Here is a 72,089-nt window from a genome sequence, read left to right on the forward strand (position 1 = left end):
ATGGTCTAGGGCAGCCTGCCTCCACTCCCCCACCTGTCATAGCTGACAGGGCAGAAATGCTACCTAAGGTACAGATGCACAGAGATCCCTGTGCATGGATGTGTCAGTTGACTCTACTCCAAGTGTCCCTGGAGAAAGGTCTTCCCTTTTTAAATCAGTAAAATTATATTTATTTATTTGTTTATTTATTTATTTGTTTATTTAAAGATTCATCTATCTATGCATGCAAGAGCTGGGGCACAGGTCAGAGGCGCAGGGGATGAGAGGATTCACCAGAGACAGGATGGGAAAAAGAACAGGCAGACTGACTGAAATACACTGCTGAGGGGAGCAGCAGGCAACACAAGAGAGGTCTGCTACGTCATATGCATTGCTCCCTGGCCTGCCAGGAATCTAATTCATGCTGCAGTGGCTGTGGACAGCTTCATAGGTTGCGTCTTAACCCTTGCCCCACTAGGGAGGCCCCTAAAATTCTATATTTAAGATTGCTAGAGATGTGCTTTTGTCCAAAATGCTGCTGAGAAAGAAAAAAGCAAACTCCTTTGAGACTGCAAGTTCCCCGCAGCCTGAGCTGCAACACGTACTCAGCAGTAACCATGGACCGGAGAACTGTGGGCTTGAATGGATGCCTGGGTTCCAACGTGGCCCTAAGTGAAAGATCACGTGCACACACCACCTAATGCCAACTTCTTCCCTTCTGAAGTCATCACTGGGCTCCATGCCTTTCACTGTGGTATGTTTTACCTTTAAAACATTGCATTCGCAAACAGTTTATTTTTTCGTCAGCTGTAATCAGTTTTTGAATTCTGTTGTGTTTTATTTTTTTTTATCCAAGTATGGTTCTCGTGGTGTAGTAAATGACATTAGGCTTTTGTAAATTCTTGCAGAATATAACAGATCATTGGTTTTATAACACAGTCGCTGCTTTTGCATTCTGATGAGATTATTAGTAGCAGCCTAGAATACAACATCCCTGCATACTGTTAGTTAAAAAAAAATAAAAGTTTACTAAATGGTCTCTTGTCAACTGTATCTGAAAATCATTATAGTTTCTCTGTTTCCTCTACATGAAGGGGCTCTTCAGCAAGCTGGTGGGTTATGTCAACACGAGGTTACAAAATTATTATCCCAGCTCTGTTTGTTTCAGTGGGGCTTACGCCACACATTAGCATTCCTATTGTAAATCTCAGGGGCTTAGGTATTTATACTTCAGGTGTAGAACAATTCTAGTGTTCAAACAGAGGATGCTCAAAGCCAATCCAATCGGTCTAGTGGTAACTTTCATTGGGAACAAATTCTGAGGGGGAAAAAGCACTGGGGCTTTTCGGATTTGCCATCTCTCCATAACATAGATTAGCCCTTTGGGGTGTTCTGTGGCCTCCTGTAGAGAGATTTAAAATCCATTCTATTAATAAAATTAAGTGTTTTTCCCTCTTGGGCCCATAGTCTATAATGCAAATTAGCTGTGTGAGATATTTAAGGGGCAAACGTTCCTCCACGTGCTGCAGCATAGAGGCAGTAAGAAAGAAGTACAGGGCTTTCACACGGGCATGCTGGCACAGACCAACGAGCAAAACAGTCTCTTCCATGTATGAATTCTTTTTACTTTGGTGGGGAGGGATGAAACGACATTTGAAAATTGCCTAGTGCATGCACACCTTACCCTTCTCTCCATACCACTCAATTCATGCATATTTGCATTAAGATCATGACATTCTGGGCTTCAAATTGATACAGTGCTAAGTAAGAAGCTATCCTGTGAGCCATAATGATTCTCCAGAAGTCACGGCATTCAACATAGTCAATAATATCAATTTTTAAATGTGTAAATGCATATTAAAGTGAGAAATCTGATTTGCTTCAGTAGCTCTGGCCTATGAGACACATAGTGTTTTAAAAATCTGCTTGCATCTAGTTTGCATTTTACCTGAAGCTTAAATATTCTGTTTTGAAGCTCTCCCCACGTGACAGTTCCAAAATTGATTCAATTTCTCTTTCTTCTTTTGTTTTTATTTTCTTTTTTCCTCAGTGTCTGGGGATATCTTTTTGTTTGTTTGTTTGTTTGTTTGTTTGTTTGTTTGTTTGACAAAACTGCAAAATGGAATGATGTTTAATATTAACATTATTGTCTGGAATTTTAAGTGAATTCTTCCATTCTTTTGATTTAGTCATTCTTAACTAGTGACATTCCCCATCAGATTTATTTATTATTCATATTTAAGAACAATAATGTGAGTTACTCTTAAATGACCATGACTTGTTTTATTAAATACAAATGAAAGACTGAAACAATCAAATGAAAACATCCACAGGTTTGGGTTCTAGAACAAGCATCAAGTCTCTGAGTTTGTTAGGGGGAAAGGATGTCCTGAGCTAATCCAATACAGACTTTGTGGACTCCACCCCCACTCCAGACCAAAGCCATCAGGACACTGGGAAAGACAAATCCCGTCACCACCAAAGGGAGGTGGCTGGGACCTGAGGGTGGAGTTAAGCAGCCAGGTTTGGTATAAAACCAGACACGTGGGCCTTGAGGCTCTCTCTCTCGCTTCCTGGCTTCACGGCTCTTGGCTCACCACCAGCTCTCAGAGAGCCATTTGGGATTCCATGTTGGCGGAATGGGTAGGACGCATTTAAGACTTTATCTCCCTCTTTTCTTCCTGAGCTGTACATTTCCTCATTTCCCCTTCCCTTGTAAATAAACCTTTTATTAACCTTTTGTGTGTGCCTGCAGTAGAGTATTAATACGTCCTTTTTAACAGCGTGGGTGAGGACCTACAGTCGGGCAACCCGTTTAATATCGGGGCTGCCCTGTAACAACTTCAGGAGAGCTCCAGAAACTGTACGAATGAGAAGACCAATGGGAGACTGAAGTTTGTGACAAACTAATGGGCAAGTAAAAAATAGTGACAGTGATGGAAGACAAGAATAAAAGAAATGGAAAGGAGGCCTCACAAGACTAAAACCTGACTCACACAAGGAGGTGGGGGTCGAGGGGAATAACATGACCAGAAACCCAGCTGTAGAGGTTGTGACCCTTAGGCACCAGTGCCTTATCACAAGGCATAAGACCCAAGCAGGATCAAATGCTATAGGGAGTGGAGCACAGGCCTGAGGGTAAAGATATGGCGATTGGGTCCACCCTGGAATCTTCTGTCCCTTTCTCGTTTTGCCTGTTACCCAACATCATGGGCAACAAGCAGGCCACTCCACAGAGGAGTGACCCCTCCCAAAGAAAAAAGGACTATATCAATGCAGTCCCCGCACAGCACTCCCACTGCCCACCTGTGACTATGCCAGTGCCTCTTTTTACCAACTCTCTCCCTCTGCAGGGCAGCAGCTTCCTGCCTGCCCGTGACCTGTCAAGGTCGCCCACCTGCAACAATTCAGGCCTCTCTCAGCAAAACCTGTCCCTTTCCCTTTCCCTAATAAACCTGCTCTTTCAATATAACAAATGTCTCTATCTCATGGAGAAATGTGCCTGGGGAACTTGCCGTGTGCTGCTGAAGCGGGATCTCTGGTAAAACCTTTCCCAGAGTGAACTCACACTCTACATAACTCCATCATTTTGGCAACCTTGAAGGGACTCTTCACGTCATCTGGTGCCAACAGCAACAGCATGGGCCTCCCTCATAGTGCAAGGAGTTAAGTATAGCACTATGAAGATATCTGCAGCTATCTGGAGCTTCTGTAGCACGAGTTTGATCCCTGGCTACCCAGGAAGCTACCCACATGGCACAGAAGACCTCTCCTGTCTCTCCCTGCTCCCCTCAGCAGTGTATTTCAGTCAATCTGCCTGTTCTATTCTCCACTCTGTTTCTGGTGAATCCTCTCACCCCTTCAGTACCTCTGGCCTGTGCCCCAGTTCATATATGCATAAATAAATAAATCCTTAAAAAAAATAATGACAACATGACATATTAAATGCTCTATGGTGCATAATCAAAGGGTATATTTTCCTGAAAATCAGTAAAATCAAAAATGCCATTATGCACCTTTGTATTTCCCTGGCTAAAGTGACTCCTCTTAGTTAACTAAAGAGGTTTCTTTGCAAATCAATGGAAGCTAATGGAACTCAAATCTAAATATAAATTGAGGGTCTAAATTCTACCTCTCACACTAACTGGTTGATCTAGAGCAAAAGAATTAGCCTCTCTTAATTTGTGCTTCTCTTCTGTTAAAATTGATACCGGAATTGTCAGGCCTAGTTTCCCAGCCAGGAACGGATCCCAGGCTGCAGGGCAGCGCTGAGCCCCAGCCGCTAGACCCCCACGGGTTGGTGTCTCATGAAGCCGCAGCAGGAACTTCGCAGACGCTCAGGCAAGCAAGCGAGAAGAGGCAGTTTGTTTAGAAAAAGAAAAAAGTTTATTGAGGAGAAAAAGAACAGAAATAAAGTGGGACTCCCAGGCCAGGGAACTAGGCCTGGGAGGGGCAAGGAAGCCAAAGTGGAATTGTGTTTCAGGGAATATATACCTTTTTTCCCTCATTATTCTAAAACTTCACCAGTCTCTTTGTGATTGGTTAGTTCTTGGCTGTCTCACTTAATTTGCTACTGAGTGTGGGATCTTCACATTCCTTATCTAACAGCTTTGTCTTTCCCCATTTGTTGCATCTTTAAATTTTGGCCCAGTCCTCTGGATGGACATCCCTGCATTGAAGTTAAACAGCTGCCCTTCTAATGTGACCATAAATTAAACCACTCTCCATTTCTCCAATTTCCGCCTCCCTTTACCACCTGAAGGAAACCAGGACCAGCATTAACAATGTTGTCCTTGGTCCTGGCATGTTTGTTTTTCCTAATGGAATTGGTTATATTTCTTTGGTTGTCCTTATCTCTGAAGCCTCCCTAAATTCTTCAGAGGTCCCCTCCTGCACTGTCCCTAAAACTGCCTAATAACCCTAGCTTGCCCTGTCTCAAAATGTTGCAATAGTCATACCTACCACATGGATTTGATGTTTTAAGTGAGATAAAGCAGGTGAACAGTTTAATGTGGGACCTGGCACACAGCAAGTGCTCAGCAAATGCTATCTGGCCTTACTATTATTGTTATTCACAGAGCCCTTGTGCTTACCATCTTTACCTGAGTGCCTCCAGGGCTGAATTTTGACTAGGGCAGTGAATTTCATTTGACTAAAGAATGTACTTCTTCCCCCTAATTCAAACAGTGTGTTAGAACTGTTTCTAGAGGGCCTCCCTGGTGGTGCAAGGGGTTAAGGACAGCACTATGAAGCAATCCACAGCCTCTGCAGCACTAGTTAGGTCCCCTGCAGGCCAGGGAGCAACCCACATGGCGCAGCAGACCTCTCCTGTCTCACCCTGCTCCCTTCAGCAGTGTGTTTCAGTCAGTCTGCCTATTCTGTTCCCCACTCTGTCTTTGGTGAATCCTCTCACACCCCACACCTCTGGCCTGTACCGCAGCTCTTGTATGCATAAATAAATAAATCTTTTTTTAAAAAAAGAAATATTTCTAGAAAGTTCATACATTTGTGACTTCATTCCAATATCAATTCTGATTTGCTAAATGTACTTGTTACAGGACAGGGAGAGGCGCATGGGCGCCAAATCTGTTACAAGACAGCAAGAGGTGCACCCCAGACCCTGCAAACCTGCCTACTCTAAATAGGTTCTGCCATCCGCCGCATTAACACAAAACATGAGACTTTAATGGGAAGGAACTTTAATACAATTAGGAAACAATACAGGAAAGGCAAAGAATCTAGTTTCTAAATCAAGCACCCAAAGTTACCCGTCCCCTCGTGGGTAAAACTCCATCCAAATGGGATTGGCCCAGAGCAAGGCCCCAAAGCCTGCCATAAGCCTAAAGCATCTTCCAGTGGGAACCCACAGAAAAGGGTCAGAAACAACCAGACAAGCCCGGAAGGAAAAGAGCAAAATCAACATCAAGTTAAAAGCTGCCATTGTTTCCTCCCCACGGGTCTCACCCACATCTGTGTCACCCAGTCCACGACCAAAAAACAAGCGCAGTTTCTTCATGTGTCTCTAGGCTCCATGTGCCTCCTCCAGGTCTCCTTCTGGCTCCATCCTGCTTCCTTCCTCAGTCTCCTCTGCAGCTTCTTCTCTCCCTACTCAGCTCCACCCTCCCTTGGGTGGGGCAGGAAAACTGGAACCTCCCCCTTTCCTGGGGACCACCCTGTTACATGCTCATTTAGCACATTTTTCTCTTGTCCCTATTTGTAGAATTATATATATTTTTTTAATTTATTTACTTTATTTATACAAGCACTGGGTACAGTCAGAAGCACGGGAGGGTGAGAGAATTCACCAGAGCCAGAGCGGGGAGCAGAACAGGCAGAAGGACCGAAGTACACTGCTGAGGGGAGCAGCGGGCGGCAGGAGAGGTCTGCGTGTCATGTGGGACCCTCCTCCGGTGGCCAAGGAGCAGCCGGGGAGCAGCCGGGGATCGAACCGACGCTGCAGAGGCTGCGGGCAGCTTCGCAACCCAGCGCTCAACGGCTGCGCTACTATTTGTAGAATTAAACTCAAATTCTGAGGATGGTGAATGTGGTCAAAAGGTTTCACGGGTATGTTTCCATATGGATGTGGAAGCTTATTCTATTTATTGAATGTGATGTGGCCTCAGCCATGTCACGTGACTGCTTTGAAGCTCTGTGCCCTGTTTTACCCTGGAGCTGAAGTTCTTTTATTTTTTCTATGTGAATGAGTACATTGTGCTGTTTTCTTAGGCGCCAATCAGTACATACTTGACTGGTCTCTGGCAAAGTGTCAGGGTATGAGGCAAGGTCTCTGATCTCCACATTGGCCCAGGCTTTGTGTTTCCAAGTTGTGCCAGAACCCTCTCAGCTGATCTGACTTCCTGCGATGCTGAGGCCAAACCTTCCTTTCTCTTCTCCTGCTCCACTTAGAATATGCTTCCTTCCTGTCTTCATCCACTTGGACTGCTGAAAGAATTCCACAGACCAGGTGTCTTATAAACAGCATTTATATCTCACCATTTGGAGTTTCGAAGTCCAAAATCAAAGCAGCAGCAGAATTGGAGTCTCTCTGCTCTGTGCTTGCAGAAAGAAGAAGGTGCTTTCTGGAGCCTCTTTTATAAGACCCTTTTATAAGATCTAATTTATGAGGGTTCTGCCCTCAAGACCTACTCACCTCCTAATCAAAGGGTATAAAGTCCTCATCTCCTAATACCACCACAGTGGGGATTCTATTTCAACCTAGGAATTTGGGGGAGATACAAACATTTAATCAGTAGCAGTTCTTCATTTATTTGTTTGTTTGTTTGTTTGTTTGTTTATGCAAGAGCTGGGGTACAGTCCAGAGTTGCAGGAGGGTGAAAGGATTCACCAGAGGCAGAGCTGGGAGCACAACAGGCAGATGGACTGAAAGCACTGCTGAGGGGAGCAGCGGGCGAGACAGGAGAGGTCTGTCTCACCATGTGGGATTCTCCCTGGCCAGCTGGGAACTGAACCCACACTGCAGAGGCTGCTGCGGACAGCTTCACAGCGCTGCGCTCAACCTGCTGTGCCACCAGGGAGGCCCTAGCACTTCTTTTAACTGTTAAAATACACACACCAGGCACTCAACTCTTTTCATCAAAAAAAACTTTAGGGACATTCATCCAAGTAAAGTGTTACGATATGTCAGGTACCATGCTAAGCATCAAGCAAGAATTTGGCTTGGCAGCACTGAGTTTGTGGTAGATAATAGCAGATAGACAATAGCAGACAAATAAATAGCTAGATAACAAAAATAATTTCAGACTGCAACTAGCACTTTAAGGGAAATAAACGGGATCCTGTACCAGCAACTAACAAGACAATTTATTCCCATGATGTGGACACAGAAGCATAGATGGATATTAACAGAACATAGAACAACAAGTATTCAAGAAATAACCCAAAAACTGAGGATAAGCCAAGCAAATAAAAAACCAGAGGAAAAAGCATCTCAGGCTGGTGAGGTGACAATTTCAAAATCCTCAAGTGTGGGAAAAAACTGAAAGTTTTTCAAGAACCTAAAAAAAAAAAAAAAAAAAAAACCAGTGTATAAGCATTCACTAGTGAAGCTGTCCCCATTGGAGAGAGGGGTCAGGAGTAGAACTCAAGGGTCTTGTAGACTTCGGGGGAGTTTGTGATGGGGGAGAAGAGGGAGAAGGATTGTGTTGGGTTCTAAATAGGACAAAAAACAAATGCAGGAATGAGACCTGTTCTAATTTATTCCATAAAAACTCTAAAGTTTGAGTGGAAAACGGAACATGGGAGAATCAGGTCTACAGCAAGGAGGCCAGGTTGAGGTTATAGAAGCTGCTTTCCAGAAATTGAGATGGAAAGTGGGAGTGAGACAAGAGGTGGCAAAGATTGAACTTATTCAAGATGTACAGAGGTAGATGCAAAAGAACTTAGTAACAGAAGCAGAGATGGGGGTAGAGGATGGCTTCTGGATAACTAACTAGACAACATCTATTAATAGTTTACTAAGATGAGGGAGAGTAGAGAGGGACTTGTTTAGGGGGCACTATAAGTGAGTGTGTCAGGTTTGAAATTCCCATGAGAAAAATGGAGATTTCAAGAAGCACTACCCAGCAAGATTCTGTGTGTTCCACTGATCTATTCAGGAACATGTTAATAGTGATAACATTAGATATTTCTCAGAAGTAACCATGGCCATTTTCCAGGTGATAGTTTGATCCCCTTGGTTCATAACACCTCTTTGGTATTTTGCAAAACATGATTTTTGATAGCACAGAATTGTTCCTTGGTATTAGGACACACACAAAGTACATTAAATGCGCATCACAGAGCCCAGAATAAGGAATGTCTAACTAGGGGATCTTTGTAAAAGGCTGAGGGATAGCAGTGCTAAATCTGCAGATCAATGAGGAGGTCTCATGATCTCAAATCTGAAAAATAAGAGTGGACCAACAGGAACACAGCCACCTGGAGAGATGCGTCATAGTAATGCCTACAACATGCATTGATAAACACTAAAATGGTCTCACCAGGTTTCTGAATGTCAAACCAAAGACATTTTCCCTAAAATCAGAACAAATGGTGCTGCGTGCAGAAAAATGTTTAGAGGGAGGAAGGAAAATTCCATAATCACAACCTTGTTTCTTAAAAGAGAAAAGCATCCCAACATGCAAATTTTATCAAAGAAAATTGTATAAAATGTTGCAGAACCATTCCTGTCAAATGAATATAAGATGCTAATTGGTGATGTATGTAGTCCCAGAGATGCTTGACATGCAAAGAGTGAGTGAAGTACAACAAAGCATTTGTGTGGGCCATCTGGAAGGGCATACCACACTCATACGTGTGATGAGAAATGGAATTAAACAGAAACTTTGGAAACCGAGGTCTAAATATGCATGGTTCTGGATGCTTACATCTTTATCATACGTCATTGCCCTGGTGACTAAAATGTCTGTTCTGCTAGAGATCGTGGTGACCAAATGAAATGGAGCCGATTCTCCCTGCACAATGAAGATTATCGCCACCCCTCCACAATCTGGACATCTCTCCACAACCTTCCCAAGCATGCAGATTGTGCTCTCCACGTAATTTACATAGGAAACTTTAAGTTTTGCCCTCGCTTATGCCCAGAAGTTGGCATTTGATCTCATGTGCTAATAAGTATCTACAGTACTTAGATTTCTAAGCTGAGGATGCTTTCCACATGCACACACACTCACATAAACATTTCCACAAGCATTAAAGATAACATGCAAAACAGACACATTTGTTTCTGTACTATATCTGTATGAAAGAACCTTTAAAATATTTGCCAAAATTAAAGTCTGAAGCACATTTTTATTCATTTTAATTTATAAATTGTATATTGAAAAATTAAATTTGAAGATAACATCTCTTTGGGATAAAAGTTTTCCTATATTTTGTGCAAATAGATGTTGCAGTCTGTCAATTATTTAAACAATATTTGATAGGCAAGAACTGGCCTAATGCTTTAAAATGAGCCATAAAATTCAGTGATCCATTTTTAAAAGTAATGATTTAGTTTCTAGTGAGGAAGCCACAGGCAGCAATTGTTGAATGAGACAAAAGGGGAAGGAGCAATTCAAGAGGAGAGAGACCCCCAAAATTATGTTGTCAGGACGCTCAACCCTATATTTCACACTTCAAGGTTTGGGTCCAGCTTTCCTCTGAACCCTTGCCATTTATGTCCTTGCACTGAAGCAAAGTTTAGAGATTTCTTTAGCCCACAGCTGGTTAAAAGACAAACGAACCCATAGCACAAATACAAACACCTGGGAAATTGCATTTCTGCGATCAATCTACCTCTTCTTAAATACATTTTGTTTGTTTGCCTATCTGAGTGTAAGCCCCAAGGCAAGAAGTGTGTCTTTTTAATGTCTTCCGCAGCACCAAGCATATTGTAAAAGCTGAGGCAATGATAAACAACAATAATAATACCATTCAAAGGGAATGCTGACACAAATAACATGAGTTTAACCATAATGGTTTAGACACTTGGAGTTGAGAAAGATATGGCACTAGAATTGATTTATATATACAAATCTGCTTCCAAAATATGAATATTTTCTTCTCTTTTGGTTGCACATTTTTAAAACTGTGATAATGAAAATTGTATTTACAAAAAAAAAAAAAAAACCCCAAAAAAACCCAAAACTATGCACTAAAGCATAAATATATTCACTAGGTATTTTCATAGTATACAGGCATTAAAGATGTAAACAAGACATATTTCCTGCTTTCTCGGATCTTATAATTTATAGGAAGATTGTGAAAGAGTTAAGAGAAGGGGGAACAAGATTTTTAAAATGCATTTGCAAAAAACCCATGCCCTGTAGATCATAATGAAATGTACTCATTTGAAATGGATGGTCTACTCGTAAGAACATAGCTGCATGGGTCAGCTCTTTGGAGGGAAAACGCAAGACTAATTTTCTACACTTGGAGAGTAGGGACTTACTGGGAATGCACTCTGAGGGCCTCCTTTACTGCAGGTTCATGAACAGTGAAGTTGCTACCAGCAGTGTCCATACCGTCTGGATAAAGGCTTTAAGTTTTCAGAAGACACCTCATTAGTGCAAAAATAAGAAGGGCTCTAGCTTAAAAGCACTTTTCTCCTACTTGCACTTTTGTCTGAATTATTTATTACATTAGTTACCATTTCCCCATAGCAGGAACCCAAACAAAGGAAACTGAAGGACATATAGTTTTGGATGGGGCCTAACAGTGGGACGGGGTAGCCTCAATGTAAAGCGCACATTTGTGAGAAAGACTGAAAAGAAGGAGATGATTTCAGAATGGAATTTAGATCAGCAAGGAGAGCAGGGACACTTGCCTAACTCAGACAAATGATCCAGTTCTGAACTTGTTCTATTACTTCGAGGTGGATAAGGCACAGTTCAATATTCTGAAACTATATTCACCAAATTTTAAATAATTAACTTCAATTAACCAATCCTACCTTTTTTTAAAGATTTATTTATTTATTTATACAAGAACCGGGGTACAGGCCAGATGCGCGGGAGGATGAGAGGATCCACCAGAGACAGAGCAGAGAGCAGAACAGGCAGACGAAGGAAAGCACTGCTGAAGGGAGCAGCGGGCAGCAGGAGAGGTCTGCCGCGCCATGTGGGACCCTCGCCCGCCGGCCGGGATCGAACCATCACTGTAGAGGCTGCGGACATCTTTACAGCGCTGCGCTCAACCGCCTGCGCCACCAGGGGAGGCCCACCAACCCTACTTTCTAATTGTAATCCTGTGCACAATTGTCACTGAGACGTTTCATCAGTCAGAAGATTCAAGGACATCTGAAACTGGGTTGTTTTTTTTTTTAAGAAGTTGATTTTATTCAACAAATGCAAATATAGATGACTCTTAAACAACCCAGGAATTAAGGGAGCCAACCCCCAAAGAGCACACATTTTAAAGTGTACCAAGTGTTAAGTTTTGACACAAGAAACCCAACGGTAGTAAGTGTTGTCTGAGACCTTTTCACATTCTGCATGTTGTAGATGTGAAACTATGACCACGCTGCATTGGCTGTGGGACCAGACCTGCCTTTCCCACCGCCACCTAAGCAGTGGGAGTCCTTGGAAAAGTATTGGAGACTTCTCGACAGCTGCCTGGAGCATGCCGCCTGGAGCAGCTCCTCCCCATGCCCAGAAGCTGCTTTGGCAGTGCAAGCGGCAGCGGGTGGGGGGCATTTTAAAGCCCACCACCAGTAACACCCGCCCCCCAGCTTCCCTTACAAGGCAACTCCAGGGTAAGCAGCCCCTACATCAGGGCTGCAGGCTCCAGGGGGGTGGCTCCCAGCAGCTACAGGTAGCAGAGAGCCCCGGGGGGACCAATCCGGGGTGAGCTATGAGCTGGTCCGTGCGATGGTCCAATCAGCCACGGGATTGAAAACGGTCCAATCAGACTTGTAGATGAAGGACCCTGAGTCTTTGAGACTCATTCTCGCTGATGCTCACTGTACCTGAGCTCGAAGAAAAAGAAAGCAGCAGTACCCAGCCGCCGAGCTCCAAAGGAAAAAGAGAAGCCGAAAAGCTTTGCAGAAGCGGTACTTACCTCAGGCCTGCCTGACATTGGCCAAAAGAGCAACAAAGACCCCGGGCCTGTTGTCTCTAAGAGCTGTTTGTTGTTGGAGAGGGCCCACAATTCGCTAAGAGTTCTAACACCACCTCCTAGTGACCCAGGACTGTGGACGGGTGACCAGCATTCTGCGCCCCAGTCACTTTTGAGAGCTCCTGATCGTCCAGCATTGCCTCCTAATGCCACTGCCCCTTTGCCATCTGGTCCAGCATCCAGGATGTCCATCCTGATCTCGGTGTGTGGCTGTGGGCTGCTCAGAGTCATCGCAGCAGCCCTGCCTGTGAGTAACTCCAAATGTGGTGAGTTGGATCCTAGGGCCTGCTGCTTGCCAGTTGCGCCACGGTCCAGGCCCTCATTGCCCTTTCATGCAACCATCTTGTATGAGTGGCCTTTTGTTTGGGATTTCTGGGCTCTGTGGACACTATCTGAGATGAGATAGCTGCCCACTTGTTATCTTAGTTTTATAGGGCAACCCCAAAGTGAAATGGGATGCCTGACGGTGGGTCCTCACCTGCATGCTTGAAAGGGATTTATAATAAGACTCAATTGCAGGCACATGCAAAAAGGCTTATTTACAGAAGAAGGGGAAATTAAATTAATAACTCAGGGAGAAAGAGAGAGAGAGAAATTGCTAAATGTGTCCTACCAGTTTTGCTGAGCAGGAATTCTAATAGCACGCTGAAAGCTGGTGAAAAACCAAGGACCCCCAACACCCATATGTCTGGTTGTATACCAAGCCTGGCTGCTTAACTCCACCCTCAGCTCCCAGAAATCCTCCCTTCGGTGGCGATGACATTTTGGGATTTGTAGTCCTTGTTGTCTTGGATCTCTTCCGTCTGGAGTGGGGGTTGGGTGGGCATCCGTAAAACCTATTTGTGGAGTTTGTTCAGGACAACCTTTCCCCCCCAACATTAGAGACTTTTTGTTTCCCCTGTTTGTTAAATAAATCCCAGTGTTCTCTAAGCCTGAGTAAGTCTTGCAATTGTGCATGCAGGTGAGAACCCACACAGTGACATGTCCTCTACCTGGCCACTGTCCTTTAATTGGCTATAGCCTATGCTATAGCTCTCTTTCAGATTGAATTATGTACCCCCAATATGTGTACTTCATATATTAATGTTCTAACCTTTAATGTGACTCTGTCTCTAGGACCGCTAGAGAGATAATTAAGGTTAAACTATGTCGATTTTGATGGTACACGGGTGAATTAGTGGTGGGAATTTACAGGGACTATAACTGAGATGAGAAAGCATACATTGTACAAAAATGAAGAATGATGTAAAAAATATATAAAATAAAATTTAAAAATAAATTTTGAAAAATACATCTAATGTATTTAGAGTCATCCCTGGTACATAGTATTATTATTAAATATTAACTACTAAAAAAAAGAAGGTTAAGCAATGTCATAAGAGTAGGGTCTTAATCCATTATGACTGGTGTTCTTATAGAAGAAGCAGCAACAGGAATTCACTCACACTGAGAAAAAGTCATGTAAGCACACAACTATCTGATGGCCACCTGCAGCCAAGAGGAAAGGCCACAAGAGAAACCAAACCTGCTGACATCTTGATCTTGGACCTCCAGCCTCTAGAACCGATGAGGATGAATGTCTGTTGTTTAAACCACCCACCCTGTCATGTTTGTTTTGACAGCCATAGCAGACTAACAACCTGAAGTTCAGTGATTAAGAAGTAGAACCATTGCTCTCTATAAAAAAGGAGAGAGTGTGAATGTACCACTAAGAGGAAGAGAATAATCAAGTGAGAACATAAGAGTTGCTATCATGCTTTTCAGTAGGGTAGAGTGACATCCAGTACAAGGGGAGCTTCTTAATTTTCCTTTTCTGATAAATGTACATTTTATGTTGATTCATCCTGAGACCAGGATAAATATATTGAAAATGCCCTTAAATAATTTCTTTTTGTCAATTTCTGTTTTATTATCAGAAGGCAGTAGTGGGGAGAGAGGTGCCAGCCTGGAGCCAGGTAGAGGTACCTTTCTCCAGCATGGGTGCATGCCAGGTTTTCAAGACACCAATGGACTGGTTTTCAGGGAGACCATCGTGGGAGATGGGTGGAAGACTCTAAAGGGCACAGGTTGTGGGGGAAAGGAGAAGAAGTGAGGGGTGAGGGAGCATACACTTGACCTCTAGGTGGTAGCAGGGCAAGTCCTGACTCACCTGGGGCAGCTCTTCCATGGGGTCATAGTACTTCACACAGCCATTCTGTCAATGAGGAACTTGGTGCACTTTCATCTTAATTTTTTTTACAGTTTTTTTTAATTAATTTTTTTTATTTTTATATTCCCCATACAATTGCAACCCCCTGACTTTGACCCCAAACCCTCCTTTCCCCACCCCCCCAATCATCTTAAATTTTAACACATGAACAGACTTCCCTTCACCCCTCCATAATATGGCTCAGACATTCATCACCAAACTGCTGGATATTTAACTGTCTCTGTGGTGACTGCTCCAGCAGTTGGCTGGCTGTCAGAAGGCTAATCATGAGCCTCAGCTGTAAGCATAGTCATCTTCATACTCTACTTCATCCACACAATCAAAGCAGGACTAGAGGTAACAGTATAATACCAAATGTGAGGGGGCCTCACACAAAAAGAAATTATCTACATGTCCAGAGTAGAAGGTCTTACATAACAGATAAAACTTAGTCTTACCTGGTTTTGGAGATAAAAATACTGAAGCTAATACTCATCCACAAAGAAAATAAAACCTCCTAATTTATGCCTTTGTTAAATTAGACCCCACATTTCTATTTCTTATTAGCACAGACTATAAGATCTTTTCCATATTTAAGTTCTTTAATTCCTGGGCATTACGTAGGTTACAATTGCCATCCTGTCCTTCAGTTAGAGATAGCCATATGATTAAATTCTCACCAAAGTGATATGAGAAGTGGCATGAGCTACTTCTTTAAGATGTCTTTTCCTTGTCCATTAGATGATGTGATAAAATACTCAGAGGACCTCAATGATGGTGAATACCATGATGAAAAGAGCCTGGAACCTGGAATGGCTGCATCAAAGAGCAACCCACCAACCCCCTAGACTCAATGAACTGACACTGGTAAGAAATAAGCTTTCTTTGTATAAAGTCATTTACAGTGTGAAGCTATTTATTAAATCAGCAGGCTGACTCTAACAACCCTTATTTAAATTAGAAACAGCCGAGAGTTGTTCATTTTTGCCAATAAGTTTCAGGATTTTTCATTTTAAGCAAATGATAATCTGGAGGTAAAATTTCATAGTCTTTCAGTCACTCTGAGTCAATGCCCACGCAGGGCTAAAGGGTAACTAAGCTGATGGACTTAACAGTTTTTTGATGAAATGTAAAGCAGGGTCACACTGATCTTTCACAGTTGACTGATGTCTTTCTCCAAAGAGGTGTGCTTGTTGGATTCATTCCACAAGAGTTACTCTATGGGCTTTGCCACATGGAAATTTCTTATAATTCCACTTTCTTTGAATTGAGAGAACAAATGCAAAGCTGTGTGTGCAATTACTGGCTATTTGTTGATGATTATAGAATCATATATATTTGAGTATGATAGGCCTAGATGTTGAATTATAGCAATAGAGCTTAATTGTGCCTTAGCCATGTTTGTAGGTTAGTAGCAGAGTGGTAGCAAGTATTTAGGATTTCTGGCTATTCTTTTGAGAGAACAGTTCTGCAAAGAATGTTTTTATTAATCTCACCATCATAAATTCCTGCCCCCCAAACTATAGGAAATGTGGAAGGGAGAACTGAATATTCTTCATTACCTTTCTCTGCTCCTACCCAGGTTTATTACACACTCAATGAAATAAAGACCCCTGAGAGCAATGAGAGGGTGCATAATCACTGCTCTGTGTGTGTGTGAGTGTATGTAACTGTGGTGGTAACTAGATAGCAGTTCTGGGAGAGGTGAAAAGCCAGGCAGGGAAGTGACAATGCACATGTGAAAACTACACCCAATCTCTGGCCTTTTACAAACAAATGATGAGTATAACCGTGCATAGATAACCCTGATATCACAGATATAACTGCTTAGAATGAGCCTTATTATTTTATAAACTTTTATTACATCCAAGAACATTTGGATACAATATCAATAACCAATAATATTTCTTTAGAACTTGATGGTCCAGAAAGGCCTCTGCATAAACATTATCTCAAAGTTGACACTTTTTTGCCTAGTATCACATATACCTGATCAACCTCTGATTTTTTAGAGCAACTGAGGCAGATACTTTCATACACTTACTCTACCACCATCCTTCAATAAGCCCAAGCAACAGCTTCTCTTCACTCTATTGCCTCGGGGCTTGCTCTAAGGTCTCACAACCCAGTCACAACTACGAAGTGTGGGACTGAGGTAGAGAAATTTCTTCAGTGGTTCCACAGTAGGATTAAGGCCTAGAATAGACATCCCAAACATTATGATATGTAGCAATTACATTTGCAGTTATAAAGAAAGAGGCACACGGTGAATTGGGGCAGCCTATGTTTCATTTGCTGAATAGTTAGAAGTTCCCAATTATAGGATTCATGTCCATGCCAGAGGTGCATAAAGCTGAGTGGAAGCAGTGATGCCTCCTAAAAATGCAGCAGCTCAGCCTATCACAGTCACTCCAACCACATTCCATCAACCCAAGCAAATCACTCAGACAAGACCAACATCAGTGGGGTAGGGTGACTGAATGGGTACAGTGGCAAAGAATGCAAATAGAGAAGAGTTGGGAACAATAGTATAATCTACCACATATGGAAATGACCATAAACAATCTTGCATTCAACAACTTATTTACTGAGTACATGACATCCTAGATCCTTGTGATCCCGTTGTGAACAAGACAAACATGATCTCTGACCTTATAAGGTTACAGCAGTTGTGTGTGTGTATGTATGTTTGTACTTCAAAAGTTATATTATTCATAATTCACATTGTTGGTTCTGTGTGCACTTGATATGTCTTTTTTTTTTGCCGATTTGGTATTTATTATTTTTTAATTTTTTTTATTTTTTATATCATTTTTCATTTTTAAACCATATTTGCTTCCCCCTACCCCTCAGGTGTAGTCCCAATAGAGTTTTCTTCACCAGTGCACCCATGCACTATCACCTCAGTCCCCTGTCCTCCTCCCTCCCCCTCTCTGATCCCTCTCCTGCCTCCTTCTCCACTGCAGTATGTCTCTGATTTATAATGGTCTGTTTTTGCTCTGTTGTGCTTTGTACTATTATTATTTTTTTACACTGGTGTCTTATTTGGTTCCCCTGCTATAAGTGAAATCCATGTGATATTTTTCTTTTTCCTTCTGGCTTATTTCACTGAGCATAATTCCTTCTAGCTCCATCCACATTGCTGTGAATGGTATGATTTTATCTTTTTTGATTGCTAACAAAGAGACACCCCACTGATTGGGAAAAAATCTTTGCATGCCATACAACTGATAAGGGACTGATCACAAAGACATACAAAGAACTCATATGATTCAACAAAAAACAAAGTAAACAATCCAGTCAAGAAATGGGCAGAAGAACTTAAATGACATTTCTCCAAAGAGGAAATGCAAATGGCCAACAGGCATATGAAAAAATGTTCAACATCCCTTATCATCAGGGAAATGCAAATCAAAACCACATTGAGATACCACCTTACACCAGTAAAAATGGCACATATCAAAAAAAAAAAAATGTTGGCGAGGATGTGGTGGAAAAGGAACTCTCCTACATTGCTGGTGGGAGTGCAAACTGGTCCAACCACTATGGAGAGTTGTGTGGAGGTTCCTCAGTCTACTAAAAATGGAGCTACCATATGACCTGGCAATTCCACTCCTAGGGATCTACCCAAAGGACACAAAAACAGTGATTCAAAAGACCATCTGTACCCCTGTGTTTATTGCAGCACTATTTACAATAGGTAAAACATGGAAACAACCCAAATGCCCAAAAATAGATGACTGGATCAATAAGATGTGGTATATATACTTAATAGAATGTTATTCAGCAATCTCTTGATATGACAACTCTCCAATTAACTTTCTTTTCTTAATATATTATAGTTGACGCATCCTCTTCTATTATGAGACATTCATCATCTATAGGGTGTATACAACAGTGTCCCTACCAGTGCATCTCCTGGGCTTTTCCAAGCAGCTGTCTCCTCCTCAACCATACTGTACCACTATAGTTTCCAGACCTTGGCATTCTCTCTTGCATTTCATTGGTGACTGTGACTATTTTTTTTCTATATCCTGTATATCTCCCTGTCTCTCTTTGCCCTCCTGTAAGAGCCTCCATTTCTCCAAACATGTCTCCTTTATAAAGTCTTCCTTGAACAACCATTCTCTAACATTCTCCCTGAGGGACTTATACACATGTTTCTCTAACCCTTCAGATATTATACTGCAATTACCAGCTTTTATTGTCATTCCTAATACTGAGTTAGTGTGCAAATACCTGCTTACAGGTAAGCAATAGCAAGGTTGCACAACTGCTTAAGAATTGTCAGCCAAATTTAAAAATGCTATTAGGACATACTATAAGTTTTTTCAGATCTTTTTAAGCCTTTCCCTCCGTCTCACTTACATTCACCTCATTTTGCATTCTGATTTCATTTTATCAACAAGCAATTTTGGAAAATAACAAAACAAACAGATGAACATATTAGCATGAAATATGCAAAATTCTGTGTTCTTGTTTGAAGGGTCACTGTTATTGCCCTTAATCCAGTTTACAGACTGCAGGAATTTAGGGTGCTCATTGACGTTTGTATTTGATTAAGATGTGCCTATATATTTAAGAGCTGGCAACACTGTTGAGCCTGGTTATGATTGCAGCAGTAATTAGGCTTTTTAACACATATTAGTGTAAACTGCTGGGTAAAATTCTTATCAGTGTTAGAAACACAAGTGATATGGTCCAATTAAAATATTACAAAGTTGATTTTGGAAGGTGGCTGAAGAATGGTGGGGAGAACCTGGAAAAATTAATTGCTCCCAAACAGTGACCTAGGCTAATAGAAATAAATTTAGGGGAACTCCCTTTCAGACATTATAAATGGGATGTAATTCAGTAAGCATACATAGGGGCTGAGATTCCTTTTCTTACTCTATCCCAGTCTTGCTATGCAGTGTGAAAATCCCTGGACATTCTGTGCCTTGGTGGAGCAAGTCTCACTTTCACTCACCATAACTGGAAGATTGTGATAAAAGTGAAATAGGCAAGACTGAAAATTTGATATCAAAAATTAAGTTATCACCTTCATCAGGCCACAGCTAAACTCTCCTACTCTCCTATGAACTAGCAAATATCAATGAGCAGCTCCTACACTGGGAAGCCTCATGCATAGGGAAAAAAGCATAGATTTGGGGATAAACACACTTGACTTCAAATGTCTGCCCTGTTCTTTCCTCCCCGTCATAGGTTGAGCAAACCATTTCACCTTTCCAGCTCTGTTTTCTCATTTGTACAACAAGCATAACATCAGTTACATATGGTATTGTTAAAAATTAAATGAAATCATATACAGGTCACAAGCAGCCTAAAAGTACAATACAGGACCCAGATTATCATGGACGATATGGATATATCCAGAAGACTATCATAAACAAAATATATTGATTGAATTATTACTCTATCAATTTATATTTATGCTCTAGTTAAAGAATTCTGCCCCCCATTGCTTCCATGGACTTCCCATGTGGATATGCTCCCAGCAAGGATCAAACCAGAGGGCTATCTCAGCTTGCCAGCAATTTCTGGTAACACAGAATTCCTGGGGTCAGAAGCAGAACTTTAGCTCCACTAAAGCCAACACTGGACATCAGACCGTCAAATGCTCTGGATTAATTCCCATTGCCGTTGGTGGGAGAAACAGAGATGTATAACCCTGCCATCTGTTGATCTAACAGCATATTGTGCCACTTCTGGTGTGATCTAAGGGCTCTCAGAGCTCAGAAGGAGGTGAAAGATCAGTGTTCACATAAATGGAACTGCTCACTTTGTGCTGTAAAATCTAGCCATACTGCTGCACTTTAAATATTACATGCAGGCTGTGGAACCAGGGATTCCGGGAACAATAGTCCCTGCAAGTTCTTTCAGTTCTATCCCACTCCATTCCACCCGAATACCAATATGATTATTAAAACAGCTATCTGCACTTCTCTGGGGGCACATTCAATAGATTTCTGAAGGTAAATCATATGAACAAAGAAGAATAACTCCAATATATGTCACTAGAAATAAAGGGCTCCCTACAGGGCATGTGGCATTTTTAGCTTTATATGCTAGATATGTTATCAAACACATAATATTGATCAAAGATTAAAATAATATGTTCAGTTGAAATTCCAGCTCTGATTCTAAAATATCCACTATGAATGTGTTAATAACGAGGACAACAAAACTGAAGATAAATTAACCTCTGATCGGATTTAAAACAATATCCTAGAACTGAAACTATATTTAAGAAACATAATTTCCCTATTTTTAAACAGCACTATATAAATGAGTTTTAAATAGATTTCTTGCCTGTCTCATTTTTAAAGATCTCCTGAAATTCCAGTTACTCTTTTTTGGCTAGCATACCACAATATCCCCTGCACCTTTATGAGGTGCAATTGTGCCAAGCTTCAGGGTCCTGTACTATTTCCCATGGATGTTGGCATTGGTTAATAAGCCCTCTCCTAGGAGAGCTCTTTAAGTCTTTATGACAAATATTCAACTTGACATTCAAATACTTGTTACTGAGGATTTTTTTTTTTGTTTTATTGTGTTGGCTTATTTTTGAGAGACCATGTTTTCATTCCATGTATTCAGTTAAAGATATTAACAAAATACCTTCTGAAAAATGAGCAAGATGCTACATAATGAGAATTGCATGGGTTAAATAGTTCAAAATCCAATGCCCAGATATGAAAAATATGAAACCTTTAAAATTTTGTGTATGTGTCGATATAAGTTCCATTTTAAACTCATAAATCACCTATAAAGAAAATTTGTTTGGTTAGTCCAGGTCTACTCAGAGCTTATTAAGTAAAATAATAAGGGTTGTTAAGTTGTCTAAGGGTTGTCTAAGTGCCCTTAGAGCAAGGTCAATTGATTTATAAGGCCTTGGATGATATCCCTCTCTCCCTAGAGTAAATTAAAATTCTGGATTGGAGGGGTAGATGAAATCATGTAGCTTCGAAGTTCTCAGTGAACGCTAACCGTTCTCTTTTGCTTTTGGCCATTTTGCTCTAAATTTGCTCCATGGGAGTATTGTGAGTTATACATGGCCACTACTTCTCAGGTTCTTGTGGACCCTTTGTGTCACCATATCTTAACCCTTAGGCTCTTGGCTTTTTTTTTTAAGATTTATTTATTTATACAAGAACAAGGGTACAGACCAGATGCGCGGGAGGGTGAGAGAATTCACCAGCGTCAGAGCGGGGAGCAGAACAGGCAGACTGACGAAGTACACTGCTGAGGGGAGCAGCAGACAGCAGGTGAGGTCTGCGTGCCATGTGGGACCCTTGCCTGGGGGCCAGGGATCGAACCGGTGCTGCAGAAGCTGCGGGCAACCTCGCAGCCCAGCACTCAACCGCTGCACCACCAGGGAGGCCCCTAGGCTCTTGGCTTTTATCAGTTCTCTTGGTGGTGTTCCAAAACCTCTCAGGAAGCAAGAAACTGGGAGGCTCTCTGAGGTCTCTCTGGGCCACTCCAGGAAGAGACAGCCTCTTCAGGGTAGAGTTCTTGGCAGCCATTTCTTTATTTCCATTACTGTTAGAGGGCCAAGGAGGCTGTCCCAAAGGGGCTTCGGCCAGGGTTACTCTCCTGTCCATCCCCTCTTTACTCCACCCTATCTCAGGTCTCCTCTGCAACAATCAAGCCTCCCTAGAGACATCTCTAAGCACTGTTCATGGGGACATGCTAAATCCTCAAAAGCAACTGTTCCTGAACTGAAAAGCATTTTCTATGTCCTCGGGGTCTGAAAAATCACACTTTTCATTTATTCAATTTCCAATCTATTTAAGGCTTTGTTATCAAAAGTGTGGCCAAGGGACAGCATTCAGTAAAAGTCCCAAAGGCAATGAATATCACTGGATCAGTGGGAGAGTGGAAGGTGGAAAATGTGGAAGAGAAGTAGGGGGTAGACCAGCACTAATATCTTGAAATTTTATTCCATCATTCAATTCAAATAGTGATAAAATAGTGTCATATAGGAGGGCCTCCCCAGTGGCACAGCAGGTTGAGTGCAGCGCTGTGAAGCTGTCTGCAGCCTCTGCAGTGTGGGTTAGATTCCCGGCTGGCCAGGGAGATACCCAAATGGTGTGGCAGACCACTCCAGTCTTGCCTGCTGCTCCCCTCGGCAGTGCTCTCGGTCCATCTGCCTGTTCTGCTCCCCGCTCTGTCTCTGATGAATCCTGTCACCCTCCCCATGCTTCTGGCCTATACTCCAGCTCTTGTATAAATAAATAAATCTTTTAAAAAAATAGTGTCATATAGGAGCACATACTTGTGAGATTTCTGATTCTACCTGCTTATAAATTTTTTGAAGGTAATATAATTCAGATAAAATTCTTTTTCCTAACTTTATATCAAATATCTTCCCGCAGAACTTTTCATCTTCACCCCCTTCTTATATGTATACTCTCCATTACTTAAAATTTCTAAGCGCATTCCGTACATACACTAACCAAGAAAAATGAATTCTTCCTTCCAAAATAATGAGGTCAATCCCACTTTCCCCCATCCCCCACCATTTTCTGACTACCACACTCTACTTCAGTCCTCAGAAAATTTTCAAATGGGGACAAAAGGGAGTTATGTATACATCCTTTAAAAACTGTTTTTTAGTAAATGAGAAGAGGACTAAGGCATGTAATAACAGCTGCATTTCTGGGACAATTACTAAGGATTTGTATTTATAAGGTATTTTACACAGAGTAAAAAATATAGAAAAACCTCAATTTAGCCTCTAAGCCTAATTTCTTTCTACCACCCTAAAAATCCCTGAATAATCAGCAATCTAGGATTTATTTTAGTTTATTTCTCAGGGAAGAAAATGCTATATATGTGTGTGTGTGTATATAGCATTTTCATTGATTCAAGTCAGAAGAGTCTAAACAGTTCACAGTCACAGTATTGTGGTAAGGGAAGCAGATCTGACCACCCCTCTTTGAAAGACAAGGACAGGCTGGTACTAAATTGAAACCTTAATCTCTCCACCACCACCCTGTACCCTCCAACAAAGGTAAATGTATGTTCCAGTGTGATTATTTACTTTTATTTTTCCTTTCAAAAGTCTCAGTTTAGACAATCAATAATATGGTCAACCTTTCTAGAGTGGATAGCAGTTTGAGTACCAGGTTTTCCTCTTGTGTAACTCTGAAAACTGCTGATAGTCAAATTCCTTTCTATTGCTGAGGCATCCATCCCATCAGGGCCAACCACTCCCTTCAAGACTCCTGCTTAACAAATGCACATTATTACCTCTAATAAACTTCCAGCGATTTGCCAGTTTTTATGGAGTGATAAAGCCTTTCTTTGAAACACCTACCTTGCTTTTTAGTTAGGAGCAAAAGGCAACATGTTCCCTGAGTAAACATATTGCCTCTACCATAGCTAGTGAGAAATTGCCACTTTTCCCCCTCCCCCACCTGCTTTTTCCCCCTATGCAGCATTTAAAAAACTCTGTCCAAGAATATTACTCTATAAAAAAAAAAAAACAAAAAAAAAACCATCATCTCAAAATTATTAAAATCTCTGTGGGAATTCATGATTAATTTTAAGGCCTGGCAGATTAAAATACATTATTATGTACACTCTAGTGCATCCTTTCAGATATTTTCAGAATCTGATTTTGCTCTCTTGATACACACCAATGACTCTACATGTATCTAGTAGATTGCAAGGAATAGATTAGCATTAAAGAGGCAGTATTGTGTTGTTAGGTTGTTATATGTAACTTGTGCTCATACATTAAGAAAAATGTACCTGGCATTCCCCCGGACATGACCAGCCCTCTTGAAAAAAAAAAAAAAAAAGAGAGAGAGAATGAGTGAGAGTCATTAATACTTGGTGACAATACAGTGGTGGCAGCAGTTCTGAAATTCTGACCTTTGGAGTATTCACTGACGTTTTTATCCAGTTCCCATACAGAAGATGCACCACAGCAGGCCTGCTAGAAAATGGAATTCAGGCATTTATTTTCAAAAGCTGTCAAACTTCCTTCTTCCTAATCATAATGGAATTGTCCTTTTGGCATTTTTCTAGGGAGGTCACATTTGCAGCTGCAGAGGGAAGTGTACACCTGCAGCTGCCTTTTCTTTATTAAGGACAAGGAATAAAATTTATGAAAAACAAATAAATAAGAACACAAATCTTACCATGTTTCACTTTCAAGATACACTGTCAGGAAAATTAGCTTGTCCCCACTTCTAGAATATGACACATTCACTTTGAATGACCTTCCTCTTTATTTGCCTTGGAACCAGTATCATGGTTCTTGATATCTAGGTGTGGGTATCTCTCACTTAAGGGCCCACTTCCACCCAAGGCAGTCTGAAGTATGTGTAATTACTAACACATAGTAGATAGCAGATTCTGACTCTTGTTAGAGAGCTTTTGGTATACCAATAACCATAGACCTGAGTGCTTTTTGATCCCAAGGCTAATACAGCAATAGATTTTGATCCCAGAGCTAATACAGCTATACATTGTCCTTTTGAAATAAACCTACCACTTCACTACCAAGTGAAGTGTCTTCCATGTTGGAATGTCTCTCCCTTTCCCCTGCTCCCACTTCCCTTGCCAGATGCTTCCTTTAATTACTTTTTCCCCAATGCAATTTTATTAAATGATCTTGTTAAAAAAAAAAATCTTGATGTGTGGGTTTGCTCTCAGCATCTTAACTTTTACTAAATACTATTAGATTGGTCATATTTCAACATGGGCATCCTCCTTTTATTTCCCCTGCGCCTCCTCTACCCATAGCTTCCCACCCTTCTTAACTTTCGCCACCCACTCCACCTCCATCCTGCTTACTATCACCCATCTTTCTTCACCTTTTTTCTTCATTGATCTCTTTTCTCTTCCTCTTTATTTTTTCATCTGGCTAATCTAAGGTGAGTGGGATGAAATAATGATATACTCATAGAACAGAAGGGCCAAATACTGCAAAAGACTTGCTTATCTTTACTGCAGGCTGTGTTTGGATACTCTCCTCAAGGCTTTCCCAATTATACTGATCTTTCAAAAGTGTGTGTCCAGGCTGGGGAGCAAGTGTATTTATTCAAGGCCATTGCAGCCAATCATTAATGTTCCACTTTTGAAATTATCTTCATATATATGTCATATATATGTAATTTTGATCACTATTTTTGATCACTATTCTAAGACCCATTCCAGTTATGTGTTCATCCTAGTATCTTTGGAAATTTATAGTCTGAAGAAGATGCTCTGATTATAGTGAATCTCAGCTAATTGCTGATTTCCAAACATGCGACCTGACCTTAATTAGGATTCCAGGTCACCATAACAGACCCAAAGTGTCTCCTGGGTTTTCATCCTGCTTTGTGAACTTTCGTGTTAATGTACAACCCTTCTAAATAACATATGAATATAGTTTACATGGAAATTTTTAAATAATTTCCAGCAGTAATTAAAATAAAAACTACCATCTTTATCAGCTAAAGAAAGTGACTCCTATGAAGGAAAAGGTTACATGAAAGATGTCTGATCCTTGAATAGACAATTTTCAAAACTAAATAACCGATGAACTTGGCAAAATAAACATCAGAGCGGAAGGTTTTTAGTGTTTATCACTTCATCTCATCTCTGTAAATCCATTGCAGTTAGAACCATCTCTCAAATCTAAAACATGAATTCAGTGAGTTTCTGCTTACATTGCTGAGTACAGAGGTGGTGTTGGTCAACCAGCCCTTATAGAAAGACTGACTAAAGTAGAACAGTTCCCGAGGAGCTGCTTTATTCTCCAGCTAGTCCAGGCTCTAGTGCAAATGTAGAAGTGAGACTTGGCGAAATGCTGGCCATGCTCAATACTAGTCATAAGCTATCCCAAGGTAATGACAGATCTCTTAAGTTCCTGTCACAATGAAAAAGGTAAGGTTTGAATGTTATCACATAAAGTGAATGTTAATAAATATTAGATGATATTTAATATTTAATAATATGTGTACAACTCTGTGTGTGTGTGAGAAAGAGAGAGAGAGAGAGAGGCCAATCAAAAAGAAAATACTCATTATCATTCCTTTCTATCTGATTCATAATCTCACCTCCAGGAGAATAGTATATATAAACTTTGTAAAAGTAGGATCACCTCATCCAATTTTCAAACAATACACACCACTTAAAAAATAATGAAGAAACAAGAAGGGGCGGAGCAACATGGCGGCGAGGAGACGCTGCGAGTAAGATCTCCCATTAAAAAAAGTGAATAGGGAGGAAAAGCGGCAGGTCCCAGTGAGAACTGGGACACGGAAGATAAACGGGTGACTCCAGCAAACTGCCCGAAGAAGAAAGTTGCCATAAAAGAGGACCAGAAGGGAGGGAAGCGCAGAACCCTGCTCCCCTCCCCCGCCCACAGAGGCGGCACTCTCCGACCCGCAGAGGGGAGGAAACAACAAACCAAAACGGCCAACAAGAAAAACGGACGCAGCAAGCGGGACTGGGAGTGGAAAGGAAATATTTCAGCCACCACACCCCGTGAACGGGAGCTGTGGAGAACCCTGCAGGATTCGCCGCGGTGGTGAGCGAACGGCTCCGGGCGCCATTAGAGAAGAACAAAGACCCCGGGAGACGCGCACACAGCCCGGGCTGCCTATGACTCCAGGAGGAACCAGAGGGGAGAAGAGAAGCCCACCCAAGATGCCGGCCAGTCCCAACAACACAGTGTCCCAACGCATACGGCAAATTAGAAAACAGACAGTAGGGAGGAGAAGAACCACACGCAACCTAGCAACTCTCCAGAGAAAAAGCACACCACAAAAAGAAAACCAGCCCCCAGATTGCAACGACAGTAACTTGGAAGAACTTCTGAGCCTTCCAGAAAGAGAATTTAAAATTGCCGTGATTAAAAAACTGACAGAAGTCATAAAGGAAAACAATGATAAGGGAAAAATAATCAACGATCAGAAGAATGAAATTGAGTCCCTAAAGAGGGAAGTAAAAGAAATGCAGGAGATCAAAGAATTAGTGGAAGAACTAAAGAATTCTGGGAAAAGCAATGAAAGCAGAATTGATGAAATGGAAGAACGAATAAGTGCTCTTGAAGACACAGAAATAAAAAGAACCAAAACAGAAAAGGAAAGAGAAGTACGAAGGAAAAAGAATGAAGAAAGACTTCGGGAACTATCTGACTCCATGAGGAAAGGAAATATAAGAGTTATAGGAATACCAGAAGGAAAAGAGAGAGAAGTAGGAACAGAGAAAATATTCAAAGAGATAATTGAAGAGAACTTCCCAAATGAGAAGAAGGAGCTGAAAATTGATATACAAGAAGCAAGAAGAACACCAAACTTCCACGACGAAAGAAAAAATACAGCAAGTCACATAATAGTAAAGCTCCCAAGAATCCAGGACAAGGAAAAAATAATGAAGCTGGCAAGAGGGAAGAAACAGATAACATTCAAAGGAAAGCCAATCAGGCTGACATCAGACTTCTCCGAAGAAACACTACGGGCAAGGAGAGAGTGGAGGGACATAGTCAACAGACTCCAAGAAAACAGATGCCAACCAAGAATACTCTATCCCGCAAAGCTCTCCTTCCTTTTTGAAGAAAGAATATGGACCTTCCCAGACAAACAGAAACTCCGGAATTTCATTGCAACTAAACCCCCACTCCAAAAAATACTACAAGGAGTCCTAAAGCCAGAACCTCAGAGGGACGAATAACAATGAAAGAAGGCCAAAAAAAAAAAAAAAGTTATTAAAAGAATAAATAAATAAAATCAAAGGAAAGACAAACACAATGGCAAATACAGATGCTAACATATCAATATTAACTCTAAATGTAAATGGACTAAACTCTTCAATAAAAAGACACAGAGTTGCAGCCTGGATTAAGAAACAAAACCCAACCTTTTGCTGTCTCCAGGAAACACATTTAGCTACAAAAGATAAAAATAGGCTCAAAGTCAAAGGATGGAAAACAATCCTACAAGCAAATGGGCCAAAAAGAAAGCAGGAACAGCTATACTTATATCAGATAAAACAGATTTCAAACTCAAAAAGATAAAAAGAGACCCCAATGGTCACTACATTATGATCAAGGGGACAATACTTCAAGAAGAAATAACACTCATTAACATATACTCACCAAACGAAGGAGCACCAAAATATATCAGACAACTGTTGTCTTCTCTGAAAACAGACATCAGAGAAAACACATACGTAGTGGGAGACTTCAACACACCACTATCAACAATGGATAGATCAACAAGACAAAAAATAAGTAAAGAAACCAAAGCTCTAAATAAGGACCTAGAGCAATTGGGCTTAACAGACATCTATAGAACACTAAACCCCAAAAAAACGGAGTACACATTTTTCTCAAGCGCACACGGATCATTCTCCAGGATCGATCACATACTGGGGCACAAGACAAACATCAACAGATACCCCAAGATTGAAATCATACCAACCATCTTTTCTGACCATGAAGGCATCAAACTAGAACTAAACCATAAAAAGAAGGCAAGGAACTTTCCTACCTCATGGAGATTAAAAACCACACTACTGGAAGACCACTGGACTAATGAGGAGATCAAAGAAGAAATTAAAAAATTTTTTGAATTGAACGACAAGGAGGACACCAATATCCTAAATGTATGGGATGCAGCAAAAGCAGTAATAAGAGGAAAATATATAGCAATAGAAGCTCACATCAAGAAACAAGAAAGAACTCAAAGAAACAACCTAATCTCGAAGCTCAAAGATCTAGAAAAAGAACAACAAAAAACCCCAGAACCAGTAGAAGAAAAGAAATAATAAAAACCAAAGCAGAAATAAATGAAATTGAAACTAAAAAAACAATCCAAAAGATCAATGAAACCAAGAGCTGGTTCTTTGAAAAAATCAATAAAATAGACAAACCCCTAGCCAGGCTCACAAAGGAAAAAAGGGAGAAAGCACAAATAAACAGGATCATCAATGAAAGAGGAGAAATCACAACGGACACAGCAGAAATCAAAAGAATAATCAGTAACTACTATGAACAGTTATATGAAAATAAGTTTAATAATCTAGAGGAGATGGACAAATTCCTACAACTCTACAATCACCCAAAGCTAGATAAAGAAGAAATAGAACACCTAAACAGACCAATTACAATTAGCGAAATTGAAATGGTAATCAAAAACCTCCCCAAAAACAAAAGCCCAGGACCTGATGGATTTACAAATGAATTCTACCAAACATTCAGAGACGAATTAGTGCCTATCCTTCACAAACTCTTCCAAAAAATTGAGAAGGAAGGGACAATACCAAACATGTTCTATGAAGCCAACATTACACTAATACCAAAACCGAACAAGGACAACACTAAAAAGGAAAACTACAGGCCAATCTCCCTAATGAACACTGATGCAAAAATCCTCAATAAAATTTTAGCCATCAGAATCTAACAATGTATCCATAAGATAATTCACCACGACCAAGTAGGATTCATTCCAGGGGCACAAGGATGGTTTAACATCCGAAAATCAATCAACGTTATCCAACACATCAACAAAAAGAAATATAAAAACCATATGATAATATCAATAGATGCTGAGAAAGCTTTCGACAAAGTGCAACACCCATTCATGATAAAATCCCTTGAAATTCTTGGGATACAAGGAACATACCTCAACATCATAAAGGCCATCTATGACAAGCCAACAGCCAGCATCATTCTCAATGGTGAAAAGCTGAAAGCAATTCCATTAAGATCTGGAACAAGACAAGGATGTCCACTCTCACCACTGCTTTTCAATATAATACTGGAAGTCCTAGCCAGGGCAATAAGACAAGAGAAAGACATCCAAGGAATCCAAATAGGAAAAGAAGAAGTCAAACTATCACTATTTGCAGACGATATGATATTATACATAGAGAACCCCAAAAACTCCACAGAAAAGCTAATTCAACTCATCAATCAGTTCAGTAAAGTGGCAGGATACAAAATCAACATGCAAAAGTCAGTAGCCTTCCTATACACAAACAATAAATCTGAAGAAGAAGAAATCAAAAAAACCATCCCTTTTGTTATTGAAACAAAAAAATCAAATATTTGGGAATAAATCTAACAAAAGAGATAAAGGACCTATACAAAGAAAACTATAAAACACTGTTAAAAGAAATAGAAGAAGACACAAAGAAATGGAGAGACATCCCTGCTCGTGGATTGGAAGAATAAACATTATTAAAATGGCCATCCTTCCAAAAGCAATATACAGATTCAATGCTATTCCAATCAAAATTTCAATGTCATTCTTCAAAGAAATAGAACAATTATTGATGAAATTCATATGGAATCACAAAAAACCCCGAATAGCCAAAGCTCTCCTGAAAAAAAAAGAAGGGAATGGAGGCATTACACTCCCAGACTTCAAACTATACTACAAAGCCGTAATCATCAAAACTGCATGGTATTGGAACAAGAACAGACATACAGACCAATGGAATCGAATAGAAAATCCAGAAATAAATCCACAGATTTATGGTCAACTAATCTTTGACAAAGGAGCAAAGACTATGCATTGGAGCAAAGAAAGTTTGTTCAATAAATGGTGCTGGGAAAACTGGGTTGCTACATGCAAAAGAATGAAGCTTGACCACTACCTCACACCATACACAAAAATCAACTCAAAATGGATTAAAGAACTAGACATAAGACCTGAAACCATAAAATATATAGAAGGAAATATAGGCGAAACACTACGTGATCTGCACATCAAAGACATCTTTACAGACACATCACCCAAAGCAGTGATAGTGAAGGCAAAGATAAACAGCTGGGACTACATCAAATTAAAGAGCTTCTGCACAGCAAAAGAGACAATAACAAAAACAAAGAGAAACCCCACCAACTGGGAGAACATTTTTGCACCCAACACTAATGTTAAAGGACTGATCACAAAAATCTGCAAGGAGCTGATGAGACTCAGCAACAACAAAGAAAATAATCCAGTCAAAAAATGGGCAGAAGAGCTAAAAAGAAACTTCTCTGAAGAGGAAATGCAAATGGCCAACAGGCATATGAAAAAATGTTCAACATCACTTGCAATCAGGGAAATGCAAATCAAAACTACCATGAGATACCATCTTACACCAGTGAGAATGGCACATATTAAAAAAACTAGCAACAACAAATGCTGGCGAGGGTGTGGAGAAAAAGGAACTCTTCTGCACTGTTGGTGGGAGTGCAAACTGGTCCAACCACTGTGGAGAGCTGTGTGGAGATTTCTGGACCTACTAAACATAGAGCTTCCATATGATCCAGCAATTCCACTCCTAGGTATTTACCCAAAGGACACAGAAACATCAATTCCAAAGAGCACCTGCACTCCTATGTTTATAGCAGCACTGTTTACAATAGCTAAGCTTTGGAAACAACCCAAATGCCCAAAAATAGATGACTGGATCAAGAAGATGTGGTACATATATACCATGGAATATTACTCAGCATTCAAAAAAGATAAACACATGCAATTTGCAGCAACATGGATGGCGCTGGAAGGGATCATGCTCAGCGAAATAAGCCAAAAAGAAAAAGAAAAATACCGGATGGTCTCACTCATAGCAGGAATCTAGAAAACTTAAATAAGGGACCAGGAAAATGAATAACTATAAGAAAGTGAAAATCAAAATCAACAAAAAACTATGAACCAGAGACACTTTTAGGGGGGCGGGGGCGGGAGGGGAGGGATTGGGGTCAGAATGGGGGGGCTGCAATTGTATGGGGAATATAACAATAAAATTTATAAAAAAAAACAAAAAAAAAAACAAAAAAAAAAATAATGAAGAAACAGGATATAATTGAAGAAATAAACAGTTTTAAAAGTTATACAGACTAAGACTCAAGAGTTATTTACACTCACTCTGTGACTTTAGACAAATCACCTAGCCTCTCTGAGACCTGGTTTCCTCATCTGATAAAGAAAAATAAAGCTTATTTTACATGGCTACTGTGAAATTCAAATATAATAATGTATATGGCACACTGGATTTTAATACATTTCAATTGGCTTTCAGTTTCCCTCTGTGTTGATAGCAAAAAGCACAAAATAGTGTTCTTTGATTTCAGATGGATACAGCTTTCTCTCACACAGGGTAAGAAACAGAGGATTCCAGCTGCAGAACTGAAATAAAATTCAGAGTCAGAATGACTAGTCAGGCAGGGGGGAAGATTAGGGAATAAATTCTGTAAAGACCAAATAAATGTCCCACTGGAGGTAAGCAGTAAGAATCCTAGCAAGACATGACTGAGACGAAAATCTTCCATGCACCAGATATTTTATGTGCATTTGAATTTCACAGTAACCAAATAAAACAAATTTGATTATACTTTGTCAGAAGTGAAAATCAAGTCTCAGAGATGTTGAGTGACTTGCCCAAAGTCACACAGTCATTGCCAATGTGTCTGAGTTTTTGTGAAAGGAGATAGGAGCAAATGAGCCAATCTACAGCCATGAGGATATGTATTTGGATGGTATTAAATTGAATCATGTGATCCTAAAATGAAAAGTATTTGCAGCTGTGACCCTCTCTTGGAAGGCATTATTTGTTTATTTTTTGCTTGATTGAGTTGCTCAGCTCCTCAATAGGAAGATGAGAGTGGTAAGGATTAGACTAGTCTGCATATTCACAAGTGAGTGTCCTGTAAAAAGAAGGGTTAATGAGGAAAAAATAAGCATCCTGAGAGTGGAAGAAGAGTCTTTTGGAAATCTGAAAGAGAATTAAGGAGTAGCTGACCCCCTTGAGTGTCTATGAGATGGATTGAGCCACTCACCTAGCAAGGGGCATGCTAGGACATACAGTAGATACCCCTTATCAATTATTTGCTTTCCATTATTTCAGTAAACTAAGGTCCAAAAACATTATGTACAATAATAATTTGAGAGAGAGAAAGAGAGAAAACATTAACTTTAATAACAATACACATTATAATTGTTCTATGTTACTATTAGGTATTTTTCATCTCTGTGCCTAATTTATAAAATAAACTTTATTATAGTATGATGTATAGGAAAAACATATATCCACATACATATATATAATGTGTGTATATATATTATATATAATATGTAAACATATATAACATGTGTACTATATTAAACCATATTTTATATATATATAAAAAATATGATTCAGTGCTGTGCTTCATTTCAAGCATCCATTGAGGATCTTGGAACATTTTCGCCCTGAATGAGGCAGGAATACTGTGCGTGTGCACACACACACACACACACTCTTCCCTAATTCTGTCTCAGTTAAACTGTTAAAATGTATGGGTAAAGAACATGGCAAAAATTCAGACCCTCTATTTTCTCTACAGTTTCAATTTTTACAGCTGTATTAGATAATATTTCATAAAATAGTACCTGACCATGATGAGTTTAAGTCCAAATATATTAAGATTTCCACTTACGATCAGCATTAAAATCCCTGCATTGATTGTCTAAAACATCACAGTGGATAGGCACTGAATTCTAAATGTCCTGCAATATTAGTTCCCCTTTGTGTTTGAAGCAGCTTAGCCAGCAGCTTTGGGCAGACCTGTGAGTAGGAAAAAGAAGAAGCAAGAAGAAGAAGGGGTAATCACTGGTGCATGAATGGAGGGAACTCAACCATTCACAAAAGGATTTCATAGTAAACATGTAAAAGGGGTTCTTTGTAAATTTCCCACTCATTTTTTTCTTCCCTTGTCAGAAGAATTTTTTTTAGTTTTAAATTGAGAAAACTGTAGAAAAGAATTATCAAAATCAAAAAGAAAGTAAATAATGTGAAAAGTGATAAATTTGGTCATTACCTAAAAAACTGGAAGTAAATTATTTGTAACCCCAGTATCCTCTACTGGATAATTGATTCCTTGTTTTATTCAACAAATATTTACTAAGCATGCACAAAGCCAGGAATAGTATATATAATAGACCCCAAAACAATGAAATCCTTGACTTTATGGGGTTCATATTGACTGACAGAGGAAATCAATAGATAAGTACATATTCAGATAAGCTTATATTCATAAATAGTATTAAAGAGAGATATGAATAATGTCTTTGGACTGTATATAATGTGGAATAGAAATCAGGTAAAGAAAATTACATTAAAAAGTAGGAATTCCCATTCAATTAAACATTTTTTTAACAAGCATCTAATGCTATTCTAGGCATGGATATTTTGTTTTTGATTACTATATGGTCTAGATTGGGAAATAAGAAGAAAGATATACACATCATTACAATACCCTAAGCAGCTGCCCTACTCGAAGTATCCATGGCACAAAAGAGGATGGAAGGGCTGAGTAGAGTAATCAGAGGACTTTTAAACTGGACCATAAAGGATGAGCAAAACTCAACAAATGGTAATGAGTCTGGAAGGAAATTTGAAATATTATGAAGAGCTACATATCTGCTAAGGAAGTCACACTTTATCCAGTGGACAGTAGCCAGCCACAGAGACTTGTAAGCAACAAAAGAATTTCATCACACTATGATTGAGAAAGATGACCTTGAGGGAAGTACAGTAAACACGTTAGATCAGTCAGGGATAGAACTTTGGAGACAACTTAAAAAGTACTTAAGTTATAGCAGAGAAGACCTTCAGCCATACCCTGTGCTAGTAGTAGCCCCAATGGGGTGTATAGAAAGAAACTGACTGGCACGACCACAGCCATGTGTAGCCCTTGTTCAAAGGTGGGCTGATCCTCGTCAATGAACCATCTCTATAGGCATGTGAGCATGCCCTCCCAAACTGGCAGGTGTAAGAACTGCAAAGGAAAGCTAGAGGTGGGGAAAGTCCCTTCCCTTAAAGACTGAGCTTACATCCTCAAATCGCTGTGTACCTCCACCCTGTGCAAATGCCTGAAGGAGAAGTGCCTTCATCTGCAACTTTCTATGTGCTTTGGCATTTACTGAGTGAAAAAAGAATACAACTTATACATCTTCAGAAAGACACCTGTGCCATTAAGAATCAAATGAGAATAATTTCTACATGTGTACCTAGTGTCCCAAAAGATGGTTTTCAATTTGAACAAATAATTCTAAACTAGTTGAAAAGTAAAAATACCTTCCACATTAAAGATGTAATTGATCATCTTCATTAGTCATGGTCCCAATTACAATATACTTATTTGTTACACACATACATATGTATTTTAGACTGTACTTGGAAAAGTGTTGTTTTTAAACTTGTAGCTCTCTTGGGTCTGGTTTTGTGTCATTTCCTGTTTGAAAACTTCAGGGACTAGTTTCTGCTCTTGTCCATCACTGATGATTTGTTATATTGTCACATCCAAGAGCACTTTACAACAAAGGGCCACCTAAACCATTATTCAGGTGGAGAAATGAATGTTCTTAATATGCAAAAAAAAAAACATGGAGAATAAAACAAAGCAAGCCAAGTCCAAGGGTAGAACAAAATCCAATCCCTTTTTCTCATGCTAACTTGTGACATTTCCATCTTTTCTATAAAAGTGTTTCCTTCAAATCTTCAACCTCCTCCTCTCTTTAATAATGTCCAAGATATAAGGTGTCTTGGTTTGGAGATAACAGGGTGTTCTGTTATGCAGAGAACAATCAAAACACATCACAAATCTAGGAGACAGAATGATTTTACTCTCTTAGGTTTACCCATAGAAGCAACACAGCTCCCTTAGAAGCTTAGAAAATGTTTACGACACATGAAATTTGATACAAACCACCCTCCTTGAAAAGTCAAAACCAGATATATTTCCCTGGAGTATCCTTTTCTTTGACACTTTCATGACACTGAAACATGAATTATGATTTTTCTCTCATGTAATTATTTCTCTGTGATAATTTTTTGTTGTTGTTTTGTTTTTGGGTTTTTTTTTCTTTTTTTTTTCTTTCTAGTTCCATGTTTGTCTCCATCTATTTCAGAGCAGATGTCCCCACACTGATCTTACATGAGTGAGAAATAGTCACCACAACCAGCCTCCAAACTCCAGTCAGGGAGATGATGGCGTAAAGGATAGAAACCAGGTTTTGTTTCTTGTTTTTAATGGAACACTATTGATAGCACCTGAAGTGGGATATAATGACCCAATTCCCCCATCTGATGAAAAACTCTCCAGTTTACCCATTCTCAGAGGTGATCAACCCAAGGGCAAGAAAGAACAAGTAATAAGGTGTTCTTGTCATGCAGCTCAAGATTTTTAAAACACATTAACTGTAATTTTTAGATAGTCAGAATTTAGTGAACCATTAAAAGTGACCCAGTTCACTGAACCAAACTGAACTGAACAGATGGAATTCCACCCTTACTATGCTTGAATGATTCCAAGAACAATGCAGAGTCCTCTTTTAAATCCCTCCTCCGAGCTGCTTACTTCATTTATGCAAACATGTGAGGGATGCTTTGGTCATTTTTATATTTGCCTGTTTTCTATTGCAACTGAAAGCTGGTACTCAAAATGTGTCAAATTTATGGGGCTGAGTATTGTGCTTTACAGGCTGTTTATATGCTGCTTTTTTTTTTTTTTTTTAATTTGACTCTGCATGTGAGGCTTGACAAAGTCTTGATTTTTTTCTTTTTCACAGCCTGTCTCAGATCCACCTTTCTTAATTTTATAGCTCTCTTCCTTCCTTCATAGTCTCTCTTTCTTCCCACAAGCGTAAAACACATACTGGCGGTGCTATCCTCCTGTGTCCCTCTGGGCTGTTCAGAGCCTTCCAGTCACAACTGATTATGGATACTTTGAAAATTAAACATCTATTCTTCACCCTCTCCTGTTAAAAAATGGTCATGATGGGAACTTTCCTGTGAATGGGAGATTGGCATCCCTGGGTGTCAGAATCCTCCAGTAACAATGCAATACATCTTGAGATATTTAAAAAATCCCAAACATTCTGAAGAACAATATGAGACAACCATTGGAAAATGAAAGGCCTCTCAGAGCCTCTAGGCAGTGAGAAAACAGCGAGAATATCTCACAGAAAGAGATACATAAAAGGTTAAAATTGTGGCAAAATAAGAATAAAACCCAGAGACCAAAACAGAGCCATCTGTATCTACACAGACTTTAGAAAAATAGAGATTAGAGAGGTTTCATTATGCTGGCTCTCACGTGACCAGGGAAGCTGTAAAACAAACTGTGTCACGGTCTCGGGATGAGGTCTTAGAAGTGGAACCAGAATGGGTGCACATTTGTTTATTTTCGTCTGTATCAGCTCTAAGTGTTAATTAACATAGTGCACTGCATTATCCCTATGTCTGTGGAGCAGATAGAAGGCCCATGTTGTCACCACCTTAGTCCCCACAAAGCTACTCTGGAACTGAGGGAAGCTCAGAGTAGAAAAATGTAGGCTGGAAGTTTTCACAAGGGCAAACGCCAGAGGTGGGGGTGCTGATGATTAACAAAATTTAAACTAAAAGACTATGGAAGTTTCCAGGAAACATGAAGTGGGGTCAGAAGGGATGATCAACCAGAGGTGAGGGCAGAGAGGATTATCAACCATGGAAAACAAATCCATCCTGACCCCAAAGCAGTAATTCCATATAACTAAATTTCATCAAAGAACACTATTAAAGAATACCCCTTTCAAAATACAGCTCTCAGCCCACCTGTGTCAATACAGGCATCTCTCTCTTTTTCCTCTTTACCTTAATAAACTTGACATATGCTGATGAATGGGAATGTCAGGGGGACCCAAGAACCCCACACACCAAACCCCATCATTTGAACCCCAACAGGACAGTTTGGTGTGGCCTTCTGGGCTTGGTGCAGAGAAGTAACTTCTATAGCCAAATCAACTTAGCTCTGATTTTGAGAGTTAATCAGCCAACTAACCTTCACATCTCAGCTCACTCGTGCAGATGGAAATGTTAGTACTGCTCGTTACAACCCCAAGGTAGCACACTGCTCGACACTGATTGGAAACTAGGTCAGCAGCAACCAAAGCAAAGGTTGACATTCAAGTTTCTAATCCCTGTTTTCCTGTATGCCACCAATCTCAAGATTTCTAGTCTCCCCCATCTTCTCTACCACCTGCCCTTGCTCATGTCACTATGAAGGAAAGTGGCCGTGAATGCTTGTGTGTAATCTGATTTCCTTCACTGTGTGGCCACTCCAACTGACCAGAAGAGCCCTGGGCAATATATCAACAATGTGCCTCATTAGTTGGTTAAATACTATATGCATGCAACAAATCTTATACGTAGTAACATCCAACTATTCATTTATTCAACATCTATCAAGCTTGACTATATGTAGTTTCTGGAAAGAAAGAATGAATAAGACAACCACTGCTGTAAAAATTTTTGAAGATGACAGGATACATGAAATAATACCAATATAATATGGTACAGTGAGTATCTGTAATAGTTTGCACTGTTTGGTACCCATGCAATTCAAACAGAACTTTAGAAAAGAAAGAAGAAAAAGAGAAAATCCCTTCCCATACAACTGAAGTTAAATAATAGGCATTTTTTCATGTATATATTGCCTTACAAAATATGGCATGAACACCCTCAGCAAGAACTTCCTGAAAGGGAAGAAGCGAAAGATGTTCTTTTTGCAATTATTTTTGTGTCCTTGCCTTAAAATGGTCACAACTGCAGCATCACTGATGTCATCTGGAATTTCTTCATCATTCTCAAGTTTCAAGATGAGAGCGAGGAGCCATAGTGTGCATTTTCCTCAGCCGATTTGAAGATTTCAGCAGGGATTCCATCAGCTCCAGATGCCTTGTTGTTTTTCATCTGCTTGATGGCTTTCCTCACCTCATAAAGAGTTGGAGGGATTTTGAGAGTGCCACTGATTGGGAGTTGTGGGATGAAGTTGAAAACACTCCCACTGATAAAATAATTTCCACCAAAGACCTTGAAATGCTCTTTTCAATGTGTGTTGACATTTTCTCTCTCACGGAGCAGTTTTCAAGCACCCTTATCATTCTGGTAGCTCTTACAGAACTTCAGTGGCATCAAACCTAATCCTTGTGGATGTAGAATCGAGTTCACTGTGACATCTTACTGTCTGACCTGAATGTTGGAGGGTTCATTCAATCTCTCTACCTTAACATACAGAGCTAACAATGTCTTCTTTGAGGACCAACAGCCATCCCAAATGCCAAAAATTAAGCAAAAGATTCATGGCAGGTTTAGATTTAGATTGTTATAAGATCATCAATTTGCATCTACTAAATAATGTTTAAGAGAACCAAAGCCTTAGGGAGAAACTAACATATTTTGGCAGTTGGAATGTTAATGTTTGGTCATTAATTCCCAAGGGGATCCATTGTTTTGATTTAAAAGTCTATTCTCAGTAGCAATTGAGTTTAAATACTGCAAGAAATAGTTTGAAGGATTTGGTTTTCCTTTGTCCTCTGAGTTGATGCTCCTTTCTTATATAGAGGAACTTATTTTGATTATAACTTCAAATTTTGTCATGAGAGTGTAATAGCCCCAGGATTGTTTTAGGGCTTTAATACTGTACTCTCTGGAAAAGTCCGTTCAAAGGGTTATCATCAGGTACAACGATCTAATACAGGTATTTTCAGGTTCATTTTAATACAAAACAAGGATTACAAATATTGAGTTATATGACTATCTCCATCATAAACTGTAAGAATCTGAAAAGGTCCTAATTTTATTAATAAGGAAACAGTTCAAGAAAATTGAAGTGGCATTTATCCCAAAGTTATACAACTGTACAGTGATAGAAACTTCTCAACTCAATATTTCTAGGGCAGTTTCCAACCACAGTATTCTTTCTCTCATGACAGTATTATATCTAATAAGGAATAAAATCCAAATCCTTTATTCTCTCTTTATTTCTTGTGTAAATAATACCCAGGAAGCAGGAACTTGCTATTATCAGTCTTCATATAATTTGTCAGATCTCTCAATCTATTTCAATTAAATATAATCAAACCAGGAATATTTAGTACATGTGGACACTCAATAGTTTGAAACACTGAAGTCACTAAATATAGCACTTATATTAAAAGCTCTTGGATATCTCAGTGTTTGGGTCACAAGGAAAGTATATATAAAGATTATTTCATTTTAAAAGAAAGCAAACATAAGAGCTACAAAATATATTTTGCGGCTGTTTCTAACATTGAAGAAAGAACAACAGAATTTCTATGAATATAAATCATAATATGTGTGACTTGCAAGATGACTCCAAGGTGTAGGAAAGTTTAACTTATGGAAGTCTCAAAGAAGCATCAAGTTTTAGGAGAGACTAGCAGTTGATGATCTCCCAAAGCACAAGCATTGATTTACGGGTCTCTACTGGGCCTTGAATGCATCAGTCATGAACCATCATTGTACAAATCCAGTGAGCAAATCACAGTAATACTGCTATAGACTTTCAAAGATAGCATATAGCATAAATTTCTGTCCTTGAGTTACTTATTGGTTAAAAGGAGAAACGGGCCACATATGAATCAGAGGCATGCAAGTGAGGTTCAGATTATTACAATGAAGAATAACAAAATACTTAATCATTGAAGGCAAGATCTCAACCTCTGTGCAGAGTATGAGGGTCTTACTCTTGGAACGTGGTTAGTCCTGCTTCCTTTCTTCTCATCTACTAAATTAGAGTCTTATCTCTAGCCTGCCTTCCATAGCCTGGCCCAGCTCTATTCATTCATTCATGCATATGAACATTCCCTATGTAATAGGGCTGTGCTTATACTTTAATGAGAAAGTCATAGTCTCTGCTCTCAAGAGTATTTAAAGTCTAGTGAGAATGACAGAAAAGAAAAAGATGATTAAAATACAGTATGATGGATGCCTCAGTAGAGGTGGCCATATGCTGTTAAACAGGATAGAAGCCTAACTTGTGTGTTAGAAAACATGATGTCTAATCTGAAATTGTGGAATAGAGAGAACTGCCCAGTTGGTAGATTTTTTGAGAACTAACAATGAAAGAGTGGTGGGAAAATACTTAAGAATAGTCAGCAGGAGTCAGATAAGTAAAGGTATTGTATGTTGATCTTAAATGATTGAATTGGGGGTCAGGGAGGTATGGGATTACTGGGAAAGATGATCCTCAATGCTCTCTTAGAATTATTAAAGGAGAGGAGATACAACCTAAACAATCCATCACCACTATATCTTACTCTTACCAATTGCATGCAGAAATGTGCAGGAAAATAATTTATTTTAACCGCTAATATTCTATGGCAATCTATACATAGTCCACTTTTGCTTCTGTCATGCATGATATTTATCATCCCCCTCATCTTCCATGTTATCTTCCCCATTATCATCCCCTAGTCAGGGACTGTCCTTCTAGTTACTCATTACCTGGTCCTTCTACTACATGAATACCAGCACAAATGTTCTCTGGGCTCTTAGCATCCTTCAACCCTTTCTTCCACTTCATGAATGAATGAGAAGAAAGCTATCATCAAACAAAATACATAGCCCAAAGACTGTCACTTAGCATCTCCCCTGGGAATCATCATGGTTCAAGTTCCTCTGTTCCTTTTCTCTCTTTACAGTTGCTTCAGTAAAGGCAACATGTTTTTGGTGTGGGATTAACCCTAAGAGGGAGTGTATGTGTCAGGCCTTGACAAAGTATTTATAATCAAATGGCCAAATTCTATGCTGCTGCATTTTGACCTATGGCATGCTCCAGAATGTGGATGGAGAAGCTAGAAATAAGACAAAAGATTTACTCTGCACAAGGCATTCTGTTGTTGGGAATGGTCATGATCAGAATATGTGAGGAATAAGCTGGAAGGGGGTATCACTTGAAAGAAGGAAAACAGTTGAGATCTGTATCTATTTTCTGTTACTGTTGCAGCAAATTATCATGAGCTTGGTAGTTTAAAACCACATAACTTTATTTTCTTACATTTTTCAATTTCAGAGGTCTGGAATGGGTGAGCGGAGATGCATTCATTCTGTGGTTCCAGAAGAAAAAATCCATTTCTTTGTCTTTTCTAGCTTCTAAAGGGTTCCCATCCTCCTCAGCTCATGACCTTACATCATTCATCCCTATTTCTCTCATAGCATCTTCTCTCTATCTTTTCTCTCTCTTATAAAGTCTTGTCATTTTATTCCACCAACCTAGATATTCCAGAATAATCTCTCCATCTCAGAGACCTTAACTTAATCACGTATATAAAGTCCCTTTTGCCATGTAAGGTAACAAGTTCATAGATTTTAGGCATTGGGATGTGGATATCTCTGTGCATGGATATTATTCAACCAACTACAAGATCTTTGAAATGTGCAACCATGTCTCTGGTTGTGGATATGAGATAATAGAGAGGGAAATCCAACAAAACCCTATGCTTTTTAACTTGAACATTTAAAGTAATGGTGGCATTTTCTGAGACTAGATTTGCAGAGAAGTGGGTTTGGGTGAAGAGGAGAGAATAATGAGATCAATTTTTAAATATTTACTTTGAGATGTTTATGAGAATTTCAAAAGGTGTCATCAGTTGTCAGGTCTGCAGCTCAAGATAAGGATTGTAAATGGAAAGGTATGTATTTGAAAATAATGAGAGGAAAAAATAGATAATTGAGGTAATAAAAATAAATTAGGTAGAATGTATAAAATAAGAAGTAAAGGACAGAGACAGAGGAATACCAATATTTTAAGTCTAGCAAATCTTTGTCCACTCCAAGAAGACAGAGAAAATTTGGCAAACATATTTCCTTCTACTAACTCCATTTTTTCTTTCCTATTTCCTTCCCTCTTTTTTTTCCCTCCAAGGCTTAGACTTAGTAACAACTCAGCCTTTCTCTGATTTTTTAGGGAAGCACTATCACCCCGAGTCAATGCAACTACCTGCACTCACGTTGAGAGAGTAACTGGCATCTGCAAAGATCTAGAAAGTTAAGGATGAAAATAAGTCAATGTCCAGGAGAATAAAGTAAAATAGTTGATGGATAAATGCAGCTTACTTGAAAGGCCTTTTCCTGCCTTCTGCTTTCACCTTAATACCTTCCCTCAACTCCCTCTCTCCACACAGCAACCATAAAAACTATCAAAAAGAGTGGAGAGGGGTTAAGTGAAAGTCCTGGAAACCACATCATCCTGGGTGATCATAGGTGAGGCATGTACAAAACTCTCATAAGCAAGAGCTTATAAAGGTGGCTCCTGCATGTTTGAAATATCAGTGTATCATCCTTCATGTTGAGTTTCTGAATGTCATAATGACAATTGGGGTGTCACGTGGCCCAGGAGGCACAAGGGATGGAAGGTTCCTTTGAGTGCAGTGCCTCTGAAGCAATAGGTGCAAAGACAAAATATATTCCATTGATTCAGTGTACTCTGGAAAATCTGAAATCAAATTCAGATCATGGCTGGAGCTTACACCTAGTATGTTGCTCTGCTCTTTATTATATGCCCAGCTACAAATTGCATTTCCATCAACAGCAGGCTCCCAAAAGCATCACAGCATGAAAGGGGAAAACAAACTCTTAGGCTTACTTACTCTATAGATGGGTTCTTTCCAGAATAGCATCACCACACATTATAGGGAAGACTAGAAAAGTGTGCACAGCTGTGGCTCTGTGTAAGAGAAGTCAGGGGCTGTCAAAGGGGTTTCTTTCATCAGCACCAAATTCTCCTTCAACTGTTTCCTTAATTCACTGGTTAAATCTCCAGCATGTTCACTTGGTGGTCCTCAACACTAAATCCATATTAGAAGTAACTAGGGAGTTTCAGAAAAAGAAAAGCAGATGCATGCCTGTACCCCACTGAAAATCAACTGGATCAGGATCCCAGGGATTCAGATCAGGAATTGCTGTTTTTCTAGATTGCTTCCAAGATGATTTTAATGTGCAGGCAGGGTTGAGAATCACACAACCTCAAAATCAAATCCATGTTTATACTGCTAATGAGTGAGCTCTGGGGCAGACTGATTTCTGGCTGCTCCTTTCTTCCCTCATAGCAATCCATCCAGCTATCACAGCCAGCAACTCCTACTGGAAAATATATAACTTTTACCTATATAACTCTCCCCCAGAGGAAGCACAGACAGGTCTTCTCAAGCACATAGATGTGTGTCTCACTGAAACAAAAGAATGAACACACTCGTGAGAATTCTCTGAATTTTTGTTTTTCATGACTAAATCAGAAATCAGTTACTTAGTTCCTGTCTGTCCTGTTTATCAACTAATGAAAGACTTTGTCATAAGCCAGAATTCAAATTTTAACTACATCATTTGCTCAATGACATGGACATGGACAGACTGTCAGACTCAATTTCTTGACCTCCAAAGAAGGCACAGGTACACATACTTACAGGTTTATGCAGCGAGCAGGTTAAGAGGTTGGCACAAAGTTGGCATGCTTCCCCTCACTCCAGTGAGGAAACAAAAAAGGTCAATAAGGCCAACTTTTGTCTCAAGAAACCCACAATTTAATAGAAAATAACAGCAAAAATGTATGCTATGTGCAAGCCCACTAACAAATTATTGACTCTGAGTTTAAGGCAGCACCAGATGATAGTAATTGTCAAAATAGTTGCAGAGACAAAATTTGGTGAGTTCAGAGGAGGAAGAACATAGCATATTACTCATTTTGGGCTCCTAATGACAAAATGTTTATGAAGAAGGATAGGTTTACTCTGAGTTGTGAAGAATGTACAGGATTTGAATGAACTGAGATGCAAGAAGAGAGCTATACTGTAAAAAGAATCTTCAGGATTATCATAACAACAACAAAGGGATATTGTTGAATAAAAGGTGTATTTTTCCACTGTAACTTTCTTTTTTCTGACATATCATCTGGGAATAGCCTTATTCCCTCCCTGCAGCAAAATCAAATATGTTTGCCATATTCTCTTTCATATCACTGTTATTTTGACTTGGCTCATTTGGGTTACCCTGAAGAGAATCAGGCAGGCCTCAGGATGTGGCCATGGTTAGGGTGGGCGGCAGTCAGATCATGTTGTTCTTTGGCCCTGAGAAGCAGTTGAGGATACTTCTTTGGGGAGCAGGTGGGTGCCAATGCTTTTGGTACTCCAGATCGATGCCTCGGCACAGAGGATTTCAGCTCTTTGCAATTCCCAGCAGCAACGGCAGCCACATGCTGCTTCACAAAACAGTGATGGTGAGCCATCTCCTGAATTTGTAATCCCTCTATATTTTGTCACTGATTGTGAAGAGCTTTGTGATGCTAAATATACATATAAAAATATAGAATGACTCGAGGAGGAATACAGCTTTCACACTCACCAGAAGGTTTTCTTCTTTCTGTCCCTTCCTGCTTGGCCATTTGATCTAGATGAAGAATTGAAAACCTGGAGAAGACCTTCCCTGCTTTGTATGCCATCAGGTTGAAATTCAGCAAAGCAAATGAAACCCACCTCTTAGTCAAGCCAGACCCAAATACTCCCTTCCCAAGGTTTAGAGGGAATGAAACCCGAGGTGTACTTTGCAGAGCCAAGCACTTTTCTCCTTGAATGTCAACCCCTGTGCACAGCCAGGGAATTTTAGCCCATTATGTTTCTGATTCATTTGCACTTAACTCATCAAGATATTGTTTTGTATGAGCTGTTTGATGTCCGAAACACCTTATGAGCCTTTTTACGACCCTTTTATCTGAGAATCTGGGAATTATGCCTAGCCAAGAATAAACAGAACTCAGAGATCTCAGTTCAGCTCAAAACGTGGAACCCCTATTTAGGCAAAGGGTAAATAGTCTGTCCTTTCTGAGTTTTGCTATATTTAATTGGAAGAATACTGAAAGGAGCATAAGACAAGGAAAAAACAGCCCCAGTTCCAATGTGCTTTACTTTAGTCTGTTGGCTGGATGGTATTAATTAGCATGGAAACATATATCATCTTTTATATACAGCCTGTTTTTGAAGTGAGGTACAATGATAAGCAGGTTTCATTTTGTTGTTTCCTTAGCAGCAGTTCTTAATCAGATGAATGAACTTGTTTGTACTAGTTAACTTTGCAGGAGTTTAGGAGTTGTATTTAAAACAGATTTTATCCTACAGTGATATTAATTTGATAGGATCCCTGATCTGTAAACCATTGGTTATCTTGGTCTCTCCTGATAAGGAAAAAAAGTGCCGAGGATTTCCAGTTGGTGAGCACATTTGGGCAGAATCTTTCACACGTCACAAATTGCAGATGGGAGGCAGTGATCTCGAACATGCAGTCACATTGCGTGACCATCTGACACCTTCCATTTAGAAAAATAATACTTTCCTCCCAGCATACGCTCCCTGCTGCAACCAGCACCAAAAATTATGCCTGGGAGAGCCGTTCCTCCTAGACCAGGGTCTTAAATATTTCTTAGGCGGCTTTTAAAAGATTCATACTGCAGCAGCACCCAGCTCACACCCTCATCCCCCTTAGAAAAATCCCGAAAAGGTGACTTTTCCAAGATGCAGCTAACAAAAACATCCACAAAGAACAAAAGGGATGGGGGGTGGGGAAATGGGAAGGAGAGGAGAAAATTACACCAGACACATTTGTAAGGTGATTTATTCTTGTCTTCTGTGTGATTCAAGCATATTCACGTTAAACTCAATGGACTTCTTTGTCGGCTCATTTCTAAGCTGCTTCACAGTGGCATGGAATTTCGCAGTCCCCAGGAGGGGGACTGGAGTCGCTGGGATTGTATATAACTTGCTCATCCTCCAGTGTTCGGCACTAACCCTTGCTCATTTAAGACAAGGAAGAGCATCTCTGCCTGGCCTCCTTCCTGTACATTTAATGACCCCTGGCAGTAGCAGCGCTGTGATTTCCTACAGACATGTTCAGGCGGAGAGATTTTTAACCAGAAATCCAAAATTCTGATGGAAGGTCCAAATGGGCACAGTTTTATTTGCTGGTTAACAAAGGCCACAGTCAATTCTGTATCCAATCTCTGCACGTGTGTGTACGTGTGTGCGCACACACACACACACACACCTATACAGAATATGCATGACTGTACCCCTTCCACCCCACAGTGAAAGCAGACACACTTTACACGCAGCTATGTTGCTAATATCCATCCTGTAAGAATGAAGAGTGCCTGAGTAACTGCTGCTTGGTTAGAACTAACCCCACACTGGTTTCTTAGAATCCTTTGGGGAGAAAGGGTGGAGGGTAGGGGTATTTTCTAAATGATCACAGAACAAAGGTGGCCAAAACAACCAACCACCTGCTTTTAAAAAATACTACTTTCTTCCCATTTTCACACTGCCCTAGGTTTCAGGGGGTTTCCCAGCAGCAAATGAATGGCTTTAAAATTGTATATATCAGGATCTAAGCATAATGTTTAAGAAAAAAAAAAAAGAAATTCTTTTTTTTTTATTAAAGCCAAAGTGGTACTTGCCAGATAAACACCTTGCTCTCTTTTCTTATAGAAGAAAGGAGCAGATAGCTTGATAATTGTGTGTAATAATAACACCATCCTTCACTTTTATAAGGAAGGGAACGTGCTTGAAAAGTTGCTATCTCAGATAGGTAGACAGGTGGGCTTTTTCTCAAGGAAGCGTGGTGTCAACTACAGAGGATTTGACTTAATTTCTTGAAACTTTTAAAAACATGGGAGCAATACTCACTTGTAAAATGAGCTCCATGTCTGTATCCAAGGCATAAGAACAGCATGTAGAGGATTTTAAGAATGGAAAAAATAAACACAAGAATGCTGCTTTGATCAGGATTGCCTCCAAAAATTTCCTTTACTCCCTAGGTTTTATGCAAATATTTTTTCCCATTTTAGTTCTCTCCAGGTCTTTAACTGATAAAGTCTATATTGACAATACTCTCTGTCTTATGATCTAGCTCTCATTTTCCTTCTCTTTGTTTCTACTTGTACATGAATGTCAAACATATACATATATATTTGTGACCATGAAAGAAATTTATTCAGATATTGTGTGAAATAGAAAGTAGTAAAACTTCTCCTAACACAACCTGTCCATAGAATCTATCCACATCCAGAGGTTGGTAATAGGGTTGAATAGTGCTTAACTGCCTGATGGTTTCATTTGGTAAAACCCCAATCCATGTGTCTATTGGATACCTATTAATCTTTATACCATAATTTTAGCCTCATCACTAACTCGTTGACCAGGTATATTGTATTATCCAGGTCAATAAAACAAATAAAATGCCTATTTCCTAAAACTCCAGATAATTTAAGTACTGATTTAGGCCTGAACTGATACCTGTATTGTCCAGATAAAACCAGTTGTTGATAATGTCTAGAAAGATCTCTCATAACTGGGAGTTAATAATGAGAGCTTACTTTTATTAGGAACTCAACATATGCCAGTTTTAAATATTTTAAATATATTTGAGCAGGCAAAACTTGGCTTTCTTTACAAATAAGGAACCTGAGCCATAGAAGAGTTAATTACTCAAGATAACATGGTTTATGAGAAGAAGGTCCAATGTGTGAACATTAGCAAACTGAGTCTACCACACATGCTCTCCACATATTTGAAAACTGCTTCCTTGATGCATTTTGATTCACATAAAACAATTTTTAGAGTTTAAGATACACACAAAATTCTAACTGTATGGCAAAACATCTGGATATGTACAATATCTAAGTTGTATATTGTGAGTATTTACATACCTGCTTCCACATCCAAAGCTGCTCTGAGGATGCTCACCTATTAGTACCTGGAAGGGCTAATAAGTAAGCTTAATGGTACAGGAGAACTTTCTTACACTTGTTGAAGAAAGATAGTGGTTAGAAAAATTGTGCTAGAGTTTAATCTATTACCAAATGAGAAAAACATTTAATGCTGAGAATGGGAGAACAGAAAGATGCAAGGAATCTAGGTCCTAGTGACATCTCTGATCCAACTCTGAAGGCTTCTTCCAATCTCTCCAGGTATGGAACATAGTGTCCTTATCATTTCTGCAACTTATGTTATGTTGTGTTATTGAACTATTAAATTTGAAGTTGTGTAGTCCACTTAGTAAATAAAATAGCCACATTAACATCATCAGTTTAATAATTATTCATTCCCTATAAAGGGATATAATTATTTTTGTCTAAATATTTATTAAACCATCATGATATGTTAAATGGTAAAATTTTATACATCAGAGAATTTAACCAAAACAGAAAAAAAAAACTTAGCATTAAATTAGAAATTTTAATGTTATGGATAGATATGTTGTCTGTAAATACAATATACAATTTAGATATTGTACATGTTCAGATGTTTTTGTTCTGCAGTTAGTATTTTGTGTATATCTTAAACTATAAAAATGTTTTTTTATGAGTCAAAATGCATCGAGAATTGCCAGCAGTCTCTCTTAGGAATATAGGTAGATAGAAGTAACATTTGTATAATGATTACCATCATGGAAGCATTTGCCAAATCTGAACTGAAATGTGTTAACCAGTTTGTGCTGTCTTTCTCAAAAATGAAAAAAAAAAACCCAAAACTGATGTAAACTAAAAAAACAATGAAAATAAATCACTTGTCAATTGTATTTTTAATTGAAATCATTTTGTAAATGGATTTTATAAGGACAGACTCATACAATATTCCCTTAACTGTCCCTTCAGTTTCTTTAAACATGAATCTCTTAATATTTAATTGAATAGATGATTTTTCTGCCAATTGGGTAGATGCTTTGCTGCCTCTTTTTTCATTAAAAAAAGGTTGGGGGGGCACACCTTCATTCATTCAACAAATAGGTACAGAATGTCTTTTAAATGACAGGCACTGTTTTTGGACAAAACACTAAATGGGACAAAAAGATATATTTTAGTTGAAAGAGACAGAAAACTGACAAATAAGTGTAAGTAAAATAAATGATAGTATTATATAGTATAAAGAAAACAAAGCAGGAAGGGAGTATGAGGGTGCCTCTCAGTGGGGTTATGATTTTAAATATAATAATCTTGAAAAAGGGCCATATAGATAATGATCTGAAGGAAGTGATGTGGTAGGCCTGTGGATATCTAAAAAAAGAGTTCCAGGCAGAAGGAAACCACCGATGCAAAGGCTTGTGGCAGTAACATGAATGTCATTTTCAAGAATCAGTGCAAAGATCCCTGGAGAAGAGACATGAAGGGGGAATATACCTGGATGTGAAGTTCTTGAGGTAATAGGGACAGCCTGGAAAGGGTAGCCCTTGAAAGCTTTTGAAGGTAACCTAGAGGAAGGAACAGTGTCATCACACAACCTTCTCTGATCGATACCTGTAATTTTTGTTTTAAAGATTTTCAGAATTTTGGGCCTCCCTAGTGGCACAGAGTTAAAGTCTCAGTGCCATCAAGCTATCACCAGCCACTGCAGCAAGAGTTCGATCCCCAGCCAGAAAGCTAACCCACATGGTGCAGCAGACCTCTCTTGCCTGGCCACTGCTCCCCTCAGTGGTGTATTTCAGTTAATCCACCTGTTCTGCTCCCCACTCTGTCTCTGGTGAATCCCTCAACCCTCGCACCTCTGGCCTACACCCCAGTTCATGTATGCATAAATAAATAAAAAATAAATCTTTTAAATAAAGATTTTTAGATGTTTTTCTAAGACTTCATCACTGACAACAAATCAGTGAATATTTTGTTTTGATTTGGTTTCAAATTATATAATACCTAACAGAGCAGTTATTTAGTCATTTATTTGCAGGTAGTAAATATAATAGAAGTATTCTGTAATTTAATCATTACAGTATAAGATAGTGATTGGCCAAATACTAAATTAGAGTTAATGCATAATATCAGTGAAACATTTCGCTTTGTCTAGATGAATCCTACATTTCATTCTATAAAATAATAGTGGAATTTTTGTTGTGGAGGAGTGCTTTTTCAGTCAATTATTTTTGCTTCATAAATATTAGTCTCTTAGTTCTAAAAAGCTATGTTAAAATAAATAAGCAACTTGCTGGGAGACTGTTTTGAATTTTATGGCTGAAAGACTCTATATGGACCTAGAACTAATCACCATCGCATTATATGATACTATATAATATCAGGTCCCCAGTGGAACCTATATCCTGCATTTAGTCAGCTCTCCTATGTTCACTGAGGTTCAAGGCACTGAGGTTTCCATGCTAAGACCTTGCCATCGAAAGAAAGATCTCCTCCTGGAATTTTTATACTCTGACCACAGATTGTTTGAAAAAGACAAAACAAAACACTAGTATGGCAAATCTCAGTGTGCCCTTAGGTCTGTGATTAAGCAGGATAAGCAATAATACTGACAAGTTGCCTTGATAAATTTCAGAAGCCAAAAGAAACTGTTGGCTCTTGGGAATGAATTCACTGGAGGATGTTACACTACTCTTAAGGAGTAGTCACTGGAGATTTCCCCAGGACTCCACTGACTGAACAAAAACACTTGAAAAAGATAAAATATAAGGGCAAAGGCAAAAATAAGGGAAAACTTATAACCAGCTTTTTGTTTGTTTTATAACAGCTTTTTTGTGATATAATGCACATAAAATTCACACTTAAAATAGATAGTGCTTGGGGGGAGGGGCAGTAGATTCAGTGGTGCAGCCATCATCATTCTGTACTATTAGGGCACTTTCATCATCTCAAAAAGGAAATCCGGTGCCATTAGTGGTCACTCCCCTTTCAACCTTCCCCCAGGCCCTGACAACCATAAATTTTATTTTCTTTATCTATGGATTTACCTATATATTCTGGATGTTTGATATAAGTGGACTCAATAATATTTGATCTTTTGTGTTTGTCTTCTTTCACTTGGCATGTTTTCAAGGTTCATTCATGATGGAGCATGGATCAACATCCCATTCCTTCTTGCCACCAAGTACTGCTTCACTGGCTATGCCACATTTTTTTTTATGCATCAGTTGAAGGATATTTGGATTGCTTCAACCTTTATTCTGTTATTTTTTTTAATAAATTCAAGTGCAAGTATATGTGTAGAAATAAGTTTCCTTTTTCTGGGGTATGGTCCAAGGAGAAGTGGCACTTATAAGGTTTAAACTAGTTTCAAGATGTCACTTTTCCAAAATGGTTGCACTATTTTTATAACACCAGCAGTGTATGAAGGCTCCAATTGCTCCACATCCTCACCAACATTCCTTATTGTCTTTTTTTTTTTTTTTTTTTTTTAGCTAGCCTAGTGGATGAGAAATGGCTTCTTCTTCTGGTTTTAGTTTACTTTTTCCTAAAGAGTAATGACATTGAGTCTCTCTTCTTGTGTTTATTGGCTATTTGTGTGTATATGTATATTTATACATATATATGTATATATTTTGAAGAAATGTCTATACAAATCTTTTTTATAAAGAAGGTTTAGTTCAGGACTCTCAAGTCCATTCCATTGTTCTTTACATCAATCTTTATGTCAATACCATACTGTCACACTTATCGTAGCTTGGTGTTAAAATTTGAGATTAGGAAGTCCAACTTTTTCCTTCATTTTCAATACTGTTTTGGTTTTTTGGAGTCCCTTATGCTTTTATATGAATCTTAAGACCCATTTATCAACTTCTGCAAAAGGAGTAGCTGAAATTTTCATAGAGATTGTGTTGAATCCTGTGAATCAAGTCATTAATCCATGAACTTGGGATGATTTTTCCATGTAATCAAGGCTGCTTTCATTTCTTTTAACAATATTTCACAGTTTTCACTTCTAAGTATTTATTAATCATAATGTCCTATGACTGAAATGGTTTTCATTTTAATTTCATTTTCAAATTATTCATTGTTATTATATAGAAATACAATTGATTCTTATATAATGATCTTTTATCCTGCAACCTTGCTCATTTGTTCTAATAATTTTAGTGTAGATCCTTTGGAATGAACTTTCTCTTTTGTACCACATTATTTAAGATCATAGAGTTTTACTGCATCTTTTAAAATCTATAAGCCTTTTTTAAAAAAAAAATATTTATTTATTAATTTATACAAGCACTGGGTACAGTCAGAAGCGCGGGAGGGTGAGAGAATTCACCAGAGCCAAAGTGGGAAACAGAACAGGCAGAGTGAGCAAATACACTACTGAGGGGAGCAGCGGGCACGCCATGTGGGACCCTCGCCGGCGGTGCGGGGGAAGGAACCGGCACGGCAGAGACTGCGGGCAGTTTGGCAGCCCAGTGCTCAACCCCTGCGCCACCAGGGGAGGCCCAATCTATAAGCCTTTTAATTCTTATTCTTGCCTAATTGCTCTACCGCCTCCAGAACAATATTAATAAATTGAGCAGCGAGAGCAGACATCTTTGTCTTGTTCTAAATTTTAGAGGAACAGCATACTATCATTCACCAAAAGTGTGATGAAGCTGTGGATTTTTACTGGATGCTCTATATTAGCTTCAGGAAATTACTTTCTGTTGCTGGTGTTTTGAGTGTTTTGGTCATGAAAGGGTGTTGGATTTTGTCCAGACATCCTTTGTATCTATTAAGAGAATCATGTGGCTTTTGTTCTCTATTCTAACTTGTAAGCTATGTATTATACTAATTAATACCAAATATTAAGCCATCCTTGTATTCCTGGGATAAACTCCACTTGGTCACAGTGTATAATCCTTTCTATATATTGCTAAATAACAGTTTGATTTAATTGTGATGATGCTGTGTACACAGTTTGGAATGTGATGACACTATGAAGTACTAACTCTTATAACAAAACTTATATCCCTTCCTAGCTCTGTGCTATGCATTTTGTATACACTGACTCATTTACTCTTCATTTAGCCCAATGAGTCAGATTTTAATATTATTCTAATTTCATAGATTATAAACCTGACTCTCAAGAAGTAACTTGCCCAAGATCTTAGAGCTATTGAATGAAGATGATTATGTTCTAAACTGGGCAGTCTGACTCTAGGTGGGACTGGCTTCTAACCACCATCTTCTGGGAATATATGTGTATATTCCGGTGAGAACACTCTTACTTAAAATGAGAACTATGTTTCTCTTAACATTTTGACTTCCATCTCTCTATTGTGGGTTCAGGTCACTAAAGATGAATAAATATAACTAATGCACAGAGTTATTTTTTGGATAGAAGTTCAAGTCCATTAAATTTAGATTCAATTTGACACTCATGTGCTATAGTCTAGAAGGATGGGACCATGTAGGTTGCTGAAAATAGATCACAAATACACACTGGATTTAGCTAGAAAATATTCTTCTTTTCACTAAAATGCAGAATTGTGATATCTCACTTACTGTCTTTAATTGTGTGATTCTCCTTTTCAGATGTTTAGAAAGACTTTCCTAAAATTGGCTTACCAGAGCTGTTTGGGTCCCTCAGGTAATAGATAGGTAAGGTGCTTAAATAGGAACAAAGTCTTAAAGAGATTCTTTAAGACTTGTATAATCTTAAAAAGAGATAGAAATAACATGTTGGATTGGTGGAACATGTTTTTCTTTTTCCAGAATACGCTCTGATATGACTTATAATTCAGAATTAGAAATATTGAATACATGAATATTAAACCTATTTTTGAGGGGAAAAAGACATAACTTTATATTCTAGTACACATTTAAATTTTTTTGTTTTCCAATGCCCTTTAAATCTCCTGTATTTGCTAATCTCCTGGGTTGTTTTTTGTTCATAAAGTACTTGGAAATTTGAAAACTTCTATACCAAAAAATAATGTTCTTCAAAAAAATTATCATTCAAGTTAAATATGAGTTAAAATGAATGAAAACTCCCTTTTTTCCCCCCATATGAATGTCTCAATTTGCCAATAAGTCACGTCTCAGAATATTTAGACATTCAGAATGCACAGGCACTGAAAGTACCGTAAACGCCAAACCTGAAATTGAGGTGTGACTATTTAAGCACCAATTCATCAATTCTACTCATATAAATAGAATTTCAGAGAATCCCTTGTCTTTATGGGTAGGAAAAGTTGGAAGAAAGGAGCACAGTACTATACCTGCCCTAAATTCTTGCACTTATGTGCTGTTTTTTCACAAAGCAACCCTGTGTGAAGTGTCAGCTCTGCCTTCCCCCACTGCCCGTCTGTAGCACTGCATGGCTTTGCATTGCTTAAGGATAAACAGGTTGGAGTTGCATATGGTTAACATTTTTTGTTTGAGCTGGTGCAGGGAGAGATTGTTTAGCATCTGCAGGTCTCACATGGTGTCACGGGCAGTAAAGGAATGACTGAAGTAGTTGCAGACAGCATGGAGTCTACATTCCTCTCTTTGCCTAAGAAATCATGGATAATTAAATTAACATGAATTGAATGCAAAGCATGAGAGCAGAGGCATTAGAACAGCTACCCCCATCTCAACATGTGATCACCATATTTACCTGTATTATATGAAGCAATAAAAACCAGAGGAAAAAAGTAATAAAAACAAAACAGTAATAAAAACTTATATTTACATAATTTCTTTCTACCCCAGGATTCCAAAGTATTTAATGAAAATCATAAAGTAAAATCTGTTACTGATGTGTCACTTAAAACTGGCAGAAGAGTTCATTAGCAATTACAGGGTGGCCAAAGGAACTGAAGACAACATGCAGTCTAAGTGACCTGGTGTTTAGAAAGAGCATTCTGCTTTGGTCTTCTGACTCCTGTTACATTTATGACTATAAATTAGTGTGATCAATTTCAAACATATTCCCACTTGTAATTTGAAAGTGGTAGGAGTCATTAAAAGGGCACAAATTTGCCAAATTGCATCAACCTGGAAGGGTAAAATTAATGCTTATTTAGGGAATTGTCGAGTTCACGCTTTATTTCCTTTTAGTTTCTCTTCAGCAGTACTTCCCATTGCATTAAAGGACAAAACCTTCGTCTTATGAGCCCAGTATTATCAGGTTTCTTAGGAATATCTCCTACACACAAGCTAAAATTCATACTGAGATTATTAAATCAGGCTGTTTTTTGTTATGACTTTGAAAGATTTGTAAGGCACAGCCATCGTTCTAGCTGTTTTTATCAGTGACCTGTAGGCTAAGGTGCTCTTTGGAAGTTGTACTCCTATGAATCCCATAAAGTGTATTCTCCTGACACACACATATTGAGAATCACAACATAAAAATAAACTTAAGAGATATATTTGTGCTTGGAGCCAAAAGGATTTCTTAAAAGTTTAGACAGTAATAAAACAGTCACTTCCATAGAACATGAGGACGTTTGTGGCAAATTCACTGCCTTCCAATTCAGCAACTCAACTTTTGTATGTATCAGGAAGATGGCAGTTAGTATAATCATTGTATTATTTATACTCATAAAAATGAATTCACACTGTATATCCTATAATATCCATAAACTTATTACCTCATTTAAGCCACAACATGATGAGGTATGTGTAACTTTCACTCTCATGAAAGAATAGTAAAACCAAAGTTTAGAATGATTATCTGCTGATGTCACACAGCCATTTGCAAAGTGTCATTGATTCTGAAATGAATTCACAATGAAACCAGTCTTCTCTCAAATTCTTATCTCTAGATAATAACAACAGAAAGTATCTGCAATCCGTTTAATTGAAAGAAGTCAGAGATGAGAAAATAGTTACAAAATCTATGCCCTAGATGTTGATACATCATTATTTTTTACTGAGTCACCTAATAAAGACTAGATTTTTTAATTGTTTTAGTAGAGATTACAACTAAATTGTTACACTGCCAGTCATGTTAGAAAAATAAAGAATAAAGTATATGTAGCACTTACAAAGGGTATGTAGTGCTACATATGTAGTCTCTTACAAAGACTACATATATGTAGTCTCTTACAAAGGGTTTTCATGTTCTAGTTGACTAACTTTATGAAACAAGATACGATAATTTTATTACTTATTTTTGAACTCCCCAACCCCCTTATTCACTGTATATACTTCAAACCTCAGTATCCCCTATTATTCCTGCTTGTTCTAAAAATCAATTATTCTGATTCTAAAGTCACAGCAGTTTTTAAAAGTATGCTTCCTTTTGTATTCATTATTGTTTTTATGTCTTTCAAAATGTAAGACAGTTAATATTAACCAAGATTTCTCCAATAATTTCACACACATTGGGTGTTCATTATAGCAATCTTGACTCCAACACAACTTTATGCATCAACCTGTTATAAAATAGAGCATTCAGTAAGATAGATACCATCATCTGCTATAATTTCCCAAAACATTTTTCATAAACTGGTTTATGCTACATGATTTGAAAGTACTGTTGTCTTCCTTAAGGTGAAACCTTAAGGATAATTATGTAGACAGGAAATAAAAACCTCTGCATAAAATTGCATTTGTATAATTACAAAACAAATAAACACAGAGAGTAAAACATTTTTATGACAGCAAGAGTTGTTAATATTTCTTGAGCATTTATTCTGACCAACACTCTACAGGCATTACCTCATTTGAATTAAATGTATTAAATACATTTAATACTAAATGTATTAAATAATAACCCATAATCAAGGCTAAGTTTTTTTTAAGTATTTCCTCATTTAGTACTCACAATAGCTTTACAAAGTAATGAAGTAGATAAGTAATATTCTACTCAGTATATTATTGTCATAATTATTTAGAATCCTCAAATTTTACTTGAATTGTGATTCTCAAAATCTCCCCTTTCATAGCAGTTTGTTTTTAACCCATCCATTATCTAGTCTACCCTTCTTCTTTGACTAATAGAAGCCTAATTTTTTAAGGGTACCAAAGTGCCCACTTAAAAACCTTTACTCCTAGCCTCTCCTGTAGTGAGTGGTATACCTGTGGCACATTCCTGACCAATAATATATAAGTAGAAATTTGGTGGCAGGAATTCTGAGTAAGACTGTCCTAACTGGGCCTCCCTGGTGGCGCAGCGGTTGAGCGCTGGGTTGCGAAGCTGCCCGCAGCCTCTGCAGCGCCGGTTCGATCCCCGGCTGCTCCCCAGCCACCGGAGGAGGGTCCCACATGGCGCACAGACCGCTCCTGCTGCCCGCTGCTCCCCTCAGCAGTGTACTTCGGTCCTTCTGCCTGCTCTGCTCCCCGCTCTGGCTCTGGTGAATTCTCTCACCCTCCCGCGCTTCTGACTGTACCCAGTGCTTGTCTGTATGTATCAATCAATCAATAAATCTTTAAAAGCGCGTCGCCGGCACCGGCATTTTGCAGCAGGGACCCTTCTTGCTGGAGACTGTGTGAACCCAGCAGAAGGCTCACCGAGGAGACAGAGGTTAAGCTGGGAGGCTTGCCCACACCGGGCACCTTCTAGCCTGCAGTTCCAGCCCAGAGGGGAGCAGCACCCACCGCTGGGGCAGACCGGGCGTGCAGGGGAGAGCGTCCCCGGCTCTGGCATTTTGCAGCAGGGACCCTTCTTGCTGGAGACTGTGTGAACCCAGCAGAAGGCTCACCGAGGAGACAGAGCAGGGACCTGTCTTTGCTGGAGACTTGTGAACCCAGCACAAGTTCCCCAGAGGAGCCAGTGGTGAGCTGGGAAGGTCGCCCAAGATGCCGGCCAGTACCAGCAACACAGTGTCACAAGGAATACGGCAAATTAGAAAACAGGCAGTAGGGAGTAGAAAAACAACATGCAACCCAGCAACTCCTCAGCAAAATAGCACACCACAAAAAGAAAACCATCTACCAGATTGCAACAACAGTAACTTGGAAAACTTCTGAGCCTTCCAGATAGAGAATTTAAAATTGCTGTGATTAAAAAACTGACAGAAGTCATAAAGGAAAACAATGATAAGGGGAAAATAATTAATGACCAGAAGAATGAAATTGAGTCCCTAAAGAGGGAAGTAAAAGAAATGCAGGAGATCAAAGAATTAATGGAGATGCTAAAGAACTCTGGGAAAAGCAGTGAAAGCAGAATAGATGAAATGGAAGAACGAATAAGTACTCTTGAAGACACAGAAATAAAAAGAACTAAAACAGAAAAGGAAGGAGAAGTACGAAGGAAAAAGACCGAAGAAAGACTTCGGGAACTATCTGACTCCATGAGGAAAGGAAATATAAGAGTTATAGGAATCCCAGAAGGAGAGGAGAGAGATATAGGAACAGAGAAAATATTCATGGATATAATTGAAGAGAACTTCCCAAACGCTAAGAAGGATCTGAAAATTGATATACAAGAAGCAAGAAGAACACCAAACTTCCATGACGAAAGAAAAAATACAGCAAGACACATAATAGTAAAGCTCCCAAGAATCCAAGACAAAGAAAAAATAATGAAACTAACAAGAGGGAAGAAACAGATAACATTCAAAGGGAAACCAATCAGACTGACATCAGACTTCTCTGAAGAAACACTACGCGCAAGGAGAGAGTGGAGGGACATAGTCAACAGACTCCAAGAAAACAGATGCCAACCAAGAATACTCTATCCCGCAAAGCTCTCCTTCCTCTTTGAAGAAAGAATATGGACCTTCCCAGACAAACAGAAACTCCGGAATTTCATTGCGACTAAACCCCCACTCCAAAAAATACTACAAGGAGTCTTAAAGCCAGAACCTCAGAGGGACGAATAACAACAAAAGAAGGCCAAAGAAAGTTATTAAAAGAATAAATAAATAAAATCAAAGGAAAGACAAACACAATGACAAATACAGATGCTAACATATCAATACTAACTCTAAATGAAAATGGACTAAACTCTCCAATAAAAAGACACAGAGTTGCAGGCTGGATTAAGAAACAAAACCCAACCTTTTGCTGTCTCCAGGAAACACATTTAGCTGCAAAAGATAAAAATAGACTCAAAGTTAAAGGATGGAAAACAATTCTACAAGCAAATGGACCAAAAAAGAAGGCAGGAACAGCTATACTCATATCAGATAAAACAGATTTCAAACTTAAAAAGATAAAAAGAGACCCCAGTGGTCATTACATTATGATCAAGGGGATAATACTTCAAGAAGAAATAACACTCATTAACATATATTCACCAAACGAAGGAGCACCAAAATATATCAGACAACTATTGGCATCTCTGAAAACAGACATCAGAGAAAACACATACGTAGTGGGAGACTTCAACACACCACTATCAACAATGGATAGATCAACAAGACAAAAAATAAGTAAAGACACTAAAGCTCTAAATAAGGATCTAGAGTGCTTAGGCTTAACAGACATATATAGAACACTAAACCCAAAAAAATCTGAGTATACATTTTTCTCAAGCGCACACGGATCATTCTCTAGGATCGATCATATACTGGGGCACAAGACAAACATCAACAGATACACCAAGATTGAAATCATACCAACCATCTTTTCTGACCATGAAGGCATCAAACTAGAAATAAACCATAAAGAGAAGGCAAGGTATTCTCCTACCTCGTGGAGATTGAAACCCACACTACTGGAAGTCCACTGGACTAACGAGGAGATAAAAGAAGAAATTAAAAAATTCTTTGAATTGAATGACAAGGAGGACACCAATTTCCTAAATGTATGGGATGCAGTAAAGCAGTAATAAGAGGAAAATATATAGCAATAGATGCTCACATCAAGAAACAAGAAAGAACTCAAAGAAACAACCTAATCTTGAAACTCAAAGATCTAGAAAAAGAACAACAAAAAAGCCCCAAAACCAGTAGAAGAAAAGAAATAATAAAAACCAAAGCAGAAATAAATGAAATCGAAACTAAAAAAACAATCCAAAAGATCAATGAAACCAAGAGCTGGTTCTTCGAAAAAATAAATAAAATAGATAAACCCCTTGCCAGGCTCACAAGGGCAAAAAGGGAGAAAGCACAAATAAATAGGATAATAAATGAAAGAGGAGAAATCACAACGGACACAGCAGAAATCAAAAGAATTATTAATAACTACTATGAACAGTTATATGGAAACAAGTTTAACAATCTAGAAGAGATGGACAAATTCCTACAACTCTACAATCACCCAAAGCTAGATAAAGAAGAAATAGAACACCTAAACAGACCAATTACAATTAGCGAAATTGAAATGGTAATCAAAAACCTCCCCAAAAACAAAAGCCCAGGACCTGATGGATTTACAAATGAATTCTACCAAACATTCAGAGACGAATTGGTACCTATCCTTCACAAACTCTTCCAAAAAATTGAGAAGGAAGGTATAATACCTAACACGTTCTATGAAGCCAACATTACCCTAATACCAAAACCGAACAAGGACAACACAAAAAAAGAAAACTATAGGCCAATCACCCTAATGAACACTGATGCAAAAATCCTCAATAAAATTTTAGCTATCAGAATCCAACAGTGTATCCATAAGGTAATTCACCACGACCAAGTAGGATTCATTCCAGGGACACAAGGATGGTTTAACATCCGAAAATCAATCAACGTTATCCAACACATCAACAAAAAGAAATATAAAAACCATATGATAATATCAATAGATGCTGAGAAAGCTTTCGACAAAGTGCAACACCCATTCATGATAAAAGCCCTTGAAATTCTTGGGATACAAGGAACGTACCTCAACATCATAAAGGCCGTATATGACAAGCCAACAGCCAGTATCATTCTCAATGGTGAAAAGCTGAAAGCAATTCCATTAAGATCTGGAACAAGACAAGGATGTCCACTCTCACCACTGCTTTTCAATATAATACTGGAAGTCCTAGCCAGAGCAATAAGACAAGAGAAAGACATCCAAGGAATCCAAATAGGAAAAGAAGAAGTCAAACTATCACTCTTTGCAGATGATATGATAATATACATAGAGAACCCCAAAAACTCCACAGAAAAACTAATTCAACTCATCAATCAGTTCAGTAAAGTGGCAGGATACAAAATCAACACGCAAAAGTCAGTAGCCTTCCTATATACAAACAATAAATCTGAAGAAGAAGAAATCAAAAAACCATCCCTTTTATTATTGAAACAAAAAAATCAAATATTTGGGAATAAATCTAACAAAAGAGGTAAAGGACCTATACAAAGAAAACTATAAAACACTGTTAAAAGAAATAGAAGAAGACACAAAGAAATGGAAAGACATCCCCTGCTCATGGATTGGGAGAATAAACATTATTAAAATGGCCATCCTACCAAAAGCAATATACAGATTCAATGCTATTCCAATCAAAATTTCAATGTCATTCTTCAAAGAAATAGAACAATTATTGATGAAATTCATATGGAATCACAAAAAACCCCGAATAGCCAAAGCTCTCCTGAAAAAAAAAGAAGGGAATGGAGGCATCACACTCCCAGACTTCAAACTCTACTACAAAGCCATAATCATCAAAACTGCATGGTATTGGAACAAGAACAGACATACAGACCAATGGAATCGAATAGAAAATCCAGAAATAAACCCACAGATTTATGGTCAACTAATCTTTGACAAAGGAGCAAAGACTATGCATTGGAGCAAAGAAAGTTTGTTCAATAAATGGTGCTGGGAAAACTGGGTCGCTACATGCAAAAGAATGAAGCTTGACCACTACCTCACACCATATACAAAAATCAACTCAAAATGGATTAAAGAACTAGACATAAGACCTGAAACCGTAAAATACATAGAAGGAAATATAGGCGAAACACTACGTGATTTGCATATCAAAGACATCTTTGCAGACACATCACCCAAAGCAGTGATAGTGAAGGCAAAGATAAACAGCTGGGACTACATCAAATTAAAGAGCTTCTGCACAGCAAAAGAGACAATAACAAAAACAAAGAGAAACCCCACCAACTGGGAGAAAATTTTTGCACCCAACACTAATGATAAAGGACTGATCACAAAAATCTGCAAAGAGCTGATGAGACTCAACAACAACAAAGAAAATAATCCAGTCAAAAAATGGACAGAGGAACTAAAAAGAAACTTCTCTGAAGAGGAAATGCGAATGGCCAACAGGCATATGAAAAAATTTTCAACATCACTTGCAATCAGGGAAATGCAAATCAAAACTACCATGAGATACCATCTTACACCAGTGAGAATGGCACATATTAAAAAAAACTAGCAACAACAAATGTTGGCGAGGTTGTGGAGAAAAAGGAACTCTTCTGCACTGTTGGTGGGAGTGCAAACTGGTCCAACCACTATGGAGAGCTGTGTGGAGATTTCTGGACCTACTAAACATAGAGCTTCCACAGGATCCAGCAATACCACTCCTAGGTATTTACCCAAAGAACACAGAAACATCAATTCCAAAGAGCACCTGCACCCCTATGTTTATAGCAGCACTGTTTACAATAGCTAAGCTTTGGAAACAGCCCAAATGCCCAAAAATAGATGACTGGATCAAGAAGATGTGTTACATATATACCATGGAATATTACTCAGCATTCAAAAAAGATAAACACATGCAATTTGCAGCAACATGGATGACGCTGGAAGGGATCATGCTCAGTGAAATAAGCCAAAAAGAAAAAGAAAAATACCGGATGGTCTCACTCATAGCAGGGATCTAGAAAACTTAAATAAGGGACCAGGAAAATGAATAACTGTAAGAAAGTGAAAATCAAAATCAACAAAACTATGAACCAGAGACACTTTTTTGGGGGTGGGGGGCGGGAGGGGAGGGATTGGGGTCAGAATGGGGGGATTGCAATTGTATGGGGAATATAAAAATAAAATTTATTAATTAAAAAAAAATAAAGATTATTTTAATATTTTGTTGACATTTATAAACAAAAAAATAAATAAATAAATAAATCTTTAAAAAAAAAAAAAAGACTGTCTTAACAAACTTATCCCAGTTGCAATTTGTCCTTTATCCTTCCCCTTCTTCTTGTCTACAGTACTGGAAGGAACCCCAGCTGCCATTTCTCACTATTCCAATGAAGCTACCCCATAAGGATGGAAGACTAATAGTTTAGAAAAGGCCTTCATCTTGGCCCATATCTGGAGACCCCACGCCAGCACCGGACTGTCACCTCTGAACTCTCCATTCTATGAGGAAAAATAAACCCCAAAACTTGTTTAAGTCACTTTTATTTTCTATTATATGCAATAAAATTCAATCCCTAACTAAAGCACAACATTAAACTTCAGCTATCCCTGGAGGAAAGAAAGGGGGCACATATATGTACAAGCCAGTCATGGACAGATTACAACAATCTTCCCTCCAATTCCTAAGAATAAACGATACGAGGGCTCCAAACTGCTGCTGCTGTTCACATGTCCAAAATCCCACAAAGGTCCTGAAGCCTCAATAGTCCTGTTCACATTCCCCCAAACTAAAGCCACCTTGACCTCATTCCTGACCAGAATGTACTTACTTATATTTATTTTATATTCAGGATCTTACTTATATTTTGTTTGTGGCTTTACTGATTTTCCTGTTTTTTCATTGATTTGTGTTTCTTTTTTTTTTTTTTAAGATTTATTTATTTATTTATTTATCCATTCATTTTTTATTTAATTATACAAGCACTGGGTACAGTCAGAAGCGCGGGAGGGTGAGAGAATTCACCAGAGCCAGAGCGGGGAGCAGAGCAGGCAGAAGGACCGAAGTACACTGCTGAGGGGAGCAGCGGGCGGCAGGAGAGGTCTGCGTGTCTTGTGGGACCCTCCTCCGGTGGCCGGGGAGCAGCCAGGGATCGAACCGGCGCTGCAGAGGCTGCGGGCAGCTTTGCAACCCAGCGCTCAACCACTGCGCCACTGGGGAGGCCCGATTTGTGTTTCTTTTTTTAAACTATATAATCACTGAAGCTCTTTGCAAGTAGAAACTGCATGTATGTGTGTGCTTATGTGTTCTCCAAAAATTGTAAACTCCTGTCTACACTTTGTTTATGATTATTGAAATAACCATTTGTCCTAACTTAACTTTTTTTTCATCAAATGATGAAGTAGGACAGTGATTCTCTTGTAAACCAAGTCATAAGTACCTCTGGATGGCAGCCAGATAGGACCCTGTTCTCTACCACACATAGTTCTAGTCACATAGCAGGCAGTCAATAATTGCTTGAATGTCAAATGTAATTTTTTTTATTTTTTTTTATTGTTTAGATCATTTTTCATTTTTAAACAATATTTGCTTCCCCCCACCTCCTCAGGTGTAGTCCCCATAGAGTTTCCTTCACCAGTGTACCTGGGCACCATCACCTCAGTCCCCTGTGCTCCTCCCTCCCCCCCCTCCTCTCTCTTCCTCCTCCTCCCCTGCAGGATGTCTCTGATTTGTAATTGTCTGTTTTTGCTTTGTTGTGTTTTGTACTGTTACTATTTTTTTACACTGATGTCTTACTTGGTTCTCCTACATTCCTGCTCTAAGTGAAACCATCCAATATTTTTATTTTTCCTTCTGGCTTATTTCACTGAGCATAATTCCTTCTAGTTCCATCCACATTGCTGCGAATGGCATGAGTTTATCTTTTTTGATTGCTGAATAATATTCCGCTGTGTATATATGCCACATCTTCTTGATCCAGCCATCTATTTTTGGGCATTTGGGGTTGTTTCCAGGTTTTGCCTATTGTAAATAGTGCTGCAATAAACATAGGGGTACAGGTGTTCTTTTGAATCAATGTTTTTGTGTCCTTTGGGTACATCCCTAGAAGTGGAATTTCCAGATCATATGGTAGCTCCATTTTTAGTAGACCGAGGAACCTCAAGACAGTTTTCCATAGTGGTTGGACCAGTTTGCACTCCCACCAGCAATGTAGGAGAGTTCCTTTTCCACCACATCCTCGCCAACATTTGTAGTTGTTTGTTTGTTTGATATGTGCCATTCTTACTGGTGTAAGGTGGTATCTCAATGTGGTTTTGATTTGTATTTCCCTGATGCTAAGGGATGTTGAACATTTTTTCATATGCCTGTTGGTCATTTGCATGCCCCCTTTGGAGAAATGTCTTTTAAGTTCTTCTGCCCATTTCTTGACTGGATTGTTTATTTTGTTTTTGTTGTGCTGGTGAGTTCTTTGTATATCTTTGTGATCATTCCCTTACCAGTTGGAATGTCAAATGTAATTAAATGTAGTTATACCACTTCACTTCTAAATCCAGACAGTCCACTGTTAACTTTTAAAGCACTAATTCTGATTCAGTCACTTCACTTTTTTTTATAATGCCTCTCTAAACTTCTTTATGTCCCAGTTTCCTCATCTGTTTACAAGTAGTTTCAGTAATTAACCAAAATAGAGGTCATGAAAAATGAAATATAAATCATAAAGCATATACAATAGTGTTTGTTACATTGTAGATATCCAAGTGACTATTTGTTAGTAGTAGTAACAGCAGCAGCAACAGCAGTAGTAGTAGTAGTAGTTGTCGCAGTAGTAGTGTTATAGGACAGGGAGAGGGGCAGCCCAAACCCCGCAAACCTACCCATTTTAAATGGGTTCTGCCATCCACCGCATCAACACAGAACATATGAGACTTTAATGGGAAGGAACTTTAATAAAACTAGGAAACAATACAGGTAAGGCAAAGAGTCTAGTTTCTAAATGAAGCACCCAAAGTTACCCATCCCCTCGTGGGTAAAAGTCCATCCATATGGGAATGGCCCAGAGCAAGGCCCCAAAGCCTGCCACAAGTCTAAAGCATCTTCCAGTGGGGACTCACAGAAAAGGGTCAGAAACAACCAGACAAGCCCGGAAGGAAAAGAGCAAAATCAACATCAAGATAAAAGCTGCCATTGTCACCTCCCCATGGGTCTCATCCCAGTCCACGACCAAAAGACAAGCGCAGTTTCTTCACGTGTCTCTAGGCTCCATGTGCCTCCTCCAGGTCTCCTGGCTCCATCCTGCTTCCTTCCTCAGTCTCTTCTGTAGCTTTTCCTCTTCCTGCTCAGCTCCACCCTCCCTTGGGTGGGGCAGGGAACCTCCCACTTTCCTGGGGACCACCCTGTTACAGTAGTAGTAGTAGTAGTAGTAGTAAATAGTAAGAATAATATTTTTCTCTGGCCTCTTCTAGTTGGTTTAGAGTGATATGCTTATCTGTGTTCGTTTAAAGGGATTGGGAGGATACACTGAAACTATATTGTAGTCCTAACTATAGTGTTATCCTTATCTTTAAAAAATAAGTAACTTGCATATATTTTAGTGACCTACAATTTCCATCATTCTCATCCTGCAGACATTAGAGATTAATTAATAAGATATGGTAATATATATTAAAGCAACACAGTCCCTTTATGCATTAAAGGAAAATATAAAGGCTACATATTTTTTAACTGTCTGAAATAAACAAAATAATAGAAAACTCTTGGGGGGGAGTGTTTTTAATATATACATTATTAAAACTTTATTATCTTTGTATGATGATTTCTTACAAAATATTTTTTAAGTAGTCTCAGACAAGTGAACAAAGGACATGGGTAGGCAATAAAACATGCACACAAATAGAGCAGAAAAAACAATTTTAAGTTCAGTTTTTTTCAGGTAGTCAAATAAGTGTTGATTGTCTCAATAAGTTTTTACTTATTTGACAAAACAAGGAAATAGCCTCAAGTCCAAAAACAGGGAATTGGTTAAACTTTATCTATCTACGTAATAGAAAATCATAAAACAACTATGAATAAGATTGAAAAATAATATCTAGGAATAAATAAAATTATTCATGTCAAGTTGTAGGAAAAGGTTACAAAATAGTTTCTATGGCATCCTTCATTATTGCAATATTTGTAAGGACAAATATCCATGAAAATAAAAAAGGAAAACTGTCTTCCACAATAGTGGTTATTTCTGGCTGATGGTACTGCAATGTTTATTTTCTCTTACCCCTATCTAAGTGTATAAATCTTCCGCAATGAACATTAATTGTTGTCAGAAGAGATTGTTATTTTAAAATATTAAAGTTAATGGCAAATAATTAGGTTATCAAGGCATCAAGTAATGAATTTTGATGTAAAATGAGAAAGTAGATTTGAAAAATGTGTAAGAAGGGGATATCAGAGTGTTTCAATTCCATTGTAGGAATGAGGAAAGCAGTTGTATAACGGGGAGGATGAAATCAAATGAAAGAAGTTTGCAGAAGACAAACTGAGAAAGAAAAGATGGCATCTGTCCATTGGACCATGTACTAAAGTAAAGGGAGCCAGCTTCTAGTGGGTTTGAAAATTATAAATAAGCTTCCTATCACACAAAATAATAATGTGTTTTTATTTGGTGCAAAAGTGATAATGACCAAATTACTTACTCTAAAATGCAACCAACTTAAAGGGAGCTAGTAGAGCACTAGAAGCAGTTAATTGATCTCCAGCATGACTGGGATTTTCAGGCTGGTGTTAAGTTTAACAATCTTGAAAGGTGTTTTGGAGTTCAAATGCAAAATAAGTCCCTCCCTTGGAGGGAATTCTGTGAATTAGTTGGAGACACAGGCATTTACAGCTCACAGGTTTCCTCGTTTGCTGGAGGGTATCGTTACCTTTATAGTTCTATATATAAAATAGGCAAGTGTCCTAGGTCATGCCTCTTTCCACGAAAAATTGACTACGTGCTGGGGGCTAAAAGGAAGCCCAGAAAAGTCTGCCAGTGGACAGAGAGAAAGAATATATAAACAAACACAGAAAGCACATCATTTTAGAAAACATGCCTATCCCCAACCATAGAGGAATTATCCACTGATAAATTCTTATTTCTAAAGATTTTTCATAAGCACTGTTAGAATGTTTCCTGTGCTCCAGAAATACCAGCACATAGACATTTCCACCCCATTGGTATCCTCAGACATAGAATGGGCTGCAAACGGGACAGAAGGTTTTGTGGTTGATGAAACAAAAAACTTACTTGAGAAGCAGGTATGTCAGGATTTACTACTGGGGTCATTTTCCTTATATGCAAAATTGAGATAGCAATACCTCAGGTTAGAAGATAAAAATGAAAAATACATAAAAGTGCCTGGTCCATAGTAAATAGTAGCTAACATTAAGACAAAAATTTTTAAGTCAAAGTTGGTGAAATCGCATAAATACATAAAACAAGAAATATGACTTGAAATACATGGCTAAAATAGCAGTTTTTAAAAAGTGTTTTATAAACAACTGTAAACCAGAGACACACTATTGGGGGAATGGGGAAAGGAGAGATTGGGGCCAAAATAAGGGGGGTGCAATTGTATGGGGAATATAAAAATTAAAAAAAAATTTAAAAAATTATGCAATTTTGGGACCAAATTATATTAAATGTCACAGATACAAAAAAAAGTGTGTTATAGCATCTTATCTGATAAGCCTCAAAACTCAAATATTTATAACAAAGTCTGAAATTCATTTCAAATTTACATATTTATCAGGTGTGGCTAGCATTTAAACAGTTATTTTGATTATTTTTTGGCTGCCTTCACATTCTCAGAGGTTAGTCCATTTATATGATTTTTAGACAAGTCTATAAATTTGGCATAATAAACATAACCACGAGAGCCTATATTACAATATAAGCCATGAAAAACTGAGGTTGCTTTCCTCTTCAAAATAAGTAAATATGTCTGTAAGTCTATTTTCTAAATCAGTTAAAAGTAACAACATTATGGAGATGTTGTTCAGCTAATCTCAGTTGGGGGATTTTTCTTTTATTTTTTCTTCAACAAAGTAGGTTACATTTTTCCTTACTCATTTTACTTAAAATGTTATGAAGACACTTTAGAGAAAATTTTTTCAGATATTATAATTCCAAGGAAATATCTTATGCAAGCTTATTTAAGCTTTTCCTTAAAGAAGCATACTTCCTGAGCCATTGATTGCATCCTGGAGCCATTACAATGTGGTGATATAAATAATAATGACATAGTTAATAAGCAAGACGTTAATTTTAATTTAACAATCTTTAAGTAAAATCTAGATCTAGAAATTACTTCACTCTTCTTCTTTTGGAGAGAACAAAGTATTTGGGTAAGCATTCAAATTCAGTTAACCACAGAACCTGGTTGAAAACTCAGATATCCAGCTCCTAGGTAAAAGGTGAAGTATTGACACTTCTGAGTAACAGTCAAGATTAGATTTTAATAATCAGCTTTTAAATACATTTTTAAAGTTTACCATAGCCGTAATGCTTCTTAATTAGACAGGTTTCTTTATAATTTCCAAGTTTGTGAGTAGAATAGAGTTTCAGTGTCGAATGATAAATGTTTGAATCTCTGCTCTACAATTTAACATACCTCTCAGTCTATAAAATGGGGATAAAGCACCTTCTGCACAGGAATGTTAAGAGAACCAAATGAGAGAAATCATGAAAGTAAAATCTATTTGTGAACTATAAGAATATATAAATTGCAAAGGAGTGATATTATCATAAATCATGCAGCTTACAAAAATCCTGACTCCTTTATTGTTTATGAACTAGATTGCTGACTCTTATGGCTTATTCCAGCAACATTGCTCTTAGATTTAAGATAGTGAGATTTTTGTACCAGTGGGATTTTTGCTATGCAACAAGAAAATATAAGTAATTATCTAAAATAAGGCCATCTAATTATATCAGGGGTTCTGATAACAGCATAAACCATGAAAGTGGAACCTAAGTGCTTTATTATCAGAATCATAAAACAGAAATATAGTCTGTTATTGCATTATTGCAAATTTCTTATTTTTATAATATAGATTTGATAGTGCTTCTTAAATTGTCATTTTTATACTCAATATGTTGCAGATTTTTAATATTGATATATTATTTCATACTATCATGCTATTTCATTCCCAGATTTTTTGTAAATATATTGAGTTTACACATAAAAAAACATAATGGAGATGCAGTATCTGCTATAGCTATTAATTCTCTCATGTTAGCCACCAACTAGACATGTGTCATATCTGCAAAAATATACATAGGGTCATTTGCACATAATTCATACCCATACCCATACCTAATGATAACCTCATAAACTGTTTTCTCACCACTGAAGCACACATATGTTTAACTTTGAAATGCATTGCCAGAAGAATGCCTTTGAAAAAAAAACCCTACTGCAGATGAAGTCTCATCAATTGCTGCTTTTTTCTACTGTATACTTTATGAATTGCCTCATCATAATTAACTCCAACCACTGGAATTAATTACTCCAGATGATTTGAAAATTGGTCTTCTCGATTCCTCTGGAATTTGTTGAGATCATCCCACAAAGTAGGGGGAAGGGACTTGAATAAAGCAAAAACTGTCCTTGAAAAACTGAACATATTTTGGGGGAAAAGGTGATTTTTAGGAGGGACAAATAGCACAGGAAGATATTTAAGCACATTTTGAATATGGAGGCAGATGGGGTATGGGCTTGAGTAATTTGGTAGAGACTAAAAAATTAATATTTTTTTAAGTTCATAATATTAGACATTTAAAGCTGAAAGGGATCACAGTGAGTAGCTCATGTCCCCTCATGTCCCCTCATATAGAAAGGGAGGCTCTAAACATTTGGGTGACTTGACCAAGATCACACATGGGCTTATGACAGAGCTAAGAAACCAGGCTCTCTGACTTCACAGTTCAGTGTTCTTTGTCCTTGGTGTCATGGGCTTGTGACTCTGACCTAGATCAGGGATCTGTTCAGCAATAAAATAAGAAAGATAATTGATCTTACAGGCTTTGTCATGCAGAAATCATTGGTGGGTAATAAGGGGTTAGGGATGGGAAGATATATTGAAAACATACAGCTTAAAAGCCTGGGATGCTC

The sequence above is a fragment of the Talpa occidentalis genome, unplaced genomic scaffold, assembly GCF_014898055.3.
Source record: "Talpa occidentalis isolate TD23 unplaced genomic scaffold, MPIMG_talOcc4v2.1 talOcc4.13, whole genome shotgun sequence".
NCBI lineage: Eukaryota > Metazoa > Chordata > Mammalia > Eulipotyphla > Talpidae > Talpa > Talpa occidentalis.